This window comes from Ascaphus truei, chromosome 10 (genome assembly GCF_040206685.1).
Source record: "Ascaphus truei isolate aAscTru1 chromosome 10, aAscTru1.hap1, whole genome shotgun sequence".
Lineage (NCBI taxonomy): Eukaryota > Metazoa > Chordata > Amphibia > Anura > Ascaphidae > Ascaphus > Ascaphus truei.
Window position 1 is genome coordinate 2,373,762 of NC_134492.1, and position 72,089 is coordinate 2,445,850.

General features: G+C 50.7%; 1 protein-coding gene across 3 annotated transcripts; it reads right to left on the minus strand.

The window, feature by feature from the left end:
• Window positions 1–5,144: 5,144 nt before the first annotated feature.
• Window positions 5,145–46,524, minus strand: LRRC8D (leucine rich repeat containing 8 VRAC subunit D). 3 transcript variants are annotated; one of them, XM_075615572.1, is made up of 2 exons: window positions 46,325–46,524; window positions 5,145–8,006 (listed from the first exon to the last, which is right to left on the minus strand). In XM_075615572.1, exon 2 carries the CDS (start codon window positions 8,002–8,004, stop codon window positions 5,428–5,430), a length of 2,577 nt encoding a protein of 858 aa, XP_075471687.1. In that variant the 5' UTR covers window positions 8,005–8,006; window positions 46,325–46,524; the 3' UTR covers window positions 5,145–5,427. The 3 variants fall into 3 exon arrangements, with proteins under 3 accessions (XP_075471687.1, XP_075471689.1, XP_075471690.1); XM_075615574.1 differs by having other exon boundaries at window positions 46,405–46,520; XM_075615575.1 differs by lacking the exon at window positions 46,325–46,524 and adding an exon at window positions 43,898–44,100.
• Window positions 46,525–72,089: the final 25,565 nt, after the last annotated feature.

A 72,089-nucleotide genomic window follows, 5' to 3' on the forward strand; every position in this document is an offset into this window, starting at 1 on the left:
ATTGTAAAAGATTCAGGAGGGCAGGGGAATTAAGAAAGTTGATCATACGGGAGAACACAAGACATTCCAGCAATTTGGAGGCAAATGGCAGGAGGGATACAGGGCGGTAGTTAGTAAGGCACATAGGGTCTAGGGTGTTTGAGGATAGGTGTAACCACCGCATGCTTAAAGGAAGAGTGTAAAGTGCCAGAGGATAGGGAGGAATTGTACACATGGGTGAGAGTTCTGATAAGATGTGAGGGGATATGATAGAGGGCATGTGGTAAAGGGAGAAGATAAGATCAGCTTAGAAACCTCCAGCACTGTAACCAGAGCAAAAGACTAAGGAAGAGGAGATGGTAGAATTGGAAGACAAGATTGCCAGTTTCAGAGGAAGGAGAGCATAGCGTTTATGGTAGAGGTTAGAGCAGAGAGGTTAATAGTGGGAAGGCTCGAAAGTAGGAAGAACAGGTAGAAGGCGGATGAGGGGGAAAGGGGGTAGTGAATGGTAGGTGATGTCAGAGAGCGGAAGGGGGGGAGAAGATAGAGAAATCACTCTGTAAAAAAACAGAGAGGGAGAGGTTCTGCTTCATTTATTTTTACTAAAGGATATAAAATCCAAGTAGTGTGTTTATATAATGACTGCAGCCGTTTCAGGATTCACCACACAGTGCCCCAATAGGCAAATGCATGTTGTGGTCTTTGTCATTAGAAGAAAAAAAAAAGAAAACCAGCTTGAAGTGTTTATTCAGACCACAGAAGCACATGGGAGCAGTGATCAGACACGTGACAGGCACAGGAGTCAAACTCAAAGCTACATATTCTTACTGAGATACATTATTTGGATGCTGCGTTTTTGCCTCAAAATACTCAATACATAATTTATGTTACTGAAATAGGAGTTCAACATATGTGAAATAATCCTTTGAACAATGCTATATAATACCTTCTTTTACATTAATATATTTAGACACTTGTGTATGTTTCCTGATCTGCTGCTCAATTATTTAAAGACCTAAATTAGTTGGCTGCGGAATTCATATGCATGGGGAGCCAAGGCATGCTTAGCATCCTATATCTTAAAGGAAGCAGACAACTACCACCCAAGATATTGACTCCACTCTACAACACATAAGTGAGGACCTTTTATTTATGTTGCCATCTTTAATGGTGGATTTGATCTGTCCCCCCTGTTTTGTTTGCACTATTAAAGCTGCAGTTCAGTCTTTTTTTTTTTTACTTCAATAGTTTCATGTGGGCAATCTCTAATTACCTAAAGAACTGCATAGCTGCCGGTCAATTCGTTCTCCGTCTATTGATCGGCAAAGTTTGGCGACATCTTTAAATATGGGGAATGTAAATCGTTGCTATAGGAACAAGCATGCTTGTTAAAATAGAATACAAGAAAATTGGTCTTTCAAAGTTGTTTTTTTTTTTAAACAGAAAATGCTAAAAGTATTTTTTCTTACTACAGAACTGATTTATTAAAATAAACACACATGCAGGATATTGTCTGAACTGCAGCTTTGAAGGAAAGAACCTTGTTATTGGAATTGCTGGGGCGCAGATGAAAGTGAAAGGGTCTGCTATAGAGTTTGAGTACCTCACCCATGAGAACTGCAAGTAGTGTGGGGAATGCTGAGCCCCAGTTGGAATTTAACATGTGGATGTGACAGCCCCTTCCTGCTCTCTGCAAACCAACTGACCACTTGACCCTTTGGAAAAGCAATGGTTTCCATGGCTGCTATTGTCCAAAAATGTTAATTCATCATCTTTAAAGCAGATTTCCCAAGTATACCACACAAGAGCCGGGTCCGAGACCAATGCTTGACCTTTAGCCGGATACCCAAGACATTCCCCTCTTGCCATGACAGCCCCAGTACTGAACGAGGTCCTGGAGTGCAGCTCTGCAGTGGCATTACTGTACTCAACTGTTCTCGTCTCCAAACTATATTAATTGTTGAGTAAAACATTGATCATTGGTTGACGCTTCAAATCTACAATTTAATCTTTACATTTAATTAATTGTTTTAATTAAACAAATCTCTTAAAATATGTTCAGAATTGTATGACATTAAACCAGGTTACATTTAAGGAAGCAACAAGCACATTTTCTCGTTTTCTTTTTAATAACAAAAAGTTCAGCAATAACAAAGCAACCAAAACAGAATTTGCTAAAGTTTTGAATACAGAGACAGAAAGCACTTCCGTGAGAGTGGTCCCACCCCACGTCTGCGTCTCCCCATTCCGTGCAGCACAATGCATTTGGTTTGCTCTTTGCTGCAAAAAAACGTATGTAAGCCACTAAAGCAGAAATCTGTACTGCTGTTTGTGTTTCTCTTTCCATTTATTGCCGTACATATGAATCGTGCTCTCTTCCAGAGCACAGACACTATGGTCTTAACTCAGGGAGCCCCAGGAGAAAAATATGCTGGTATGAAACTTCTTGTTAAAGCTGCAGTTCAAGCAATATCCTACGTGTGTTTTTAAATAAAATCAGTTGTACAGAGAAAATACTTGTAGCATGCAATTTTTGAGAGAGAGAGAGAGAGAGAGAGAGAGAGAGAGAGAGAGAGAGAGAGAGAGAGAGAGAGAGAGAGAGAGAGAGAGAGAGAGAGAGAGAGAGAGAGAGAGAGAGAGAGAGAGAGACTTTTTAATGTTTCTAATGTAGGAAGCATTTCCATAGTGACAGACCCCTTCCCCTTCTGATAGGCTCTGGCTCTTGAGCCCGCCCTCTCTCTAGCAGTGCACCAATTGTATCTAGTAACTGCCCAGCAATCATATTCCAGGACTACATTGCCTAGAATGCTGTGCAAGAACTGAATTAAATAACCCGGAGCAAGCGATCCATTACAGGAGAACGGATCGATCTGCAGCTTCGCTAATCACTTGTCAGTGCGCAGATTGTATTGATGCACATATTGCATGGGGAATTTTTATATATATATATATATATATATATATATATATATATATATATATATATATATAAAAATATTTATTAAACGGCAGCTTGAACTGTAGCTTTAAAGAGATAAATATGAGGTGCAATATTCCCCTTTATTTAATGGCTCACTGACAATGATATCGGTATCCATTTTTTAAATTTCTCCAGCAAAGTATTTATTGAATATGTCTTCCAAAAGGTGACTGTGGCTTATATTTTCTGAGGTACTGTATTTTTTAATTGATTCACATTTTTAAGAAGTAGTTATTCAATATTGCAGATATCTAAGCTGCAACAATACTGCACATACATGTAGTACGAGCTGTTTGCAGCATTGTATATTTAAGACATCCTCTGCAAGCAGCTTAATGCCATGCAAAGCAAGACTGATTAGATGCCTCCATCAGTCTGAAGCGTCTTGTACCTCAAAAAGCAAAACCAAGACCACATTAAAACAATTCTAGCTGTTAAAACCAATGTTGTATAAACCAATCCCCATCACAGAAAAAATAGTGTTGGGAAGGTGAACGTTGCTATTGACCATGGTTTCAAAAAGGTAAAAACGTAGTACAATATCCCCAATAAACCGTCAACTAGCCACGTTAAGCAGGACTAGTTTAACGTTCTATTTTGGAAAACAAATATTTGGGCGAATTTCTTTTTAACGGGAGGCGTACTGTACCATATTTGTTGGTATTTTCCTCGGCAGCATATACCTGCATGTCCTAAGGGTATCACTCCAACAAGATAGTTACAGTGACCTCCATGTGGCACAAAATGGTAAACAATGCTCAACTGTTAACCCAGCTCCAAAAGTAGCAAGAAAATCCAACCACAGATCTTAGCCAATGGTCTGCCCAGTAATGTGAGCAATGAGAGCCGGATTAGGATGGGCCACGGATTTAAACGTCCCTGCCAATTTGTCTAATGATCTAGGAAACTGAAAAGCTTCCCTACAAAACACACCATTTTGCAATGGATTACACGCTCTAGAACTATAACTAAAGGGATATATATCCTTAAAAAATGAGAACACTTAAAATATTAATTTATAACAAATATATAAAAAAGTAGTAAATATAAATGTGCAGCACACGCAATGCATTGGATTGATCACCAAAAACAATGACAAGAAACCCGGAATGGTGCGTTTATATGACATGGGACGGCATGCTTACAAAGAGCGAGATCTGGATTGGTATGCCTGGAAGTATGTAATATGCACACAAGCGCTATAATTCCAAACAAATTCTACATTAAATCATTCAGGATAAACTACATCTGGAAAATTGACTGATCTAATGCATTACGTTTGCAAGATACGTCCTGTATTTCTGGGACATTTGAGAGAATTATATATGAGCTCCATCTAGCAGGGTTCAGACCTTTTTATGGGGATATTAGTGTTTATTTACTTCCTAAATTGTGCGTGCTGCACATTCATATTTACTTATTTATTACAATACATTTATATTTTAATACTTCTAGCTCAGTGGTCTCCAAAATTTAGTGAGAGGGACGGACACATTGTATATTCTACACATTTTCGCGGGCCAAAGAAAAAAAAATCTTTTTATAATTTTTTATATATTTTATAAATGAACGAATAAGTTTTATTTGGATCTTTTTGGGGTATTCAACATGATATGATTCAGAAAAAAAGAGAAATGTGACAATTACAAAGAAAGGATGCCGTGCTTACACTGAGAAATGATATAGATATATAGATATCTATATATATATATATATATAGATATCTATATATCTATATATATCAAAATTCCTTACCAGGCAGACCAGGAGATCCAGAACCATAAAGCAAGAAAAGACAGCATTCATAGTAAAGTCCAAAAGGTGTATTTAAACAGGCACAATCAACCGACGCTTCGGTCCTAACAACAGTACCTCTCTCAAGGGAGTGCTTGAGTGATGAGCACTCCCTTGAGAGGGGTCCTATTGTTAGGACCGAAGCGTCGGTTGATTGTGCCTGTTTAAATACACCTTTTGGACTTTTCTACGAGTGCTGTCTCTTTTCTTGCTGTGTGGTTTTGGATCTCCTGGTCTGCCTGGTAAGGAATTTTGTTACATATCCTTTCCTATGGGATAAGCACCTACCTTAAATACGTGTGTGTGTGTGTGTCTTCCAATTTAGGGGGCAGGGGACGCAATGTATTTTTGGCCCCATTTCACATTATCTCCAAAAGGTGTTCACATAACATTTTGAAATCCGGATGGTTTTGTTCTCTAGATCAGTGATGTGCAATGTTTTTTTTTTTTTTTAACAGAACCCTTTAGTTAAATTCTGCAGAACCCCAACCGTCTCCCATAGCAAGTCTGAGATCAGATGCATTGTAAGGAACCCCAACCCCCTCTCAGCACGTCCGAGATCAGATGCATTGTAAATGCTTCTGTGTTTGGTACAGTTTTCAAATGACCTGAAAATAGTACCAAACTCTTTAGGAATGCCCGGGGAACCCAGGCTGAAAAACACTGATCTAGATCTATATTCCATTAGCAAATGGGGTATTTGTATCTTGATTCAATGCTTCCTTCACTTCAGAAGGTAAAGCATCAAATAGATGATCTTCCACAATCAGTCCACTTTTCTTCAGAAGGCGACACTGAATGATTTGGGATGGCAAGCGGTCTAAACAGTTTCCCTTTAGCTCCAGATGTGTCAGCTGCAGTAGATGCCCAATCTTTTCAGAGATGGAAATGATACAGTTTTGTCCCAAGCACAAAGTTCTTAATTTAATGCATTTGAATAAAGTATTTGGCAAGATATCCACTTTATTCCCAGTAATAAACAGGTGCTGAAGATTTTGAAGCAATCCAACTTCAAGAGGAATTGCAGAGATGCAGTTGTAGCCAACATCTAAGCATCTAAGTTTCTGTAAGTGGAACAGAGCTGCAGGAAGGGACTCAAGTTTGTTGTTGGATAAATAAAGTGACTCCAGATTCTTTACTTGGGAGATGGATTGGGGAATGTTCACGATTTTATTGTGCCACAACTTTAAACAAGTCAGTCTTTTTAAGTGTTGAAAACTGATGACTTCTTCTATTGTACGTATGCTATTTGATTTCAAATCCAGTTCCTGTAGGTTGGAGAGGCTGAATATAGCATGTGGGATTCGCTCCAGTTCGCAGTTGTGGAGTTCCAACTCTGCTACATTCATCATTTTCTTAAGGCTGTTTAGTACAACAAGTTTGGTGCCATCATTGTGGATGACTAGTTTTGTTAGATGCGGTGCCACGTCTGTGATGTTAGATGGGATTTTGGTCAAATTGCTCTTCATATAGAGAATCTTTAAGTGTCGCAATTCTCTCAGAGACTCGAGTCCAATCATCTTATTGTTTTCAGAGTTCAAATTTCCCATTAAGTAAAGTTCACGCAGATTTCTCAGCAAATAGACCCAGGCAGGAATTTCAGCCACGTCCGTGAATTTCACATGAAGGCACTTTAAATTGTCTCTTAGGAAGCTGAAGGCCGTATGCTCAACTTTTGCTGGGCAGTGGTAGAGATGGAGTTCTTGAAGTGTGGTAACTTGAGAAATCTTAGCTGAAATTTTAGCTTCAGGAATCAGTTCAAGTCTTAGGACTTCTAGATCAGTTAGCTCAAAAACAGCATCAGGAACTCCAGAAAGCATGAACAGGTGCAGCTCCTGCTTATCCTGCGCATTCCGAGCGAGATGCTGTCTGAGTTTTTCAAATGTCCATTCGTGATTCAAACTAATTGCACGCAATTTGTTTTCACTAACCTCGGACAAGAAAACGCCAAACCGTTTGGAGTATAACTGATCGTACTGATCTACCATGTGTAGAAGGAACGCAAAATCATTTTTTACATCCGGAATGTCACTGAAACTGCTCTCCTCTCTGACTTTTTCAAAGGAATATTCTTTTAGTGGTCTTCTAAATAGCCAAAACAAAGTATACAAGCAGACAAGACCATAAACACAAATTAGAGCAATATAGCTGATAAGAAGCTTCTTTAGCATAAACGCCATGTTATGTGTGCATTCAAATTCCCGATAGCCGGTAAGATGCTCCACGTTTGGTTTGCAGACATGTTTGAAGCTTATTGCAGTTACAAATGTTAAGGTGTAGCAGAGAATGAAAATAAACTTTACCGTCTTGATAACGGTTTGGACAACATAGAGTTTATAAATGAAGTCACTGTCTTCTATATGGGTACGGAATTTTCTAACCTTCTCAAAAAGGGCTTTGGCCTGTTCCCCATCCTTTTTATCTAAAATAGTCATCCCCGGCACCTCCACCACAGGCCTGTCTGCTGAAAACCTCAGCCCAGACTTGTGTATCATTGGAGTACTAGGACTATGGCTTCCTTCCTCACTACTGTTGGAGAGGTGCTTACGGAAAGCCTGTGCACCCGTTATCCTCTGCTTATTCTCCTCAGAGTCTTCGCATGCGGTCTCAGATAGTGCTTTTGTCGTCCATGGAGATTCAAAGCATTTCCCAAGAATAGACACAAAATGTTCAATTTTTGAGCAAGTCTTTGGATATTTGAACCAGAAGTTGCTGCTCACCATTAGAATGATTGTATGGATAAGGGCAAGGTAAGGGAAATATTTGGAGTACCATGGGAGTGCCACATGATAGCACATTTGGTTGATGAATACGTACTGCTGATAATCCAGATTTGTTTTTCTCCCTCCAGGATCTCTTTCCTCTTTCTTAAACTGTTTTTCTGGGGAAGTACTGGGATTAATCTGTGAATCCGTTGCACTTGTGAAAGGTGTTTCTGGAAACTCTGGAGTTATAGCAGACAAAGTCATTTGCCACTTTTCTTTGCCTTGAGTGGTAGTCTCTTCAAGTTTTGAAGAAACATGTGGATTGTTGTCTCTTGATGTGATTGTTGGATTCTTTGAAATTACAGCCGATTCCAACACTGGTAAGCAAACAACCTGATCTTTGGTGAGCTGCATGGTGCCAGCAAAGATGGCAACCATCAGCATAACAGCAGCCAAGTAATCCATAAATACATCCCACCATGGCTTCAGAATACGATATGTAGGCTGTATGTCATTAAGTGATGCAACTTCTGAAAGGGTGAACATTCCTAAAAAAAGAAAGAAAAAAAAAAAGAATAGTTATCTTACAGGCAGGTAAATAATGCAAGTTACATCAGAACCTGTGTATACATCGATATGCCCACATTGTAGCTACAAAGAGAACCACCATCAGTGTTTCTCTTCTATTACCGACTGAAAACATTAGGGAATGGAGAATCTTACATTTTGGTATCTGCTGGGTAACAGGGCAGAAATTAATAGAGGCACGAGGTTTACAAAGCCATGTAAATACTATATTACATATATAATGAACAAACCTATTGGTCATCAAAAAAAGATGGAAACCGGTGTAGAAGGAACACTGTTTTAGAAGCAATATGGTTATTTACATAATTACATAGTAGATGGAGGTGAAGGGGGGGGGGGGGGGGGACTTGCGTCCATCAAGTTCAACCTATGCTAAATTTAGACGACAGATACTTTATGCTATATCCGTACTTGCAGTATATTGATCCAGAGGAAGGCAAACAAAAAAACCCCAGTGACATATCATCCAGTGATATCTCATAAGGGGAATAATAAATTCCTTTCTGACCCCAAATAATGGCAACCAGGTTACTCCCTGGATCAACATCCTTCCCATGTTTACTTATTTGGTATATCCCTGTATACCTTTCCTTTCTAAAAAGAATGTCCAACCTTTTTTTGAAGATATCTATTGTATCTGCCATCACAGTCTCCATGGGTAATGAATTCCACATTGTAACTGCCCTTACTGTAAAGAACCATTTCCTTTGTTGTTGGTGAGATCTCCTTTCCTCAAATCTTAAGGGATGGCCCCGAGTCCTTTGTACTTCCCTTGGGATGAATAGTTCTTTTGAAAGTTCCTTGTATTGTCCCCAAATATATTTGTATATAGTTATCATATCCCCTTTTAGACGCCTCTTTTCTAATGTAAATAAATCTAATTTAGTTAGCCTCTCAAATTAGATTGTCCATCCCCTTTATTATTTTGGCGGCTCTTCTCTGCACTCTCTCTAGTTCCATAATGTCTTTTCTTAGGAGTGGTGCCCAAAATTGTACTCCATACTCAAGGTGCGGTCTTACCAATGCTTTGTAAAGGGGCATAATTATGTTCCCTTCCCTTCCATCCATTGCAGTTTAATGCAAGATAAGATCTTGTTTGTCTTTGCAGCTACTGCATGACTTTGGGCACTATTGCTAAGCCTGCTTTCTACAAGCACTCCTAAATCCTTCAAGGATTCTCCTAATTTATACCCATTTAATTTGTAAATTGCCTGTTTATTCTGTTTTTTAAACCTCATCTGCCATTTACCTGCCCACGTTTCCAGTCTCTCCAAGTCCTTCTGGAGAGAAATTACATCCTGCTCTGATTCTACTACCTTACACAATTTAATGTCATCAGCAAAGATGGAGACTTTGCTCTCTATGCCAAACTCAAGGTCATTAATAAACAAGTTAAAAAGCAGGGGACACTGATCCTTGAGGTAAGCCACTCACAACTTTAGCCCAACCTGAAAAAGTTCCATTTATGACAACCCTCTGTTTGTCTATCCATCAGTTTTCAATCCAGATGCAAATATTTTTACTGAGTTCAATTTGCTTTATTTTATACACCAACCTTGTGTGGAACCGTATCAAAAGCCTTTGCAAAATCTAACTAGACCACATCAACTGCATTACCCTGATCTAAAGTCTTAGTTACCTCCTCAAAGAAACAAATAAAGTTAGTTTAGTACGACCTATCCTTCATAAATCCATGCTGACTATTAGTAATAATTTTGGTTTTCCCATTAGTGATCCCTGAATATTATCCCATATTAAACCTTCAATCACCACTATTTATGACAGGCTTACAGATCTGAAATTCCCCGGTAGTGATCTAGCTCCCTTTTTAAATATAGGCACCAAGTCTGTTTTACACCAATCTGTGGTACTGAGTCTGTGGAAATGGAGTCCTTAAAGCTGCAGTTCAGTCAATATCCTGCATGTGTGTTTTTTTTAATAAATCAGTTCTGTAGTAAGAAAAAATACTTTTAGCATTTTCTGTTTTTAAAAAAACAACTTTGAAAGACCAATTTTCTTGTATTCTATTTTAACAGCCATTTGCTAAGGCACTGCCCCTTCTTGTCCTGTCACAAGCTCTGGCACACCCCTTTGTCAGCCCTGCCCTCCCTCTAGCACTTGTCAATGCAGCAGTGCTCATGAATATTCATGAGCTTCCACTGCCAGTCAAGCAGATTATAAACAAATGCCAGCTTTTAATATGTCACCAAATTTCGACCTATCAATACATGGAAAACGAATTGAGCTGCAGCTATACTGTTCTTTAGGTAATTAGAGATTGCACACATAAAACTATTGAAGTAAAAAAATAAATGTAAAAAAAAAAAAAAAAAAAAAGACTGAACTGCAGCTTTAAATATTAAAGGGACTCCTTTTCCTAAATATTACTTTTGTCTGAAGCGCTTCTTCCCTTTATGTGTTATTTGTATTATTTGTTATTTATATGATTGTCACGTGTATTACTGCTGTGAAGCGCTATGTACATTAATGGCGCTATATAAATAAAGATATACATACAAATGTAATGATTTGGCTATTACTGAACTTAACTCCTTAACAACTCTTGGATGTATGCCATCAGGGCCAGGTGCCTTACTTTAATTTTATCAAGTCGTCTATAAACTTCTTCCTCAGTTAACCAATAGTTCTGGCTAGGCAAAAATGAAGCAAGGGATAGGGTTTACCATACTTAGTTAAGTTATGGTGGGTAAAAAAAAAAGTGACAAAAACCCTCCACAGCAAAGCATATAGCAAATGGAAATATTACTGTATGCTCATGTGCATGTCTTAGACAGGTCTGCAACCCCGCCTTTCACCATTATCACCCAGCACACAGCATCTGTCATCAGCGCGGCTATAGTTTCCCCCTCCGCATGCGCGCTGATGCGTGCGGAGGCTGAGAAACTTGGAACAGACAGGGAAGTTTGAAATTTGCCGCTCGGGGAAGCGGAGGAGCGGTCACGTGACCGCTCCCATTGGATGGGTGCGGGGGACTAGCCCTGCCTCCCGACACTCCTCCGCTCCGCCTCGCCCCCAGAGCGCGCTCACTGCCTCAGCTGCAAGGACAGAAAAAAGCCCAATTTTCAGCAGGGGAGGCAGAGCAGGAGCGCGGCTCAGCGAGCTTCCAATTACTATGTCCCAGGCCTAATGCGTTTCACGCTACAATTGCGCTTTGTCAGAGAGTTCTGAGTTTTACTGGAATGATGCATCACTCAGACCATATGAACTGATCCTAAAATAAACTCAGGGAGAACTGAAACTTTCCCTACATACTTGTTAAGAAACTAGAGAATTTGACATCTTGGTTAAAGGAGGAAATAGGTTTAACCCCCCTCCCTCCATGCTCTGGGACATTTACCAAGCCTGCTAAGCTATAAGGCACGTTTTATAATCTAATGAAGGGAAAATGTGGCCACACGTGCAGTGGAACCCACTGTATGCGACAGTGTGCATGCGTACAGAGTACAGAATAGGTATCACAATAACCACTATACGACAGTGTGCATGCGTACAGAGTACAGAATAGGTATCACAATAACCACTATACGACAGTGTGCATGCGTACAGAGTACAGAATAGGTATCACAATAACCACTATACGACAGTGTGCATGCGTACAGAGTACAGAATAGGTATCACAATAACCACTATACGACAGTGTGCATGCGTACAGAGTACAGAATAGGTATCACAATAACCACTATACGACAGTGTGCATGCGTACAGAGTACAGAATAGGTATCACAGTAACCACTATACGACAGTGTGCATGCGTACAGAGTACAGAATAGGTATCACAGTAACCATTGTATGCGACAGTGTGCATGCGTACAGAGTACAGAATAGGTATCACAGTAACCATTGTATGCGACAGTGTGCATGCGAACAGAGTACAGAAAAGGTATCACAGTAACCATTGTATGCGACAGTGTGCATGCGTACAGAGTACAGAATAGGTATCACAATAACCACTGTATACGACACTGCGAATGTCACAAGTTTAATCTTAAAAAAACCACATGTGGTTGTGGTGATACTGGGTGCGGTTTCTTTTTAAAATGATTCTGTTAAGCTAGTTGTGCTGCAAATGAAATGTCAGCAATTTATGAATGTCGCCTCCTAAGTATGGAAGCCCCCTGGTGTTAGTTGCCCCCATTCTAGAGTCAGCTGCTTACAACTCTTGTTCTTTGTGCTTTAGGTCAGGGGTGCGCGAACTGGGGGGCACAAGATTTTTTTTGGGGGGGGCGGCGCTTAGAGGCCCAGCGCTCTTCCCCAAAGCATTTAAATTAAATGCCGGGGGAGCACATGCGAGGCCTCTAAATTCCTTTACCGTGTTTCCAGCGGCTTCTGGCAACACGTCGCCATGGCAATGTGGCATCAGGGTCACATGACGTCAGAAATGCCGGAGACAAGGTTGGGGGGGGGGGGGGGGGGGAGAAGGGGAGTGGAGGGGCGAGCAGGCAGGGGGGGGCAGAGAGGAAAAAAAAAAAAAAAAAAGATTGTGCAGCCCTGCTTTAGGTAAGAAACTCTCTCTGGAGCAGGTATTTATTAGGTACTAGCTGATATACCCGGCGTTGCCCGGAGGCAGGGAGGGGGGGGCGTGAAAGGCAGGGGGGGGCGTGAAAGGCAGGTTGGGGGGGCGTGAAAGGCAGGGGGGCGGGGGCGTGAAAGGCAGGGGGGCGGCGTGAAAGGCAGGGGGGGGCAGGGGCGTGAAAGGCAGGGGGGCGTGAAAGGCAAGGGGGGCGGGGGCGTGAAAGGCAGGGGGGGGCGGCGTGAAAGGCAGGGGGGGCGGGGGCGTGAAAGGCAGGGGGGGCGACACACACACACAGTGTCCCACACACAGTGACACACACGTCACCTAGAGCGACACACATGCGACACCTACCTCTACTTCCGGGCACCGCCATATTCTCACTCGGCGCCGCGAGGGAGGAAGGGGGTCCTTCCGGGCGCCGCCATCTTAAGCGCCGCGAAGCAGATGCAGCCTGCCTGGCCACTGCCTGTTCCCCCGCCGGGGAGGGAGATGAGCGGAGCGCCGGGAGGGAGGGAGAGGTGAGCGGAGCGCCGGGAGGGATGGAGAAGTGAGCGGAGCGCCGGGAGGGAGGGAGAGGTGAGCGGAGCGCCGGGAGGGAGAGGTGAGCGGAGCGCCAGGAGGGAGCAAGAGGTGAGCGGAGCGCCGGGAGGGAGAGGTGAGCGGAGCGCCGGGAGGGAGAGGTGAGCGGAGCACCGGGAGAGGTGAGCGGAGCGCCGGGGAGGGAGAGGTGAGCGGAGCGCCGGGAGGGAGAGGTGAGCGGAGCACCGGGAGGGAGAGGTGAGCGGAGCACCGGGAGGGAGAGGAGAGCGGAGCACCGGGAGGGAGGGAGAGGTGAGCGGAGCACCGGGAGGGAGGGAGAGGTGAGCGGAGCACCGGGAGGGAGAGGTGAGCGCCGGGAGGGAGAGATGAGCGCCGGGAGGGAGAGATGAGCGCCGGGAGGGAGAGATGAGCGCCGGGAGGGAGAGATGAGCGCCGGGAGGGAGAGATGAGCGCCGGGAGGGAGAGATGAGCGCCGGGAGGGAGAGATGAGCGCCGGGAGGGAGAGATGAGCGCCGGGAGGGAGAGATGAGCGCCGGGAGGGAGAGATGAGCGCCGGGAGGGAGAGATGAGCGCCGGGAGGGAGAGATGAGCGCCGGGAGGGAGAGATGAGCGCCGGGAGGGAGAGATGAGCGCCGGGAGGGAGAGATGAGCGCCGGGAGGGAGAGATGAGCGCCGGGAGGGAGAGATGAGCGCCGGGAGGGAGAGATGAGCGCCGGGAGGGAGAGATGAGCGCCGGGAGGGAGAGATGAGCGCCGGGAGGGAGAGATGAGCGCCGGGAGGGAGAGATGAGCGCCGGGAGGGAGAGATGAGCGCCGGGAGGGAGAGATGAGCGCCGGGAGGGAGAGATGAGCGCCGGGAGGGAGAGGTGTGTGTGTGTGTGTGTGTGTGGCGCCGAGGGGGAAGAGAGTGGCAGTTGGGTGACGTCAGACCCACCAATCTGATTGGCCAGAGGCTTAGGACCAATCAGATTCACCGCAGATAGCACTAACCATTCGATTTTATATATTAAGATTTAAAAGTTACTGTGGTTGCATTGCATAAAGTAATTGTGAAAACACACTTGATATTTCCTAGTTAGATGTTATGCTCACCTAAGCCCCCACTTTCCTCTGTTCGTGGCAATTAAATAGTGAAAATCATATTTGTAGCCGTTTCCATAAACATTTACAAAACCGCACAGAATTGAACTGCCATCATTGCTTTCAGATAAAGGCTGCAAAAACAGGCTGTGTTTTATATCACTGAAAATACCACTGAAATAATGTAACGGGGTAGTTACGGGTAGAAGGCCAGGGCCGTATATGGTACGAGTCCTATTTCATTGTGAGCAGATCCAAAATGTCAATGGATTTGTCAACTTTGTGAACAAAAGCAGCATTGTTCCAACGCCAATAATACACTCACTGTTCTGCAATGTGAAAAAACGAGGTGTGTCTTCCGTTAATTAAAAAAAAAGTACGGCCAATCTTTCTGACATACCATCCAACAGAAAGGGTGCAATTTGTCCTACGTACATTTATGTTGCATAATCATTAACAGATCCTTTTGCAAAAGGTAGATTACATTGCACTGAATTATAATACAATAATAAGAAGATCAACATTAACCAGTCCGTGACCTGTTTAAAAGGTTTAAATCCATGCAAGATCACACAAAGTGCCGTCCTGTCCCCGTAACGTACACATGTTGGGCTGGGAGCCGAGGAAACATCCAACTGAAGCAAAAACATCCAACTGAAGCAAACTATACCAAGGATCTCAATCACTACAGATGCCTGCGGGACATGTGCACAAGGCAAACAAGACAAGCAAAAGCACAATATTACTCTGACAATCTCCACCAGAACACATCAAACCCAGCTAACTTCTGGAAGGTTATCAACAATATATTCCAGCCTCCTAACCATCAACAACCAAGTAATATCACTAAGGGGATATTACTCTGACAAACCCCACTGACATTGCAAATGCATTCAATGACTACTTTGTGGGATGTGCTACTAACTTATTAGCGAACCGCAGCACAAACCCCAAACATGAATCTCATTCTGAGAGTATCCCTACAGTCCCACCCCCTCCCAACACTGCCCACAATTTTCAAATTTGGCCCAGTATCCGAAGAGGAGATTACACAAGCGCTCCTCAAATTAAAACTAAGCAACTAATATGGACCTGACTTACTGCAATCTAAGTTCCTAACACTTGGTGCCCCAGCCATTGCCAAACCAATTGCTTCCATAGTCAACTCTATCCTATCTGCAGGCCATATCCCTAAGATCTGGAAAACTGCCAGAGTTGTCCCAATCTTCAAAAGTGGGGACAAAAACACTGTCTCAAAATACAGGCCAATCTCTCTTCTCCCAACCCAATACTATCCAAAGTCATGGGAAAATGTGTCCACTCCCAATGAAGCAATTACTATACCAAGACAAATTTCCTTAGCCAATTCCAATATGGCTTTTGCCCCCAAACACTCCACCATAACAACCTTGCTAAAAGTTTGCAATGAGACCCAGTGTGGGATGGAACGGGGACAACTCACTGGTGCAATATTCCTAGATTTTGCAACGGCTTTTGATACTGTTGATCATGCTATCATGCTTAACAAACTCCAGTGCTCTGGAATAGGGAAGCATGCTTTAAACTTGTTTCAGTCCTACCCATCAGTTAGATTCCAACATGTGTCCATCTCAGGCTCTAACTCCAACCCCCTGGATTTCACCTGTGGTTTCCCGCAAGGCTCTGTTCTGGGGCCCCTACTCTTCTCAATGTTCATCAATGATCTTTCCACAGCTTGTAAGGAAGCCTCAATACACATGTATGCAGATGACACAATCCTATATGCACACAGCCATAGCCTCTCTGACCTTCAACACATACTTTAGTCTAACCTTGAGACTCGAAAGCTGGATTTCCAAAAACAAACTGTTTTTAAACACTGACAAGACTGTAACAATGGTATTAGGGACCAAGACAAATTTTTTAAGCTTCCAGTGACTAAGCTCCAGATCAGAACCAACGCTAACACCACCCTAACTCCTGTTACTAGTTTTAAATACCTGGGCATATGATTTGACTCCCACTTAACATTCGGGATGCACACTGATACCCTGACAACCAAAACCTATGCCAAACTAGGTGTACTTTACAGGAACAAATCCTCCATAAGTCTGCTGGTCAGAAAGCGTATCGCACAGCAGATGCTAATGCCAATTATCAACTATGGAGACATAGTATACGGCTCAGCACCCCAACCCCACCTTAGCAAACTTGACACCCTCTACAATTCAATATGCCGTTTTGTTCTCCAATGCAACTACAACATACAACACTGCAAAATGCTCAAAGAACTAGATTGGTCATCACTTGAGTCTAGGCGCAAAGTTCATCTTTCCTGTCTTGCCTTCAAATACTTTTGGGCAAGCTACCCATATATCTGAACAAGCTCCTCACCCCTACCACATGCAGCACTTATCATCTGAGATCAGACTCCAAAAGACTGTTCATGGTCCCAAGGCTCAACAAAGTATCCGGCCGTTCCTCTTTCTCTTACCGTGCACCCCAAAACTGGAACAACCTACCAGAGACTCTCACATCCGCCACCAGTTTAAGTTCTTTCAAATCTAAGGCGGTCTCACATTTTAATCTGTTCTGTAACTGTTACATACGCCCATAATATATATTATCTTTAACTGTGCATGCAATGTCTTGTATATAATGTATACCCTGTTCATTTATGTAACAGTATTTGTAAACATGTATTATTTGTCTTAACTCTGTGCCCAGGACAGACCTGAAAACGAGAGGTAACTCTCAATGTATTACTTCCTGGTAAAACATTTTATAAATAAATAAATAAAGCATCGAGGAAGAAAACGTAATTTCCAAGTACAATAAATAAACCAAATGTTTGCCTAAGGATAAGGAAGCAGATTCCATGGGTCAGTTCCTTGCACAAAGGTCTTTCCTGTGAGACACTTGGAATCTGCTTCTTTAGTGAAGCTTTATAACCTAAGGCCCCGCTCCCTCCGTCAGTGCTCCCGCACTGCAGACAGGCGGGGCGCTGACAGACACATACTGCGATATGCGGTCTGTAGAGAGTGGGAGGCTTGAGCAGGAGGGGGGGCGTGGCTTGAGCGGAGGGACCCGCTACTCTCCCCCCCCTCCCTCCCTCCACGGGCTCGGGCTGGCACACACACACACACACACACACACACACACACACACACATAGGCAGGCACTCAGGGGCACACATACACAAACACAGACAGGCACTCGGACACACACATACACACACACACAGGCACTCACGCTGCTTTCCCTCCACACTCCTCCCCGCTCCCCGAAGCCTCTCCTCCTCCCGAAGCCTCCCCTCCCCATTGGCTCACAGCCACACCACGTGACGCGTCAACGCTAGGTATCACAATTCTCTTGTATCCCGTAGCAGCTGACGCGTCACAGCGTGTAGTGAGCTGTGCAGCCAGGGGGGACCGGGACCGGCTCGGGAGGGTTCCCCTGCTGGTGGGGAAAGCCCGTGCAGCCGCCCGCGCCGCCGGGCGCACCGGGTCCCAGGCCTAATAGAAAGGGGGTTATTCATTCAGCTGGGATAGTGCCGATTGGGACACCGTCACATGACTTTCTGTGCTTTAGTGTCCCTGATTGTCGGTTATTCATTAAATTGTGATGGTGCCAAAGTGTGAGTGTGCGTGTTTGTATATTCAAGCTGGGGACTGAAACAGCGGACACAAACCAATTCTTTGCTGCACACACGTGGCTACCCCTGATTTATATCACCCCCTATTGCTAGAGCACGGTGGTTGCACAACACCTCTCCCAAAACAAGTCAGAAGGCAATAGAAGTGTCCGATACGACAGCTCCCATATGGCAGCACCCATACTGCAGCACCCATACGGCAGCACCCTGCCCAGCTGGAATGGGGAGATCTTAAAGAAGGTGAATAAAATAAAGTGACGGCTCAGCAGATTGCAGCTTCCTTGGGCATTAATTCCTGGGGGGAGGGGGGTTACATTACCTGATCTGGGGGTCCCCTGGGACCGATCGGCAGCCCACTGACCTCCATGAACCCTTTGTTCAGATAATATATAACAACCTCCCAAAAGAGGGCCGCGCAGACTGAGACTTTAAATCCAGTAACAATGACAAGTCTCAAATTAGAACTACATTCAAAGAGCGTTTTGCGAGGAAGATGGAGACACGCGGATTGTGTTAATCAGCGAGAAATAAACACAGCCTTACCCGCTGAACGGTAATAGCACGAAATGCTCTGTCTTCCAATGCAACATTCTGAGCACAATTTATATAGAAGTGTTAATTGAAAATGTCTCTCAGATTTTCAGGGTAGGAAAAGGAACATAAATTCAAAATAGATAACTCTTAGCGGTTTGTTGTGTATGCCGCAGTACACACTGATTTGTCCCTTGTGTTTAATCCCACATGTCCCGAGGAAACTTCTCTGTGGATTATTCAAGTGGATCTGGATGTTCCAGATCGGACTTCTGTAATAAGGTTTCATATTACCTTATATTTGCATTTATTGCACTGAGACACGCCGGTTTGTATTTGTTATATAAATACTATTAATGAGTTTAATGTGGCCACTTTACATTGAGATTCTTTAGAATAGAAAACTGGAGCGTATTGAACTATAATATTAATAGCATAGAGAAAGTGAATAAGAGTTTGGGGAAATCAGCCAGTCTACATAAAATATTCCGAAACGCTTAGGTATATGGAAGTGGAACCATTGCCACCGTTACGGTCAGGCGTGGAACACTTGGTGCTGGAGGAGCTGGAAACACATTGGCCGGTGATTTACCAAGCGCCATTAACCTATACAGGATCCTCCCATGCAGTGACCGGCCGGCCGGCTTCCTACACTTCCAGCATCCGTGGCCTGCACAAGTAGCTATCACAGGATGTGGGACGTGCTGAGGCCGTGGCACTCTGCTGTAAAAGGTAGAAGTAGCGTTAATAGAAATACCCAGTAAAGAAAAGTGTGCTGTTTAACGAAAATAATCGTCCTATTCACCAACAATTGTTCAATTTACTGGGTGTGATATTAAAATTGCATTAGCTTTGCAGTTATTAACTCAACCGATAAATGAAACGTTAACACAGCATAAATAATAAATTAGCACCCTCTCTATCAACCTTTAAGACCCACCTTAAAACACACCTGCTTAAGGAAGCATACGAGTAGCTCAATGGCTGATAATTAACACCTCATACATAAACCTTGGCCCCCGGCAAACGCACTTACCAGAACACCCTCCTACTGTCTCTGTACGTCCGTCCTACCAACCAATTAGATTGTAAGCTCTTCGGAGCAGGGACTCCTTTTCCTAAATGCTACTTTTATGTCTGAAGCACTTCTCCCCTTTATGTGTTATTTGTATTTGTTATTTATAGGATTGTCACGTGTATTACTGCTGTGAAGCGCTATGTACATTAATGGTGCTGTATAAAGATATACATACATACAAATAAGCGTTAATTACAGCTAGCGAATCAGCAGGGGATAGCTGTTCTGCCATAGGGTTACGTAATACTATTATAAACACTATGGCAGAAATAAATTAACCCCTTTGATGCCTGAGGCTACCAATGCACAGGAAAGAAATGCCTCCCGGCATCAAAGGGGTTAACATACAAAAACACCCTACAAATAAATATCCTAACTAAAAACATACAGATATTAATGACCCTCTAGTAGCCCAAGTGGCAAGCTAGTCACGGGCAACCCTTTAACACCTACCCCCCTGGCATACAAAGGGGCTGAGGCACTGCACCTTTGTTACCAGCCCGTTACCGCAAACAAACAAGTAGAGACACTTTTTTTCCCTCTCCTCCCTCCCCCTCCCCCCCCCCCCCAGGAGTTCTGGGACCATAACCCCTGCAGTCTAATAGAGACTAATTAGGATAAAGCTACACATTGCAGAGAAAATCCTAGAGAGCTTTTTGTGATCAGCGTAACTGTAGTAATCCTCTTGTTCTAAGCCGGGATTACTGTAATGCACGAAAAGCGTAGCCCAAAAAAAGGAACCCAATGGTTTTATACTGTTTCCCTCAGGTCACATAACTCATTCACACTGGGAAATTATCCTGGCGTGTCTGCCACTCCACGAGAAAGACATACCCGTTATATTGCACCAAGCAAACACTATTCACATTCACACCAGCACACAATGGGTCAGCCCACCTCGGTGGTGGTTTGGTGGTTCTGCTCCAAAAGAAAATTAACATTTGAGCTCGACTTGTAAAATCTGAACAAATGTTTTAGTTGTTCAATGAAATACCACACATGAAGTGAAATATACACAAGAGGATGACGTGAGCCAAAAACGCTTTCACTAGCTCATAGGAAGGCCATGGGAAATTCTACTGTGTCAAGTAATTCGTCTAATGTTATTTAAATACTACCCCATTTGATCACCGAAGCTTGAGGTGCTAAATGGAGTCAAAATTGGCACAAAATAGCTGGATTCACAGACGGGTAAATGGTCTTTTGTGGCAAAGACTCACTTTTTCACCTTGATCCATCATCCCTATTGTCTTTAGAATTCATGTAATGTTTTTCCAATTAAAGAAGGTTCCATTGAGCTTTATTACTACTAATTACTACCAATTCCCCTGGAGGTAAAACTAGGACAAAAGCTGTTCAGCATTATTATAACATATAGCGAACATTATCGCATCACAGATTCTAATTACAGTCTGTGCCAATAATTCTAATTAAGATTGCTGCTGTAGTAATCGAATCCCTTACAATTATTATTATTTTAAACCCAACATTAAGACATCACTTGAGAGTTTATGCAGCTTCCCAAGGGAATCGTCAGCGAGAGAAGTTACAGATTGGCTCCTATGCATATTTTTAAAGTAAAAAACTGGAACAAAATACAAAGTTATTTATGAATCATCGCTCATTCGCACCTCTCTCCCCACCCTTCTCTTTATTACTTACCCCCTCACTCCTCCACTCCCTTTTGCACTCATTCAATAAGCCCCTCCCCCCGTCCCCCAAGACAGTGTCTCATATTTCTACGCCAGTGACTTCTCTGGGGAAAACCCTGACATATGGTAAAATCTTGTATAGAGATTTATGTTTTATACTGTTATTTCCACAAACTGTTCTGCATTTACATGTTCTTGTAATTATCTTTTTCTATAATCTGAAGCACTGTATTTTTATATTTATTAAACAATTATTTAGTAAGTAATGCTTTGGGCTCTGAATGAACGGTGAGACGCTCTGGAGAGACATTTGGACATATTTTGTTACACCAGGTGTGTGTGTGTGTGTGAAGTGCATAGTTTTTTCTATAACAAACACGGACTCGAGAACCTGGCAGATATTAATTTACATATTTTGCATAACTTCTTGGATGGCGGAAGTGTATAGTTATGATTGCAATTGAGCAAGGGGAAAGGCGAGTTGGCTAGGAGTAATCGTGTGTTTTAACCCTGGTTGCATATCTAAATCACGTGCTCACTTGTGTGCCGTTCATGACATATGGTATATGGGGACGGAGGGAGGGAAGATATTGTTAATTTAAGGGACCATTGCGAAGGAGAGAAGTGTATAGGTGTGCCGTACGTGACAGGGGAGATGAGGGCATAGAAAGCTCTTAGACACTGGAAGTTATGTCATTTAACGAACATCTATAATTAGAACCGCATACAAAATTATGCAAATTAGAAATCAGCTTTCCCAATTTCCATGATTCCCCAGTTCATTTGAAAATGTTAGTCCGAATACATGGTGAAACAAAAGCAGGCAGGGAATACTGCCTATATTGTGTACACGCTTCTGAATGTCACCTTTATTTTATTAAGTCATCTCTGTATACACCGATCAGAATTTAAAAGATCTCCCTGACACACCCATCTTCAATTGGCTCCCACTGGATTGAGAAAACTTTTATTAAAGACACAGAAAATATATATATATTTTCTAATTATTAAAAGACACTTTAATTATTAGATTAATGGACAAACAGGCAATGCACAGTAATCCAGGAGATCAAGTAGCACATAGAGTTATACATGTAATGACTGCTGTGCTCTGGAGATTATCCTTTTTTTGCCTTTATTTAACAACTTCAATACCTGCATTTTTGATGGTTTAATAGGAGAGGCGTGTAGCAAATTAAAATTCAATTTTAAAGCCCTGCGTTAAACACATTTGCTTGGCTCCTGCTGAAATCTGCTGTAAAAATAAAGTACCCAGGCATATGGAGGGACGTACTCAGATATTGCCATATTAAAACCTCTGAAAGGATTTCATGCACTGTTCTTAGGCGACTTGAGCCTCCTTTATTGTTTAATTATATAAAATACATTCTGCATGCGCGCGTACTACAAAACGTATCTCTGAGATTTACAGGAAGAAACATCTCTGACTTGTCCAAACCAATGTGATAAACCATCTAACACTCCATCTTTCACTTCGTGACACCAGAGTAACTACTGTCAAATTGGTGGTATCCATCATAGGTTACAGAGGTGCGCAAACTGGGTTACAGTACATTTTTATATTGGCTGGTAAGAGAAAGCTCTTCAAAACATGCAACAGTATACAGAGCTTTTACCTCCACTTCTTGGTTTGCAATGTCACATTTGAAACACACACGTACTGTGCGCAGGGACACGGTGCACTTCCAGCTAGCGATGTTGTAGCGGAAAGTTTCAATAGCCGTTTGGTCTTATTAAAGTGTAGATTTGTCATTTGTGATATCTTATAGTAGACTAACAAGGGCTTTCTTCATAGGTGAAATAGTGTGCAGAGCTCCCAAAACCTCACAGGTCTCTTCTTTGTGAATATTGTTGCTACCGTCACATACTGAATCTCCTCGAGAACACTCAACCATTTTACCGGTGTCAAGCCTTAAAGGGGGAGATTCAGCAAGCTCTGATAACGGTTATCGCACCATTATTCCACATTAACGCAATTCAAGTCAATGGTAAATAATGCAGGATCCCGCTGCGATAACCATATGGGGGTTTATGGAGTCCCAGCCAAAAGGTACCTTATTTAAAATTACTAGGACAATTTATAGGGCTCTTAAAAGCTATGCATGTTTGTGGTATATACAGCGACACATTGCAACGCCAGTATAACCGGCCTCACACTGATGAGACCCAAAAGATCAAAACAACCGTCAGTGAGTCTGTTTCCTGGCTATGTACTTCTTTAACGCAGGCGGTGCTGAAAAGTTGTTTAATGCGGCAGGCACACGCTTGTAGGAATCCATATCAAAATGGAATTGAAGCAAAAAGGTGACACTGTTCATTTGCATGTCATTTCCCAGAATCCTTTGCTGCAGTGGAAGCACTGTATGCTGGGAGATAATGGTGACAAGCAGGCTTGCAGACCTGTCTGAGACATGTGACTGTGCTCACAAATTATATTTTCATTTGCTGTGTGCTATATAGGGGAGGGTTTTTGTCCCTTTTTACCCATTATAACTTATTATTTAAGGGTGTGCTATATAGCGGTTTCGTTTTGAGGAAGTGGCCTATTACGCACAGCTCTGTAATCACATGTGGGAGCTAAATACAGTATTTCAAAGGAAATGATCAAAGCAAAAACATATCACTTCCTGCAACTAAACGCCTGTGCTTCGCCGTGTAAAGAGTTCTGTATGATAATAGCAGTTAAGGTATTGTCAACAGTAGCAGCAGGAAAGCACAATGTTACATGATTAGTTATGGACTAGGAATTATCCCTGATAGTTTGTTATTTAGTAATTACTGTATATTTTGTGGTATAACTGAATCATGCTGCCCCGAAAGCCAAACAGACGCCTTTATAAGGCTGCATCCCCGCTAGCGCTGAGCGGACCACGCTTGGCGAGGTGACACACACACACACACACACACACGTTGATAGTAACAAAACATGTCTGGAAGAACAGTGCTGCAAAATATCTTTGCGAGGTCAGGAAATTAATGATCGATTTTAACCCCACATCCAGCATTAAAGTAAATGGAAGACCCTAATTTACTCTGCATTTCAGAGGTTAAATGACAATACAGATGGTGTTATCTGATCGTCTATACAATTAATTCAGTCTGTATATGGGTAATCTAACTGCCGTAGTCTTGTTTTATTGCATATAATTAAATACTTAACGATTGTGTTATGCTGCAGACACACACACACACACTTTAGTTCTAAGTCTCACTTCATGTTTTGAGTCAGAGTATTCACTAACGTGGAACACAGAAAGAAGCGGACCAAATGTGTGACACAAACAGTAATACATTAAAGATGTGAGATTTAATTACAGATCTATTACAGTTCAAATAACCTAGTTACGAAGCACAACGGTTACTTACAGACGTCAGAACCAAAATATGTTGTCCAATAATAAGTGTGGCCTTAGGGTAAAAGCTTTGAAACTATTTAATAATCCAATTAGACTTTCAAATCTGTGCAAATAAAATGTTGGAATGACTAAATATAGCCCAGATTATACAAATCGCTTTCAGTTAAAAGAGGTGGGAAAACATGCATTTGAATCTTCACACAGTTATTATTGCAGTTTGCAATGCTTAGAGTACTGATTTTCAGTTAGCAGTGCGGTTCCACGAGCGACCCTCAGGGGTTCTGCGGCCGCTAGGGGGGGGGGGGGGGGGGAGCTGGGACATGTTAATACCCAGCTCTCTAGCTGGCCCACTTTTCACATTCCGAAAAGGTCCCCAAAATGAATACAGTAATATCTCCCCGCAATCCGTCCCTATATACCATTCGTCACAGACAGCACACAACATATATGCAACCTGGGTTAATACACACGGCTAAACTAGCCAAATCGCCTTTCTCCTTGGCAAGGTACGGCAAATTAGTTAATATTTAACCTTACGCCACCAAAATATGTCTTTTTTGCCAGGGTCTAATGGTTCCTGTTTTATTAAGAAAGACTATGCACTGGACACAAAAATCTGGTTCAGCAAAATGTGCTGGAAAGGGTAATTTACTCCCTACAAAGTGTGCACAGTTCAATCAGAGCCCAAAGCATTACTTATTAAAGCATGTCTTTTATAAAATAATGCTTAGATTACAGAAATCGATTACAATAAATGCAGACAAGTTTCTTAAAGTAAAAGGATAAACACAGAATTTAACTTACGTTATCGTCTAACATTGATCAGATCTTTCCCCCCTTAGTTGAAATCTGATTTTTCTACTCAAATGCAAACTTTTATGCCCAGACCTTCTGTATTGAAGCACAAATAAAAGGTCACCCCTTTCATAAATCAGCCCTCATGACCGTTTAAAAAAAATAAATAAAAAAAAGTTGACTCAATATATAAAAGGCTTCCTAACTTTGTTTTGATAATACTTGGATGCATCAGTGAAAATGGCATGTGTGTACTTGACAGAAACACGCCTGCATCCAATACAACAGCCTAGCGTCTATTTGTGCCGGAGAAACAGATAACTAGAGTAGGCACCTCCTAATCAAGTGTTTGGCATCCTTTGATTCATCTCATTGCAACGGTTACAAATATGTATTAGTTATTCTTGCACATTGGTGTCAGCCCAATTATATCTTATATTTAATATAGCCCTGAAACACAGTGGTGACCTGTACGTCACCTCTCTGATGCACAGGGGATGTCTCAGTATAGTAAGGATTTCTTTGAGGCAGACAGCCCATGATCTTGTCTCGTCTACAGCCTTCTAAAATATACATGTAGTTCACTTTCAGGGGCCATCAGTGAAACCCCCCAGATTAAGACATTTTAATCCCATCTCTGCCAACACAGATGTCGACTCGAAACCTCAGTCTTACACAACCATAAAAAAACAGTTCTTGTATTTTTAACACAATTTTTAACCTACATTAACCCCTGAAGTACCAGATTGATTAAAATACTTACTATAGCATGATATTATCATGACACGTAAATAAGTAATGTACCATTTGCATACACCATAACAATGCTTACATGTCGCGGTGGTAAAAAGCCCCTCATCGCCACTCTAACACTTGTGATATGGCTTTATTGGATAGGTAGATAAAGACACTTGGAGTTAGATACCGATAACGCCATTTCATTTGCCATTTATCAAGTCGGGTTCTGGTATTGATGCAATCTGTTCAATGTTCCCCATATTCTACTTCTAAACGTTGATGGGGCATCACAGAGAGATGGGCGAACCTTTTGCTGGAATCCGAGGCTCATTGACCAGATCCTTTCAGCAGCAGATACGACTCAACAAAGCAGTTTCTTTTATTTTCTTCTATCCCTGAAAAACCGTTCCACGGATTCAGAATCCAAATCCACCAACGGCCTTATTATGGGAGGAGCAAACAATAGGGGTGCAGGCTCAAGTTAAAGGCTAGAGTCCTCATCTCCCTCCCCCAATTCCCCGCACAGCCTCTCCCCTCACCAGAATGGGGTTTGCAGTAAAGGGGTGTGTGTGAATGTGTGTGAGTGTGAGTGAGTGAACGTCTGTGTGTCTGTGTGTCTGTGTGTCTGTGTGTGTTTGTGTCTGTCTGTCTGTCTGTGTCTGTCTGTCTGTCTGTGTCTGTCTGTCTGTGTGTGTCTGTGTCTCTGTGTGTGTCTGTGTGTGTGTGTCTGTGTGTGTGTGTCTGTGTGTGTGTGTCTGTGTGTGTGTGTCTGTGTGTGTGTGTCTGTGTGTGTGTGTGTGTGTCTGTGTGTGTGTGTCTGTGTGTGTGTGTCTGTGTGTGTGTGTCTGTGTCTGTGTGTGTGTGTCTGTGTGTGTGTCTGTGACCGAGACCCATTGAAAAATGTTGACGAATGCGTTCAGCCGTAATAGGAATCAGGCTACATATTTCATTTAATGGATTGGGGCAAGAAAGTCCAGATTCAGACATGTCCACCCATTTCTAAATCACAGATACATATTTCCTGAAGCAGAGACTCCTAGCTAAGATCAGTGCACGTGAAGGCTCATTTTGCTAATCTTTTAATGTCTGTTTTATTAATCCATTACAAACACCAACATTAACACCTTCCTCTGAGCACAGAAGCGCTGTGATGTGATCATACAGTAGATAGAACTTAATGCATCAAGAGATCTCTGTGTATAAGGCTGCGTCCAGAGTGCAGCCGCGCGGAGACGCGCCGAGGGAAAGCGGGCGCTTTCACTGGCCATAGTACTCGGGCCGTGGGGGGCGTTCCCAGTGACATCACGGAGCTGGTTCGCCCTCAATTTAACTGATTTCTCGAACATTGCGCGCCCCCCTCCTGCCTCCGCATGCACGCCGCTTGGACGCGATCACTGCCTTGAGGCAGTCTGATCGCGCAGCGTGCGGACGTGTCCGCGTGGTCATCCAAACCATGGACGCAGCCTAAGGCTTATGTCACGCTGCAGTCGCTGGAAAAATCAAATTGACGTGACTTCCAGCTTCTACTATAAGCGAACGCGACGGCGGCAATACATTTGATTTGCCGTGATGTCGGCACTATAAGCGGAGCCTTATAGGTGGGGGTTTTAAAAAAAAAAAATCTCTTTACATGGGTCGGGCTGCAGAATTGTATTGAGCCATTCTTAGTCTTGGTGGAACTTTCATTAAGCAGACGCGCCCATGTCTTCAACTTCCAATAAAAGCAAACTATCTTTCAACTAAAAACGCAGCAGTCAGCTTCATATGAGCCAACAGGACCCTTGGCACCTCTGATGGAGCCAGGAGTTACAAATAAATAATGCAAAGGAAAATTAAACCACTTGCCCAGAACACTCCACAGCGCTGCTCAGCTCCCATTCCCTATATGTTAGGCATATATTCCAAATAGATACTGAGAAAATTAACTTTTATTTCTACAAAAGAGATACTGTAGCTGCAATTTTTTTTAACTTAAGTCTTTTACTTTGTGTCAGAAATACAGCATTAAGAATATCTTGATATATTGTAAAAAGGTGTGTGAGGTTCACAGTACACTACCAGAAGAACAGCAGGTACATGCTCAAAGGACATTTATATAAAACCAGTGGTTGAAAGTAGCACGACGCCGATAAAAAGGGGAAGGGTACACCATCATTTCACCCATGAAGAACTCTTCTTGGTGCATTAAATTGCATCACAACCTGTAATAAAACTCCAATGGCGAAGTTCACATTAAAACAATTTTTTTCTCCAAATACTTGTCAGGTCTGCTAATTTGTTCTAATTGACATCTCTCACTGCTTTCACATGGATGACTGTCAAAAATAATGAAAGCAACAATCTCCAAAAACAGTTATTTATTTTTTATAAATATTTGCCATTGGAAGGGGGCTGGGGTGTTCCCTGAACGGGGCTGCTTTCAGATTCAGGGCCCCGTAGTTCCCGAGATAACATAACAGTAGTTACCAATGTCCCTTCTATAATAATCAATCCTGGACGCAGTCACTTGAAGATGATTTCAAGCCTAAATATTAATTATGCTAACACACACACACTTTTGGGTTTAATTATCACCTCTATGCTGACGACACAAATATACTTTTCAACACCCGACCTTACACCTGCTGTACAAACCAAAGTTTCTGAATGTCTCTCTGCTATATCATCCTGGATGTCCCTCCGCCGCCTTAAACTCAACATGGCAAAAACAGAGCTCCTCATACTTCCTCCCAAACCTGGCCCTAGTACCTCCTTCCACATTACTGGAACTACGATCATTCAACCAGTAGCCCAAGCATGCTGCCTAGGGGTCACACTCGACTCCTCTCACATTCGCCCCTCACATTCAAAACATTTCTAAAACCTGTCGCTTTTTCCTCCGCAATATAACTAAGATACGCCCTTTCCTCTGCTGCTCGACTGCTAAAACTCTGACTCAGGTCCTCATTCTCTCCCGTCTTGATTACTGTAACCTCCTGCTGTCCGGCCTTCCTGCCTCTCACCTGTCTCCCCTACAATCTATCCTAAATGCTGCTGCCAGAATCACGCTACTCTTTCCTAGATCCGTTTTAGCGTCTCCCCTCATGAAATCCCTCTCCTGGCTTCCGATCAAATCCCACATCTCACACTCCATTCTTCTCCTCACTTTTAAAGCTTTACACTCTTCTGCCCCTCCTTACATCTCAGCCCCAATTTCTCGTTATGCACCATCCAGACTCTTGCGTTCTTCTCAAGGATGTCTTCTTTCTACCCCTTTGTATCTAAAGCCCTCTCCCACCTTAAACTTTTTCCACTGACTGCCCCATACCTCTGGAATGCCCTTCCCCTCAGTACCCGACTAGCACCCTCTCTATCCACCTTTAAGACCCACCTTAAGACACACTTGCTTAAAGAAGCATATGAATAGCACTGTGGATATTCTGAACACAGGATACATAAAGCTTGGCCCCCTGCAGACGCACTTACGAGAACTCCCTCCTACTGTCTCTGTACGTTCTCCCTACCTACCAATTAGACTGTAAGCTCCTCGGGGCAGGGACTCCTCTTCCTTAATGTTACTTTTATGGCTAAAGCACTTATTTCCATGATCTGTTATTAATAGTATCTGTTATTTATTTGATTACCACATGTATTACTACTGTGAAGCGCCATGTACATTAATGGCGCTATATAAATAAAGACATACAATACACACACACACACCAGTTAAAATAAGTAATTTAGTATTAAGTTAGAAATTATATTGGGAAATGATTAGCTGCTGTGCAAAAATTAGCTGAAGACAGGCAGGTGTATAAATGTTTTAAACCTTGAATGTTTAATGTCTGCCGAGTTGCAAGAGTTTGGAATCAAAGGTTAAATTCTTAGAAAGACAATACAATAAAGAGGGGTTTGCATTTGTTTAGTTGGAGACATAGGGTATAGGAGAATACCTTGTGGTCAGTTTGGGCCTGAGGAAGGGTCTTCACCCCAAAATGTTGTCCACCTAATTACCCTCCCCCCGTGTTTTTCCCCCCCACACCCCATCCACCGTCTCACTCTATCCCCATGTGATTTTCCCAATTCCACCTATACTTAGGGTCTATGTTCATATAACCTGCTTGTGTGACATCTCTCTAAGTGTATTCATATCTTGTGCGTGCATTACATTTTCTATTTTGGCATACACCGTTTGACCTTTTTTCCTTTTAGTCAGTGAGGGCTGGAACATGGTTTGGTATAAGATTAACTATAGTTACCGTGTGACAGAACAAAGCGGTTCTTTGAAAATCAAAGTAAATGAAGAAGCTGTTCTAATGTTAATTATTGACGAAGAACATTTTCGCTGACAGTGAGAGAAACAGGTATTGCTCAAATCTATAAACATTGCATTTGGATTTATAGAATTCAGAATCATTTACCGCCCAAGCTAAGAAACACCAAGCTTATGATTCTGCACCAACTAAATTCTATATGCGTTAATGATGTAACAAACTGACATGGTGCTGGGAAAAATCTTTTCTATTGTCTCTGAATAAATGGAGAAAAGAGCCGGACCGGGGACTATTTGATATATATTGAAAGGTGGGACATTTATTTGCACCCATCTCATGAGCAAATGTTCATCACTGACCAATAGGAAGCCTCAACAGTTGACCTGGCAGCAGCCCAATTATCTTGGCAACCGGGACCCCCAGAACTAAACATGGTAGTGTCCAGATTAGGACCGTTCCGGACACTTTAAAATGATATGGTTAATTCAGAGCAGTGGAACTGCTACATATGAGAGATTTTTGGAATCCAAAACCACAATCATCAGCAATATGAGCAAAATGTAGCACAATGCTGCGGTTCATATTGTCGGATTCCAAGAATACGAACTCTCATCTCTACAAACCCCATAAAGGAGGCTGTTCTGTGGGGTTTCTTATGCCACTTTTATACCAGACTTTGAGGCCTAAATGACATTTTATGGTGCCGCTTTTGCAACCCATATCTTCACATTACAGAATCAGCACCCAAACAGGGGAGATCAGAAAGGACATAACTGCCACCTTGGAGAGCAGAGCCAAATCTGTACTTCCTTGTCCTAAGCTGAAGCAGCTCAGTGAGTAAAGGCACAGACTCCGATAACAATGACACTGAGTGTGAAGCAGGGGAGCCGGGTTCAAATCCTGCTGTCACCTCCTTGTGACCTTGGGCAAGTCACTATCTCCCTGTGCCTCAGGCACCAAAAACAGATTGTAAGCTCCACGGGGCAGGGCCTGCATGTGCAATATTCCGGTATACTGCGCACTATACTATAATTGGGAAGCGCTTTGAGTCCCATTGGGAGAAACGTGCTAGATGAAATAAAGTTAGTAATATTACTAGTACAAGCTGTGAAATATAGCAAGCAAAAGGTCTGAGTCTATGTAAAAATACATAAGCTAAAAATGACATGCTCAATGTACTCATTTGCATGTCACTACCCAGAATTCTTGCCTGCAGTTTACCCATTGAATGGCATAACAATTAGGTGACGTAAATGCACATATGGCTTATTGATCTTAATGCTTGGTCTAAATTAGAAAGTAAATAAAAAAATTTTTTTAAAGTGTGCGCTACGAGCACGTTCATTTTAAGTGAAACTTATATTTTGTATTTGTCATTGTGTTTTGATTTTTAATTAAAAACATCACCATCAGTAACAAAAGGCAAAGAAGAACGCGCGTGCTCGGCACCCTCCCAACACCCCGTTTTAGCTATTTGCTCTTCTATATTTATAGTAACTGAATTGTGCGCGCCCGCGCGTCTGTGTCTCTCCGTGAGTGTGTGCGGTCTCCGTTGGGGTTGCTGCTGCTCCTGCGTTCCAAACTGGCGAGCTATATCGTTATTTAAAACAATTCCACAGGTAAATAAAATGTTTAATGTAATACAAAATGTAAAAAAAAACAAAAAAAAACTGTATTAAGAGGATAGAAAAATAACTATTTACACTAAAATCTGCTGTACGGTAACAGCACAGGTTAGTAAAATATATGTAGCATAATACATGGCTGCATTAAACTAACCCCGATGCACTCCTCTGTGCCTCGTGTTTAGTATTAGAATTCTTAGTGTTGAAGTTTCACAACAGACTCCTCTATACTGAGAATTTTTAACCACGTAACAATTTTGCTCCGTAAGGTCCGTGATCATTTTTCTTCCTAAAATAATTTGCAGAGAGCAGAGCCCCAAAGCAGGAGAGGATTTAACATTTCTGTTACGTGAAAACGTTCCCCACAAATCCTGCTGGCATTATCTGCGCAGAATAGGACATCTGGTCGCGGACACCTCTGTTCTACACCGTTACCTGCACTGCGCCATATCTCGTTACCTGGAGCTTGTAACCATTTGTGTGCAAAACAAGGTGCCAAAGACAGGGCAGCATGATCTAAAGGAGTGTCTGCTCATCAGCATTTACCATTACTGCAAATATGTTGTAAAAACACTGCTACTCCAATAAGTACTACAAATAAAGACTTGGCCAATGAGTTCATATAGAGCCAAATGTGTCGTTATATCAGTGGTTTACTGTACATGTGTAGAGACCCACCACATGTGCACTGACTAACTGTAGAAGAGAAACCTTTCACCAACAGTAAACACCCAGTAGTCTGTGTGTAAACTAACAAGCGTGAGACCAAAACGTGTATATACCTACAGGGGGTTTCCCCGAACGTCCATCATATCCACATTAGAAATCATAGGGATGCCATTCACCTTACATCTGTGAAGCTCTCTTCGGGATTTGGTGAGATTGGCAACAGTTCTCTGGCAAACGCCTTCATTTGACGGCACGACTCGATGACCGAGTTAGCCTCCAATCCTGACTGTTCTTCAGTTGTGTGCACGTGTGTTCTCCGTTGGGGTTGCTGCTGCGCATGCGTGCAGAGCCGCGGCCTCTTTGCCCCCACAGTGGCGCGTGCCAACGGCCTCTTCTGCCCACAGTAACATCCCTTCCGTTACTCTACTTCCATCACCATGAAGGTAATTTGTGCCAGCAAAGGAGTTTCACTTCAATAATGCTATAAATGGTAGAACAAACTGTACATCGCTGAATTCTCATTTTATTGCCAACATACTTTGCCAAGTGGGACCTGACCTTTCAGATAAATTCTGCGATGTGACCGTTTCACAGGGAAGGCGCGTCCCATCTGTGATGAGATGAATCACAGAAACAGGATGCGGCGAGCTGAGGCTCCGGAGCCAACATCCAATTCAAGCAAACAAGGTCACTTCATGTTTTATTCGTACTGATAAGCGACCTGCACACATGCATGTTATATGGATCATGTACAGTGAGACAGTAGAAGTAACGCCTTCTTGTGTCTGTCGCATAGGCCTGCTTTTATTTTTATAAAGCTTCCCCCTTGACATGAATGTGGACACTGGTGTATGTATAAGCAGGAAACCTGATGTCCCAATTCAGCCCGCATGTTGGTCTTCTGTGGCAGTATCGGAACCTTGTCCTCGGCTTATAGGAACCACCCCCACAAACAGATGGGAGAGAACGAAGGAATGAAATTCGTCGTCAGCAGTTACTGTGACTGCTGGTTTTTGCCGGTTTAATCCAGTAGTAATTACAGTACAGAGGGGTAACTATACTGCCCTGCTTCCTTGTGCATCAGGTCACAATAAATACATTCTTATCCTGCATGCGTTTATTTAATGCACACGTTTTGCCGTTTAGGTTTCTGCCCTTCCACGGCAATTTACTCTAATTCAGACACCTCCAGCTGTATCACAATACATGGAAAACAAATACCCTGTGTGTATATCCCAGTTTCATATAAATCCACTTGTCACGAGACCTTTATAACAAAGACGACACAATAAGACGGCCATCATCCAATTTAAACAGCTAGTCATTTAGCCAATTAAAATATACTGCATGTTTTAAAACACAAATGAGGAGAACAGCATACCACGTTACACTCCACGTGCGGATCAGCACGTATGTAAAACGCTGCCACCAAAACTCACACCATGGAGCACTCTTTCTAGGTTCCCAATGTGTGATGCCTCACACCTTCCATTCAGTACCAAGACCTGAAGGTGTAGTTACAGTAATATGAATAATGTCTACGGAGAGGTAAGCGCTACGAAAGCCATGAAAATAAGGTCCAATTTGAAGCTATTTTATTTGAAAGAATTCACTTGACAGGTATCAAAATAAAAGCTTTAAAATCAACAAAATAATAAAAATATACATGTTGAGCAACGAGGACTGGACCATGAAAGGCGTTAACTTGCGCACCGCTGTGCATGGTGCGCAAACGGGGGGGGTTGCGGGCGGTTGCAGAGGTCTCGCACGCTTCCGAGGCATTTAAATTAAATGCCAGGGGATCGCGTGAGGCGTCTGCAACCTCTACTTACCGAGATCCAGCCAGCTTCAAGGTGCGTGACCATGGCAACGCCGCAGGGTCATGTAAAGTCATGGTTGCCATGGTAAAGTGATGTCAAATGACGCCTCGGTTAATGTGAAGTGACACGACCCCGCTGCGTCATTTGACGCAGCAAAAAGGTAAGGAGGGGGAGGGGAGGGAGCAGGCGGGGTTTGTGCACCCCTGCTCTAGCAGACCTGCATGTGGGCTCCTATGCCTGGAACAGCGAGAGTTTAACCTCTTCACTACCTCACAAAGCCCTAAGGCCTTCACAAAAATGAGGGCTCAGCACCTTGTTAATAGATCTGGGCCGCAGTTCCTTGTAGTGAGGCTGTACATGATTTTGATGTAGACTTCCCCTCCCTAAACCTTTTCTATTCCAACACTTGGCATGGCCATAAAAGGGTTAAAAAACACAAAGATGCGCACCTGATAGTGAATACAATGGGTTAAACAGGGGGAAAGGGCGCACACTGTCACAATATTTTACAAATGTAATTTTAATTACCCATGAAGCAGGAAAATGGTTCTCTTTCTAATGCAAGAATTGGGCTGATGCTATTAACAAAAGTAACATTCCCTGCTGAGCTATTCATTCTTCTGTATAGACGATGGTAGCTCTGTGTAGCAAGTCCTCGTTTCCTGGATTTCTGCTGCTCCAGACAAAAGCTCATCATTGCCACAGGGCCCTGGGATGAGGGCGTCCGGCTGTTATAGTTTGAGTAATCTTTTCCCTACAGTCATGTTTGTATGGAGAGTGGAGGCCGGGGTTACAGCTGACCCCCAACAGCGAGTAACAAAGCAAACAGGGACATCAGTTTACAAAAGGGCTGTGCATCAGGTCTCCTGGAACAAGCATTGGACAAAATGGGCATTGTATGAAATTATATTTAATGGCCATAATGTTCCAGACCAACCAATAACGGGAACCCTTGTATGGCTGACCCTCCAGGCCATGTGTTGTGAGCAGCGCATAATTCCCATTGCTAGACGGTAGCACCTGCTGCATATTTAAACGTCAATCCTGCTTAAGGCTGCGTCCCCGCTAGCGCTGAGCGGGCAGCGCTTGCGGCGGTTATTTACATATATAGATATATGCAAGTACCCGCTCATGCTGAGCGCGCGCTCGCAAGCCTCACCCGCGCTCGGGTAAACAAAAATCTAAAATCCAACTTCCCAGCGTGCTCAACTACCCGCAATGACCCCCCTCCCGCGCGCATGCGTAAATGATGCAGGACACCCGGCGCTCAGCACCAGCGGGGACTCAGCCTAAAACAGAAACCTTGCCCGGGACTTTCATATCTTCCTTTTACCCGAGCCAAGGAGTTCCCGGAGATCACTGGGTCCCACCCTGGTTTGGGAGATATTAGCATTTTTTTTGTGCTGGTTTTGACAAAGTTTTTTTTTTTTTTTTTTTTTTTTTTAATAAAACGCGCTATGAACATTGTGGGGGAGTACAAACATGGCCGCCAACAGAAAGCCAGCACATGCTCTCCCGATGATGTGTCAGCTTTTCTATTGGCTGCAGGACCACGAGTAGCCATATTGTCTCTCCAGTTTTCACAGTGTATCTACCCCTCGCCCATCCTGAGCTTTGGCGCTACTGCTTCAGGACAGATTTTTTTTTTTTTAAATGACATTTATAGAATATATTGCAGCTTGAAGTAAAAAATTAACTCGGCCTAGTTGTATGTTTAAAGCTGCAGTTCAGTTTTTTTTTTTTTTTTTTTACATTTATTTTTTTACTTCAATAGTTTCATGTGTGCAATCTCTAATTACCTAAAGAACAGTATAGCTGCAGGTCAATTCGTTCTCCATGTATTGATAGGTCGAAATTTGGTGACATATTAAAAGCTGGCATTTGTTTATAATCTGCTTGACTGGCAGTGGAAGCTCATGAATATTCATGAGCACTGCTGCACTGACAAGTGCTAGAGGGAGGGCAGGGCTGACAAAGGGGTGTGCCAGGGCTTGTGACAGGACATGAAGGGGCAGTGCCTTAGCAAATGGCTGTTAAAATAGAATACAAGAAAATTGGTCTTTCAAAGTTGTTTTTTTAAAAACAGAAAATGCTAAAAGTATTTTTTCTTACTACAGAACTGATTTATTAAAAAAAACAAACATGCAGGATATTGACTGAACTGCAGCTTTAATAGGCCAGTGCAATTAAATTATTTAGGTAAAATACACTGTTCAATCCAGTTTTTTTGCACCTTTAATTGTCCTCGCAGTAATACATTTCATTATTTAGGATTTGACACTCAAATATGTGAATAGGCCACAGCAGGAAAAGTAAAGAACATTATTGGGGGGGCACAGATAATCAATGCTAATAAAATGTTGATGTATAATAAATAAGACTTTTAAAGCATATTTAACATTGCATGGCCCTTCTACTCAAATAGTTTCTGACCTGGCCCCTATGGATAACTACTTGAGACATGGCATATTGTATCTATACAGGCTAAATACTACAAAGTAAATCCTCGTATACAAATTTACAAGTTATTTTTCGCAGTCCAGCAAACATTCCAACATAAACCTGACAAGGAATGTGTAAACACGCAGTGCTGCGACCAAATCACGTTCTGCTATGTACATACAGGTAAGAGTAATGCAGGGAACGTGTCCAGGTGCGAGCTAGGAATGCAGAAAGAAAAACAGAATCCCATTGCAAGAATGGGAATTACATCTAGTGCTGTTTTTGCAATAGATAACCGTTCATGAATCTAAAAGGCCTTCATTAAATCTCTTCTACAGAGCGCCAGTTTTGGTGAAGAACAAACAACCCTTTTCTGAAAGGAAGTGATACAGAGAACGGGCAGTTACATTAATATCAGCAGTTTTGCCTCTTCCCCCTAGGATAGAAAGCATGTGCCGGACCTGAACGCCTTCATTTCAGCCCTCCGGATCGCGAGAGATATTGCGGTAAAAGTACTGGTACTTTAATCCCCCGCAAAGTCCTAGCTTCCTATTGGTCCATATAACAAAAGGAGATTAAAAGCGCTGTTTTGTTTTCTCTGGAGGGGACAAGCTCTTTTTGCAGGAAAAAATGTTTGGAATCATGGGGTGCTTGGAGCTGAAGTTCCTGGGGTGGACCCCTGGACCCCCCCCCCCAATAAAATATGATCAGGGGAACTGCTGCTAACACCTAGAGATACAATAACAACAATACAATAACAACTGTCATAATTTAAGAAATGCTCAATAGGTTTTTAGTCCTCCCCCTGAGAAACAAGCTCTAAGCAAAGCTCTGGCAGCGCATGGTAAGGGGTCATGTTGGAAGATAGCAGGTTTGGTAAAACAGGTTTTAAATAAACAATTGCGCTTGTTGGCATTTTTTTCCTGATGCAATTTTCTTGTTCTGTTACATCCGGGAGAGCGATACGCACGCCTTAATGTGACACAAGATAGAATGAGTCGATCAATCAAATGTATAGGACGGTTATACCGCAGCTAACAGAACACAAGAACTGTGACACTAATCGGGCAGGTTGGCAGGGTGAAAGTACTACTTGCAAAAGTAACGTAGCCTCTTTCCTGCCAACTTCCGTAGAAGCATGCCAAGTAAGGGGGAGTGGGCAGGTAGATTGGGCACGGCAGATGTTGAATCATATAGCCAGGCTGACTGTTTTGCATTCAGAGAGGAGCGAAGTAGTACTTTCTGGCACACAGGACAGTTTTTCTAATGTGCTCAGAAACACACACACACACACACACACACACACACACAGAAACACACACACACACACACACACACACACAGAAACACAGAAACACACACACACACAGAAACACACACACACACAGAAACACACACACACAGAAACACACACACACACACACACACACACAGAAACACACACAGAAACACACACACAGAAACACACACACAGAAACACACTTTTTTTATGCTCTTAGAATAAAGAGGTAAATCAGCACATTGCATACAAATGCAATACTAATATGGACTAAACATATTTCAAGTGTAAAACGAGTTATGTCCTGACAATTTAGAAAATGCCAAGTTAACTGTATATATAACCCAAATGTGTGCAAGCAGTGTGTGTAATGGTTTAAAGAACAATGCACGGCCGGGCAGGTGGCCCCCCGCTACAATGCACGGCCGGGCAGGTAGCCCCCCGCTACAATGCACTGCCGGGCAGGTAGCCCCCCGCTACAATGCACTGCCGGGCAGGTAGCCCCCCGCTACAATGCACTGCCGGGCAGGTAGCCCCCCGCTACAATGCACTGCCGGGCGGGTAGCCCCCCGCTACAATGCACTGCCAGGTGGCCCCCCGCTACAATGCACTGCCGGGCAGCCCCCCGCTACAATGCACTGCCGGGCAGGTAGCCCCCCGCTACAATGCACTGCCGGGCGGGTAGCCCCCCGCTACAATGCACTGCCGGGCGGGTAGCCCCCCGCTACAATGCACTGCCGGGCGGGTAGCCCCCCGCTACAATGCACTGCCGGGCGGGTAGCCCCCCGCTACAATGCACTGCCGGGCGGGTAGCCCCCCGCTACAATGCACTGCCGGGCGGGTAGCCCCCCGCTACAATGCACTGCCGGGCGGGTAGCCCCCCGCTACAATGCACTGCTGGGCAGGTAGCCCCCCGCTACAATGCACGGCCGGGCGGGTAGCCCCCCGCTACAATGCACTGCCGGGCGGGTAGCCCCCCGCTACAATGCACGGCCGGGCAGGTAGTCCCCCGCTACAATGCACGGCCGGGCAGGTAGCCCCCCGCTACAATGCACTGCCGGGCAGGTAGCCCCCCGCTACAATGCACTGCCGGGCAGGTAGCCCCCCGCTACAATGCACTGCCGGGCGGGTAGCCCCCCGCTACAATGCACGGCCAGGCAGGTAGTCCCCCGCTACAATGCACGGCCGGGCAGGTAGCCCCCCGCTACAATGCACTGCCGGGCAGGTAGCCCCCCGCTACAATGCACGGCCGGGCGGGTAGCCCCCCGCTACAATGCACTGCCAGGCAGGTAGCCCCCCGCTACAATGCACTTCCGGGCAGGTAGCCCCCCGCTACAATGCACGGCCGGGCAGGTAGCCCCCCGCTACAATGCACTTCCGGGCAGGTAGCCCCCCGCTACAATGCACGGCCGGGCAGGTAGCCCCCCGCTACAATGCACTTCCGGGCAGGTAGCCCCCCGCTACAATGCACTGCCGGGCGGGTAGCCCCCCGCTACAATGCACTGCCGGGCGGGTAGCCCCCCGCTACAATGCACTGCCGGGCAGGTAGCCCCCCGCTACAATGCACTGCCGGGCAGGTAGTCCCCCGCTACAATGCACTGCCGGGCAGCCCCCCGCTACAATGCAATGCCGGGCGGGTAGTCCCCCGCTACAATGCACTGCCGGGCAGGTAGCCCCCCGCTATAATGCACGGCCAGGTAGCCCCCCGCTACAATGCACTGCCGGGCAGGTAGCCCCCCGCTATAATGCACTGCCGGGCAGGTAGCCCCCCGCTACAATGCACGGCCGGGCAGGTAGCCCCCCGCTACAATGCACTGCCGGGCAGGTAGCCCCCCGCTACAATGCACGACCGGGCAGGTAGCCCCCCGCTACAATGCACTGCCGGGCAGGTAGCCCCCCGCTACAATGCAATGCCGGGCGGGTAGCCCCCCGCTACAATGCACGGCCGGGCAGGTAGCCCCCCGCTACAATGCACTGCCGGGCGGGTAGCCCCCCGCTACAATGCAATGCCGGGCAGGTAGCCCCCCGCTACAATGCAATGCCGGGCAGGTAGCCCCCCGCTTCAATGCACTGCCGGGCAGGTAGCCCCCCGCTACAATGCACTGCCAGGCAGGTAGCCCCCCGCTATAATGCACTGCCGGGCAGGTAGCCCCCCGCTACAATGCACTGCCGGGCGGGTAGCCCCCCGCTACAATGCACTGCCGGGCAGGTAGCCCCCCGCTACAATGCACGACCGGGAGGGTAGCCCCCCGCTACAATGCACTGCCGGGCGGGTAGCCCCCCGCTACAATGCACTGCCGGGCGGGTAGCCCCCCGCTACAATGCACGGCCGGGCAGGTAGCCCCCCGCTACAATGCACGGCCGGGCAGGTAGCCCCCCGCTACAATGCACTGCCGGGCAGGTAGCCCCCCGCTACAATGCACTGCCGGGCAGGTAGCCCCCCACTACAATGCACTGTCCGGGCAGGTAGCCCCCCGCTACAATGCAATGCCGGGCAGGTAGCCCCCCGCTACAATGCACGGCCGGGCAGGTAGCCCCCCGCTATAATGCACTGCCGGGCAGGTAGCCCCCCGCTACAATGCACTGCCGGGCAGGTAGCCCCCCGCTACAATGCACTGCCGGGCAGGTAGCCCCCCGCTACAATGCACGGCCGGGCAGGTAGCCCCCCGCTACAATGCACTGCCGGGCAGGTAGCCCCCCGCTACAATGCACGGCCGGGCAGGTAGCCCCCCGCTACAATGCACTGCCGGGCAGGTAGCCCCCCGCTACAATGCACTGCCGGGCAGGTAGCCCCCCGCTACAATGCACGGCCGGGCAGGTAGCCCCCCGCTACAATGCACTGCCAGGCAGGTAGCCCCCCGCTACAATGCACGGCCGGGCAGGTAGCCCCCCGCTACAATGCACTGCCAGGTAGCCCCCCGCTACAATGCACTGCCAGGCAGGTAGCCCCCCGCTACAATGCACTGCCGGGCAGGTAGCCCCCCGCTACAATGCACGGCCGGGCGGGTATCCCCCGCTACAATGCACGGCCGGGCGGGTAGCCCCCCGCTACAATGCACGGCCGGGCAGGTAGTCCCCCGCTACAATGCACGGCCGGGCAGGTAGCCCCCCGCTACAATGCACTGCCGGGCGGGTAGCCCCCCGCTACAATGCACGGCCGGGCGGGCAGCCCCCCGCTACAATGCACGGCCGGGCGGGTAGCCCCCCGCTACAATGCACTGCCGGGCAGGTAGCCCCCCGCTACAATGCACGGCCGGGCAGGTAGCCCCCCGCTACAATGCACGGCCGGGCGGGTAGCCCCCCGCTACAATGCACTGCCGGGCAGGTAGCCCCCCGCTACAATGCACGGCCGGGCAGGTAGCCCCCCGCTATAATGCACTGCCAGGCAGGTAGCCCCCCGCTACAATGCACTGCCGGGCAGGTAGCCCCCCGCTATAATGCACTGCCGGGCAGGTAGCCCCCCGCTACAATGCACTGCCAGGCAGGTAGCCCCCCGCTACAATGCACTGCCGGGCAGGTAGCCCCCCGCTATAATGCACTGCCGGGCAGGTAGCCCCCCGCTACAATGCACTGCCGGGCAGGTAGCCCCCCGCTACAATGCACTGCCGGGCAGGTAGCCCCCCGCTACAATGCACTGCCGGGCAGGTAGCCCCCCGCTATAATGCACTGCCGGGCAGGTAGCCCCCCGCTACAATGCACTGCCGGGCAGGTAGCCCCCCGCTACAATGCACTGCCGGGCAGGTAGCCCCCCGCTATAATGCACTGCCGGGCAGGTAGCCACTGCACAATTCGCCGCTCCGAAAATGGACCTCGGCTGCCCGCCGCACCATCTTTAAATGTCCCACAGGACTAGGAGCGGCGGCCACAGGACACCCCTGTTGAACCAACCCTGACAATTGCTTCCGATAACTAAACCCCACAATAAGACCTCGCTTATAGCGTTGGCGACGCAACCGATGACATCACCCGTCGCCACTGGCGAAAGTTGAATTTGATTTTTAGCGACGTCGCTGGCAACAAGGCCAGTAACGTCACTAAAAGGGGCGGGCCGCGCAATTTGGTTTAGAGACAGTCACATGTGGTGACTATCTAAAAAAAATACAATTTACCCGGCTTCAAAATTGTTGGTCACTCCGTCGCGGTCGTGCTTACTATAAGCGCTTGCGACGGAGTCCATGTATTTGTTTCTGAGCGACGTCGCGTCGCTGTCGCAAGGCACTATAAGCGCAGCCTAAGGCATAATATGTACTGTAGCTTCTTTAGCACATCACAAGTAGTGTCTACTATTTATCTGATCATCTCAACAACTATATTCTAATGATTGTATTATCATGCGTTCAGGTTCAGCGCAACGTGCATAAGAATACCCAAAACAGTTTGATGGGGCGCATCCCTCTGAAGGCTTGAGAAAGACACAAACATATTTAGCACTATAATTTATTACCAGAGGTTTCTCCTAAGGCTGCGTCCCCGCTAGCGCTGAGCTTGCATGCGCTTGGCGACGTGTGTGTGTGCATACACACACACACACACACACACGTCCCTGCTTACGCGATGCGCAGGCACACGGCGCTTAGATAAACAAATTTTTAGACTTTCTAGCGCGCTCAGCTTCCCCTGCAGCGTCACCCCCGCGAGCGCTTCAGCTTCCCCTGCAGCGTCACCCCCCGCGAGCGCTTCAGCTTCCCCTGCAGCGTCATCCCCCCGCGAGCGCTTGCGAAAATGTTAAGGACACCCAGCGCTCATGCTTGGAGAGCTCTCCAAGCATGAGCGCGCTCAGCGCCAGCGGGGACAAAGCCTTAGAACTCATCAAATAAACTGGTAGCAAAACCTTCATTTTGCATGGAAATGGCAGCCAATTTGTTTTCCTCTCAAAAGTGTATGCAAGTCTCCCTAAAATTAAATATTGCAAGCGAGTCTGCGTGACTACATTAAAAAAATACAATGTAAGTTACTGCATACACAGGTTTACATACAAAGCAAGGTTATATTAACAAAAAAAAGTAGGATCAGCGATTGTGTCTTAAAAACACATTACTAGTACATGTGACATATCACTGGAAGCAAAGTCATGGCATATAATGATTAACACCTGGGAAAAACATCAAGTATGTACAGCTAGAAATCCTATAAAAAAAACCACAACATTATTTGCTGCCTCACTGACTAAACAGTATTCAGCTTTTAGGGGTACAGAGGCCTAGCACGTAAAAGTCCAGATTTTAACTCTGGCGTGAAAAAGCTTCAAATTCCTGCAAGAAATATTTGTCTAATTCTACTTAATCCGAATCCGTGGCCATGTTTTATAATGGATATAAAACCTGATTTCACTTTGATAAACAATGCCTTAGAATTACAAAACAAGTGAAAGTTAATACAAAAGAATAATGAAATGATAAAATATTAACTGAGTCTTGGGCACCAGATGGGAACGTAATAAAAAGCATGTCGTTATTACCCACATTCCCACATCTTCGTAATAAAGGGGTCTTTTACTGCTTTGTTATGGGGAGAGAAAGACCTCGTCCTATAGCTTCATGTCCTATTAGAAGGGTACTGGGGTGACATACACCATTGGAAGTTCCTGTTTTTATGCTTTGTATCTGCAGCTTGAATTCCTACTGTTTGCAGCCTTCCAAAGCAGCAAAAGAGTTAATGATTTTAGCCTCACAAATCAGACTGGTTGCTTATACTGAAAATACATTAAAATCTGCCAACCCCAACAATGCGATTGTCATGACATAAGTTAAAGTTACCAGATTGTTTTTTGCGAAAAACTAAGGATTATTTGCAGGTTTTACTTACTGGGCAAACGTGACAATTACTCAGAAAGGCCTCTGTATCCGTGTCTTTTACCATCACAAAACACCAGCAAAAAAATGCACCAAAAGTTAGCAGAGGCGTCTCCTTCAGGCATCCATCCAGTGGTGAATCTTTCATGACCAAAACTGACCCTCCCTCAGGGGCACAAGAAATTGATTGCCCCAGTGCTGCTATGGTGGGGGGGGGGAGCTGCCAAGTATAGCAAAGCAATGCAAGCCCCTCCGTGATCAAAGGGTTTAAACAAAAACATTGAGATGTCTGAGCAGCTATTCAGTAACCCGCTCATAAACAGTCTGTAATTATCAAATACCAGAGTAATGTAGTAACTGGCGGCATGCACGTTTGTTCTAGTAACCATTTTCCTACAGAAAGGGGAAATATTGCAGTACCTGAAGCAGGACAGGGACCCTCAAGTGCAGGGCGGAAAAGTTAGGAGAACACTAACCCACCCTTATAAAAACCAGAGGAAACATTACCATGAGAGTAACCAACTCTATTACTATTTAACTATTTTAACAGCTAGTAAAAGTGTGTGTGTGTGTGTGTGTGTGTGTGTGTGTGTGTGTGTGTGTGTGTGTGTGTGTGTGTGTGTGTGTGTGTGTGTGTGTGTGTGTGTGTGTGTGTGTGTGTGTGTGTGTGTGTACATATACATATACATAAATATATATATATATCAGTATTGCTTGACCTGAAGAAGAGAGGAGAACTCTCGAAAGCTTGTCCTATGACATAAATTGTTAGTCCAATAAAAAAGGTATCACCTAATACTGAAGAACTAATTTATTCTGCAATATATATATATATATCACAGACCCATTAACAGGGCTCATTGCTAAGAACCCAGGAGCTGTTTTATTTCTAGTTAATGAATACCGTTTTATTCCTTTATAATCCAGTTATACAGGGGGCTGAAGGTCTCATTTGATAAACACCACCCTGCAGTGGGATCAGCTTCAGTATAACACTCACATCACATGATATCCCAGTATTGGTGCAAATATCTATTCCCCCCCCCCTCCCCAAGGATACTGAGCTACATAAGCACACAGAAAGGGGATGTAACCCCTCGCATGCCTGATAACCCAAGACACAACACCAGAAGCAAAGAGATGCAACACAAGCATGGAAATGATTAACCGTTTCCTGCCAAATGGGTCAGCACATGTGATGCACCTTAGCACCCTAACCCCGTCCCAAGGAGAACATTACACAAGCATGTTTAACCCATTGTGTACCAGACCACACAGCTGCCTAAAAAGATTTCCCCCCCCCCCCCCCACCTCTGCCAATATCGCATTGCATGTAAGGCCTTCAACACAAGAGAGGCCATAGCAACACCATGCACATGCAGGTAATGACACCATGCACATGCAGGAAATAACACCATGCACATGCAGGAAATAACACCATGCACATGCAGGAAATAACACCATGCACATGCAGGAAATAACACCACGCAGGTAATAACACCATGCATGTAATAACACTATGCAGGTAATAACACCATGCAGGTAATAACACCATGCGCATACATGTAATAACACCATACAGGTAATAACACCATGCAGGTAATAACACCATGCACATGCAGGTAATAACACCATGCATGTAATAACACCATGCAGGTAATAACACCATGCAGGTAATAACACCATGCACATAATAACACCATGCAGGTAATAACACCATGCACATGCATGTAATAACACCATGCACATGCATGTAATAACACCATGCACATGCATGTAATAACACCATGCAGGTAATAACACCATGCAGGTAATAACACCATGCAGGTAATAACACCATGCACGTAACACCATGCACATGCATGTAATAACACCATGCAGGTAATAACACCATGCGCATACATGTAATAACACCATGCACATGCAGGTAATAACACCATGCAGGTAATAACACCATGCACATGCAGGTAATAACACCATGCAGGTAATAACACCATGCACATGCAGGTAATAACACCATGCAGGTAATAACACCATGCACATGCAGGTAATAACACCATGCACATGCAGGTAATAACACCATGCACATGCAGGTAATAACACCATGCAGGTAATAACACCATGCACATGCAGGTAATAACACCATGCAGGTAATAACACCATGCACATGCAGGTAATAACACCATGCAGGTAATAACACCATGCAGGTAATAACACCATGCACATGCAGGTAATAACACCATGCAGGTAATAACACCATGCACATGCAGGTAATAACACCATGCACATGCAGGTAATAACACCATGCAGGTAATAACACCATGCACATGCAGGTAATAACACCATGCAGGTAATAACACCTGTCCCGGCGGGGGGGGACAGACGGGGTCCCTCGGCTCTCAGGCGGTGCGCCCCGCAGCCCCACACCGGGTCCCCTTACCTGGGCTCAGCCTGCTCAGGCTCCCGCTCCCCTCGGCTCTTAGACGGGGCGCCCCGCAGCCCCACACCGGGGCCCCTCACCTGGGCTCAGCCTGCGCAGGCTCCCGCTCCCCGGCTCGGCTTCTCACCGCAGCGAGGGCGGCATTGTGCTGGGGGGACTGCGGCCGCTCAGCGCGCGCATGCTTGGGTAACCCCGCCCACTCTCCGACCACGCGCGCTCATGCTTGGGTGACCCCGCCCACTCTCCGAGCACGAGCGCCGGCTGCAGAATGTTGCGAGTAGGGGGGGCGTGTCCGCGCATTGACTGGCGCTGATTGGTTGCTGAAGGGTCATGTGACCCTTCAGTGCGCAGGAAAATCAATTTTCTTGGTCTCCTCAAGCTTCGGAGAGATGCACGCCGCGTCAGCGTGGCCGTACAAATTGATTTTAATTGGAGTGAGCACGCCAAGCGCGGACTCAGCGTGTGGGGCAGCTTACAGTGTGCCCGCTGGCGCTGACCGCGCTCATGCTTGAGAGCGGTGACGTTACCAACTCTACGCTGCGGCCAGGCAGGGAACAGGCGCAGCGCCCTGCTCGGCCGGGCAATTCATGGCCGGCTCGCCTGGGGGTGCAGCCACACGTCACAGAGCTGGTTCGCCCTCATTGGGTGAACCGCTCACGTGATGCACTTGCGAGCGGCAAATTCAAATTCGCTTGCTCTGAGCGCCGAGCGGGCGCAGGCGCTTGCTCACACATTGCCGAAATCCGCTGCGCCCCCCCTCCCGCAACCGCTGCATCCCCCCTCCCGCGTCCGCTGCATCCCCCCTCCCGCGTCCGATGTGCCGACCCCCCCGAGTCCGCTGCGCCCCCCCCGAGTCCGCTGTGCTCGCTTCTGTTGTGCTCTCCCCGCATCCGCTGCGCCCCCGCGTCTGCTGCGGCCCCCACTTCACCGCCCACGTCCACCCCCCCCCCCCCCCCCCGTGTCCGCTGTGGCTCCCATATCTATTTTACCTCAGTAACTGCCCCCCATATCTATTTTACATAGAAAAAAATATAGAAAAAAACCGTGTACAAGCTCCAGGAGGTCCTGCAAAAGTGCCTTTGTAGCAATAATATATAATATAATAAAAGGAGTTGACACCGGGAAATAAGGATTAAAGGGCTATGCAGAAACAGAATGATAGCGGATTACTGGGGGTAACAAGAGGGGAACTCAGTGGGGACAAATAGTTGTGATATGCAATCACTAAGTCCCCCTAGCCCCGGCTATGCCCGGTGTGGAGTACCCTCTACTCACGATGAAACACCGCCTTGATCCCCCTCCTTCCAGCTGCTGCCGTGACGCTGCCAGAGGCGTCTCCTCCAGGCACCCGGTGCCTCTCAAACAGCAACAAAAAAGTAAGGATCGCATATCCAGCCGCTCCATAACATAAAATATAGGCACTCACCAGCAAAAGAGGTTACAAAATCAGCTTTAATGAACTACATAAAAAACAAACAGTACTAACTACTCTCCCACGCGTTTCACGCCCACTGGCGCTTTCTCAAGGAGTGACGAGGTGGGGGAGGTCCTGGGTATTTAAAACTCTCCCCGTCATACAAGACAGCTGTTTTAAATAATTAATTAATTTTGTCTTGCAGAAAGGAAAGAAGAAAAGAAACAAAACACCTCATAATGAGTACAAATAATCAATAGAAAAAACAACATATGAATGAAAAATGAAAAATTCAAGAAAATAAAATGAAATAAATATATTGCATTACACTAATGGCGTCCATGGTGTGTATAAAGCGGCTAACCAAATGAGTGACTAAACTCACCTAGTAAAGGTTAATTGAATGTGAAAGCAAACAAGGTATATCACATTATTAATATAGCATGATGGTATGCCTAGACACAGACCCATGAGCTTGGGCCAAATTGGTTGGGGGCACAGGTAGACCATTTCTTTTATGGACACAAAGGCAGGGCCAGCCTTAGTCTTTGCGGAGGACAAGCGGCATGCTGGTAGTGTGGTACCCCCCAATAGAATTAGGTAAGGGTACTTACCTGGCGGCCCAGGTGATTCCTTTAAGGCAGTCCTCCTCCTGCAGCGTAGCGGCATCATGACGTCATAGCAGCATGTGACGTCGCTGCATTCGACGTCTGGTCACCATAACAACGCAACGTTGGGGGAGGAGGGCCGCTCGGGGGAAGGTAAGTCTCCCCTCTATGCACACACTCTCACCTTGGGGTTGGTCCGGGGCCCCTGCACTCCCTCCTCCAGTCAGGCGGAAGTTGGATCCCGGCGCTGATTGGAGGGAGTGCGGAGCCCCCTGAATCCGCGGGTAGGGCGGCCAGGTGTCCAGTATTGAACCAGACTGTCCTGTATTTGTCACAGTGTCCAGTAAAAAATGAGTGGTAATACTGGACATGCATGTGTATACGGGTATTACCTCTCTGGACATAGTGACCTGGCCGGCTTGGGGACCGTGGGATGTCCCCAAGCAGGGCTGTTGCTAGGGGGCTGAACAGCTTCCTCCATCCTGATTGGTTGCATTACCCAGCAGCAGCCAAGCGGGAGGAGGTGTCAGGAGGAGGGGGCCAAGGAGAGGAGGTAACACCAAGGAGCGGTGAGAGGTGTGTGTGTGTCACTGTGTGTGTGTGAGTGTGTGTCACTGTGTGTGAGTGTGTGTGTGTGTGTCACTGTGTGTGTGTCACTGTGTGTGAGTGTGTGTCACTGTGTGTGAGTGTGAGTGTGTGTCACTGTGTGTGTGTCACTGTGTGTGTGTGTGTGTGTGTGTGTGTGTGTGTGTGTGTGTGTGTGTGTGTGTGTGTGTGTGTCACTGTGTGTCACTGTGTGTGTGTGTGTCACTGTGTGTGAGTGTGTGTCACTGTGTGTGAGTGTGAGTGTGTGTCACTGTGTGTGTGTGTGTGTGTGTGTGTGTGTGTGTGTGTGTGTGTGTGTGTGTGTGTGTCACTGTGTGTGTGTGTGTCACTGTGTGTGTGTGTGTGTGTGTGTGTGTGTGTGTGTCACTGTGTGTGTCACTGTGTGTGTCACTGTGTGTGAGTGTGTGTGTGTGTGTCACTGTGTGTGAGTGTGTGAGTGTGTCACTGTGTGTGAGTGTGTGTCACTGTGTGTGTCACTGTGTGTGTGTCACTGTGTGTGTGTGTCACTGTGTGTGAGTGTGTGTCACTGTGTGTGTCACTGTGTGTGTGTCACTGTGTGTGAGTGTGTGTCACTGTGGGAGTGTGTGTGTGTGTCACTGTGTGTCACTGTGTGTGAGTGTGTGTCACTGTGTGTGAGTGTGAGTGTGTGTCACTGTGTGTGTGTCACTGTGTGTGAGTGTGTGTGAGTGTGTGTCACTGTGGGAGTGTGTGTGTGTGTGTGTGTGTGTGTGTGTGTGTGTGTGTGTGTGTGTGTGTGTGTCACTGTGTGTGAGTGTGTGTCACTGTGTGTGAGTGTGTGTCACTGTGGGAGTGTGTGTGTGTGTGTTGTGCACATCGCACCTTTCACCATAGTGTCCAGTTTTTTTGGAGAAGCCACCTGGCAACCCTATCCGCGGGGCACAAGGCAGCCCCTAACCCTAAGCCTGACCCTGCCCTGAGCAAACTGCCCCCGCTGCAGCTACACTCAGACTGGCTTAGGCTGCGGCCAGGCAGGGAGCGGGCGCGCTGGCGCTCCTGCGCTGCGCCCTCCTCGGCCGGGCGATTCGTGGCCGGCTAGGTACACGCGCGGGGGGCATGTTGGGACGGCCAAGATGTCATGGAGCGAGTTCACCATCATTGGGTGAATCAAGTGATGTGTGAGCGCTACATTCAAATCTGCTTGCTTGGCAAGCAGGTAAGTGCTGTGCACGCTCAGGCGCTTGCTCACGCTGGCCACACACATTGCCGCAATGGGTATGTGCCCGCCCACTCAGCGCCACCCTGGCCGAGGCCTTAGGCTTGGTCCCCGTTGGCTGCTGCAGCGCTCGCTATGGTGGGCGCTGCGGGGACAAGAGCCGCCTCTCAATGGGGCCGGGCCCTCTGCAGGGACAAGAGCCGCCTCTCAATGGGGCCGGGCCCTCTGTGGGGACAAGAGCCGCCTCTCAATGGGGCCGGGCCCTCTGCAGGGACAAGAGCCGCCTCTCGATGGGGCCGGGCCCTCTGCGGGGACAAGAGCCGCCTCTCAATGGGGCCGGGCCCTCTGCAGGGACAAGAGCCGCCTCTGACTGGGGCCGGGCCCTCTGCGGGGACAAGAGCCGCCTCTCAATGGGGCCGGGCCCTCTGCGGGGACAAGAGCCGCCTCTCAATGGGGCCGGGCCCTCTGCAGGGACAAGAGCCGCCTCTCGATGGGGCCGGGCCCTCTGCGGGGACAAGAGCCGCCTCTCGATGGGGCCGGGCCCTCTGCGGGGACAAGAGCCGCCTCTGACTGGGGCCGGGCCCTCTGCGGGGACAAGAGCCGCCCCTGACTGGGGCCGGGCCCTCTGCGGGGACAAGAGCCGCCTCTCGATGGGGCCGGGCCCTCTGCGGGGACAAGAGCCGCCTCTCGATGGGGCCGGGCCCTCTGCGGGGACAAGAGCCGCCTCTCGATGGGGCCGGGCCCTCTGCGGGGACAAGAGCCGCCTCTGACTGGGGCCGGGCCCTCTGCGGGGACAAGAGCCGCCTCTGACTGGGGCCGGGCCCTCTGCGGGGACAAGAGCCGCCTCTCAATGGGGCCGGGCCCTCTGCGGGGACAAGAGCCGCCTCTGACTGGGGCCGGGCCCTCTGCGGGGACAAGAGCCGCCTCTCAATGGGGCCGGGCCCTCTGCGGGGACAAGAGCCGCCTCTCAATGGGGCCGGGCCCTCTGCGGGGACAAGAGCCGCCTCTGACTGGGGCCGGGCCCTCTGCGGGGACAAAAAAGCCGCCTCTCAATGGGGCCGGGCCCTCTGCGGGGACAAGAGCCGCCTCTGACTGGGGCCGGGCCCTCTGCGGGGACAAGAGCCGCCTCTGACTGGGGCCGGGCCCTCTGCGGGGACAAGAGCCGCCTCTCAATGGGGCCGGGCCCTCTGCGGGGACAAGAGCCGCCTCTGACTGGGGCCGGGCCCTCTGCGGGGACAAGAGCCGCCTCTGACTGGGGCCGGGCCCTCTGCGGGGACAAGAGCCGCCTCTGACTGGGGCCGGGCCCTCTGCGGGGACAAGAGCCGCCTCTGACTGGGGCCGGGCCCTCTGCGGGGACAAGAGCCGCCTCTGACTGGGGCCGGGCCCTCTGCGGGGACAAGAGCCGCCTCTCAATGGGGCCGGGCCCTCTGCGGGGACAAGAGCCGCCTCTGACTGGGGCCGGGCCCTCTGCGGGGACAAGAGCCGCCTCTCAATGGGGCCGGGCCCTCTGCGGGGACAAGAGCCGCCTCTGACTGGGGCCGGGCCCTCTGCGGGGACAAGAGCCGCCTCTCAATGGGGCCGGGCCCTCTGCGGGGACAAGAGCCGCCTCTGACTGGGGCCGGACCCTCTGCGGGGACAAGAGCCGCCTCTGACTGGGGCCGGGCCCTCTGCGGGGACAAGAGCCGCCTCTCAATGGGGCCGGGCCCTCTGCGGGGACAAGAGCCGCCTCTCAATGGGGCCGGGCCCTCTGCGGGGACAAGAGCCGCCTCTCAATGGGGCCGGGCCCTCTGCGGGGACAAGAGCCGCCTCTGACTGGGGCCGGGCCCTCTGCGGGGACAAGAGCCGCCTCTGACTGGGGCCGGGCCCTCTGCGGGGACAAGAGCCGCCTCTCAATGGGGCCGGGCCCTCTGCGGGGACAAGAGCCGCCTCTGACTGGGGCCTGGCCCTCTGCGGGGACAAGAGCCACCTCTGACAGGGGCCGGGCCCTCTGCGGGGACAAGAGCCGCCTCTCAATGGGGCCGGGCCCTCTGCGGGGACAAGAGCCGCCTCTCAATGGGGCCGGGCCCTCTGCGGGGACAAGAGCCGCCTCTGACTGGGGCCGGGCCCTCTGCGGGGACAAGAGCCGCCTCTGACTGGGGCCGGGCCCTCTGCGGGGACAAGAGCCGCCTCTGACTGGGGCCGGGCCCTCTGCGGGGACAAGAGCCGCCTCTCAATGGGGCCGGGCCCTCTGCGGGGACAAGAGCCGCCTCTGACTGGGGCCGGGCCCTCTGCGGGGACAAGAGCCGCCTCTCAATGGGGCCGGGCCCTCTGCGGGGACAAGAGCCGCCTCTGACTGGGGCCGGGCCCTCTGCGGGGACAAGAGCCGCCTCTCAATGGGGCCGGGCCCTCTGCGGGGACAAGAGCCGCCTCTGACTGGGGCCGGGCCCTCTGCGGGGACAAGAGCCGCCTCTGACTGGGGCCGGGCCCTCTGCGGGGACAAGATCCGCCTCTCAATGGGGCCGGGCCCTCTGCGGGGACAAGAGCCGCCTCTCAATGGGGCCGGGCCCTCTGCGGGGACAAGAGCCGCCTCTGACTGGGGCCGGGCCCTCTGCGGGGACAAGAGCCGCCTCTGACTGGGGCCGGGCCCTCTGCGGGGACAAGAGCCGCCTCTGACTGGGGCCGGGCCCTCTGCGGGGACAAGAGCCGCCTCTGACTGGGGCCGGGCCCTCTGCGGGGACAAGAGCCGCCTCTCAATGGGGCCGGGCCCTCTGCGGGGACAAGAGCCGCCTCTGACTGGGGCCGGGCCCTCTGCGGGGACAAGAGCCGCCTCTCAATGGGGCCGGGCCCTCTGCGGGGACAAGAGCCGCCTCTGACTGGGGCCGGGCCCTCTGCGGGGACAAGAGCCGCCTCTCAATGGGGCCGGGCCCTCTGCGGGGACAAGAGCCGCCTCTGACTGGGGCCGGACCCTCTGCGGGGACAAGAGCCGCCTCTGACTGGGGCCGGGCCCTCTGCGGGGACAAGAGCCGCCTCTCAATGGGGCCGGGCCCTCTGCGGGGACAAGAGCCGCCTCTCAATGGGGCCGGGCCCTCTGCGGGGACAAGAGCCGCCTCTCAATGGGGCCGGGCCCTCTGCGGGGACAAGAGCCGCCTCTGACTGGGGCCGGGCCCTCTGCGGGGACAAGAGCCGCCTCTGACTGGGGCCGGGCCCTCTGCGGGGACAAGAGCCGCCTCTCAATGGGGCCGGGCCCTCTGCGGGGACAAGAGCCGCCTCTGACTGGGGCCTGGCCCTCTGCGGGGACAAGAGCCACCTCTGACAGGGGCCGGGCCCTCTGCGGGGACAAGAGCCGCCTCTCAATGGGGCCGGGCCCTCTGCGGGGACAAGAGCCGCCTCTCAATGGGGCCGGGCCCTCTGCGGGGACAAGAGCCGCCTCTGACTGGGGCCGGGCCCTCTGCGGGGACAAGAGCCGCCTCTGACTGGGGCCGGGCCCTCTGCGGGGACAAGAGCCGCCTCTGACTGGGGCCGGGCCCTCTGCGGGGACAAGAGCCGCCTCTCAATGGGGCCGGGCCCTCTGCGGGGACAAGAGCCGCCTCTGACTGGGGCCGGGCCCTCTGCGGGGACAAGAGCCGCCTCTCAATGGGGCCGGGCCCTCTGCGGGGACAAGAGCCGCCTCTGACTGGGGCCGGGCCCTCTGCGGGGACAAGAGCCGCCTCTCAATGGGGCCGGGCCCTCTGCGGGGACAAGAGCCGCCTCTGACTGGGGCCGGGCCCTCTGCGGGGACAAGAGCCGCCTCTGACTGGGGCCGGGCCCTCTGCGGGGACAAGATCCGCCTCTCAATGGGGCCGGGCCCTCTGCGGGGACAAGAGCCGCCTCTCAATGGGGCCGGGCCCTCTGCGGGGACAAGAGCCGCCTCTGACTGGGGCCGGGCCCTCTGCGGGGACAAGAGCCGCCTCTGACTGGGGCCGGGCCCTCTGCGGGGACAAGAGCCGCCTCTGACTGGGGCCGGGCCCTCTGCGGGGACAAGAGCCGCCTCTGACTGGGGCCGGGCCCTCTGCGGGGACAAGAGCCGCCTCTCAATGGGGCCGGGCCCTCTGCGGGGACAAGAGCCGCCTCTGACTGGGGCCGGGCCCTCTGCGGGGACAAGAGCCGCCTCTCAATGGGGCCGGGCCCTCTGCGGGGACAAGAGCCGCCTCTGACTGGGGCCGGGCCCTCTGCGGGGACAAGAGCCGCCTCTCAATGGGGCCGGGCCCTCTGCGGGGACAAGAGCCGCCTCTGACTGGGGCCGGACCCTCTGCGGGGACAAGAGCCGCCTCTGACTGGGGCCGGGCCCTCTGCGGGGACAAGAGCCGCCTCTCAATGGGGCCGGGCCCTCTGCGGGGACAAGAGCCGCCTCTCAATGGGGCCGGGCCCTCTGCGGGGACAAGAGCCGCCTCTCAATGGGGCCGGGCCCTCTGCGGGGACAAGAGCCGCCTCTGACTGGGGCCGGGCCCTCTGCGGGGACAAGAGCCGCCTCTGACTGGGGCCGGGCACTCTGCGGGGACAAGAGCCGCCTCTGACTGGGGCCGGGCCCTCTGCGGGGACAAGAGCCGCCTCTCAATGGGGCCGGGCCCTCTGCGGGGACAAGAGCCGCCTCTGACTGGGGCCTGGCCCTCTGCGGGGACAAGAGCCACCTCTGACTGGGGCCGGGCCCTCTGCGGGGACAAGAGCCGCCTCTCAATGGGGCCGGGCCCTCTGCGGGGACAAGAGCCGCCTCTCAATGGGGCCGGGCCCTCTGCGGGGACAAGAGCCGCCTCTGACTGGGGCCGGGCCCTCTGCGGGGACAAGAGCCGCCTCTGACTGGGGCCGGGCCCTCTGCGGGGACAAGAGCCGCCTCTGACTGGGGCCGGGCCCTCTGCGGGGACAAGAGCCACCTCTGACTGGGGCCGGGCCCTCTGCGGGGACAAGAGCCGCCTCTCAATGGGGCCGGGCCCTCTGCGGGGACAAGAGCCGCCTCTGACTGGGGCCGGGCCCTCTGCGGGGACAAGAGCCGCCTCTCAATGGGGCCGGGCCCTCTGCGGGGACAAGAGCCGCCTCTGACTGGGGCCGGGCCCTCTGCGGGGACAAGAGCCGCCTCTCAATGGGGCCGGGCCCTCTGCGGGGACAAGAGCCGCCTCTGACTGGGGCCGGGCCCTCTGCGGGGACAAGAGCCGCCTCTCAATGGGGCCGGGCCCTCTGCGGGGACAAGAGCCGCCTCTCAATGGGGCCGGGCCCTCTGCGGGGACAAGAGCCGCCTCTGACTGGGGCCGGGCCCTCTGCGGGGACAAGAGCCGCCTCTGACTGGGGCCGGGCCCTCTGCGGGGACAAGAGCCGCCTCTCAATGGGGCCGGGCCCTCTGCGGGGACAAGAGCCGCCTCTCAATGGGGCCGGGCCCTCTGCGGGGACAAGAGCCGCCTCTGACTGGGGCCGGGCCCTCTGCGGGGACAAGAGCCGCCTCTGACTGGGGCCGGGCCCTCTGCGGGGACAAGAGCCGCCTCTGACTGGGGCCGGGCCCTCTGCGGGGACAAGAGCCGCCTCTGACTGGGGCCGGGCCCTCTGCGGGGACAAGAGCCGCCTCTCAATGGGGCCGGGCCCTCTGCGGGGACAAGAGCCGCCTCTGACTGGGGCCGGGCCCTCTGCGGGGACAAGAGCCGCCTCTGACTGGGGCCGGGCCCTCTGCGGGGACAAGAGCCGCCTCTGACTGGGGCCGGGGCCGCTGCGGGGACAAGAGCCGCCTCTCAATGGGGCCGGGCCCTCTGCGGGGACAAGAGCCGCCTCTGACTGGGGCCGGGCCCTCTGCGGGGACAAGAGCCGCCTCTGACTGGGGCCGGGCCCTCTGCGGGGACAAGAGCCGCCTCTCAATGGGGCCGGGCCCTCTGCGGGGACAAGAGCCGCCTCTGACTGGGGCCGGGCCCTCTGCGGGGACAAGAGCCGCCTCTCAATGGGGCCGGGCCCTCTGCGGGGACAAGAGCCGCCTCTGACTGGGGCCGGGCCCTCTGCGGGGACAAGAGCCGCCTCTCAATGGGGCCGGGCCCTCTGCGGGGACAAGAGCCGCCTCTGACTGGGGCCGGACCCTCTGCGGGGACAAGAGCCGCCTCTGACTGGGGCCGGGCCCTCTGCGGGGACAAGAGCCGCCTCTCAATGGGGCCGGGCCCTCTGCGGGGACAAGAGCCGCCTCTCAATGGGGCCGGGCCCTCTGCGGGGACAAGAGCCGCCTCTCAATGGGGCCGGGCCCTCTGCGGGGACAAGAGCCGCCTCTGACTGGGGCCGGGCCCTCTGCGGGGACAAGAGCCGCCTCTGACTGGGGCCGGGCCCTCTGCGGGGACAAGAGCCGCCTCTGACTGGGGCCGGGCCCTCTGCGGGGACAAGAGCCGCCTCTCAATGGGGCCGGGCCCTCTGCGGGGACAAGAGCCGCCTCTGACTGGGGCCTGGCCCTCTGCGGGGACAAGAGCCACCTCTGACTGGGGCCGGGCCCTCTGCGGGGACAAGAGCCGCCTCTCAATGGGGCCGGGCCCTCTGCGGGGACAAGAGCCGCCTCTCAATGGGGCCGGGCCCTCTGCGGGGACAAGAGCCGCCTCTGACTGGGGCCGGGCCCTCTGCGGGGACAAGAGCCGCCTCTGACTGGGGCCGGGCCCTCTGCGGGGACAAGAGCCGCCTCTGACTGGGGCCGGGCCCTCTGCGGGGACAAGAGCCGCCTCTCAATGGGGCCGGGCCCTCTGCGGGGACAAGAGCCGCCTCTGACTGGGGCCGGGCCCTCTGCGGGGACAAGAGCCGCCTCTCAATGGGGCCGGGCCCTCTGCGGGGACAAGAGCCGCCTCTGACTGGGGCCGGGCCCTCTGCGGGGACAAGAGCCGCCTCTCAATGGGGCCGGGCCCTCTGCGGGGACAAGAGCCGCCTCTGACTGGGGCCGGGCCCTCTGCGGGGACAAGAGCCGCCTCTGACTGGGGCCGGGCCCTCTGCGGGGACAAGATCCGCCTCTCAATGGGGCCGGGCCCTCTGCGGGGACAAGAGCCGCCTCTCAATGGGGCCGGGCCCTCTGCGGGGACAAGAGCCGCCTCTGACTGGGGCCGGGCCCTCTGCGGGGACAAGAGCCGCCTCTGACTGGGGCCGGGCCCTCTGCGGGGACAAGAGCCGCCTCTGACTGGGGCCGGGCCCTCTGCGGGGACAAGAGCCGCCTCTGACTGGGGCCGGGCCCTCTGCGGGGACAAGAGCCGCCTCTCAATGGGGCCGGGCCCTCTGCGGGGACAAGAGCCGCCTCTGACTGGGGCCGGGCCCTCTGCGGGGACAAGAGCCGCCTCTCAATGGGGCCGGGCCCTCTGCGGGGACAAGAGCCGCCTCTGACTGGGGCCGGGCCCTCTGCGGGGACAAGAGCCGCCTCTCAATGGGGCCGGGCCCTCTGCGGGGACAAGAGCCGCCTCTGACTGGGGCCGGACCCTCTGCGGGGACAAGAGCCGCCTCTGACTGGGGCCGGGCCCTCTGCGGGGACAAGAGCCGCCTCTCAATGGGGCCGGGCCCTCTGCGGGGACAAGAGCCGCCTCTCAATGGGGCCGGGCCCTCTGCGGGGACAAGAGCCGCCTCTCAATGGGGCCGGGCCCTCTGCGGGGACAAGAGCCGCCTCTGACTGGGGCCGGGCCCTCTGCGGGGACAAGAGCCGCCTCTGACTGGGGCCGGGCACTCTGCGGGGACAAGAGCCGCCTCTGACTGGGGCCGGGCCCTCTGCGGGGACAAGAGCCGCCTCTCAATGGGGCCGGGCCCTCTGCGGGGACAAGAGCCGCCTCTGACTGGGGCCTGGCCCTCTGCGGGGACAAGAGCCACCTCTGACTGGGGCCGGGCCCTCTGCGGGGACAAGAGCCGCCTCTCAATGGGGCCGGGCCCTCTGCGGGGACAAGAGCCGCCTCTCAATGGGGCCGGGCCCTCTGCGGGGACAAGAGCCGCCTCTGACTGGGGCCGGGCCCTCTGCGGGGACAAGAGCCGCCTCTGACTGGGGCCGGGCCCTCTGCGGGGACAAGAGCCGCCTCTGACTGGGGCCGGGCCCTCTGCGGGGACAAGAGCCGCCTCTGACTGGGGCCGGGCCCTCTGCGGGGACAAGAGCCGCCTCTCAATGGGGCCGGGCCCTCTGCGGGGACAAGAGCCGCCTCTGACTGGGGCCGGGCCCTCTGCGGGGACAAGAGCCGCCTCTCAATGGGGCCGGGCCCTCTGCGGGGACAAGAGCCGCCTCTGACTGGGGCCGGGCCCTCTGCGGGGACAAGAGCCGCCTCTCAATGGGGCCGGGCCCTCTGCGGGGACAAGAGCCGCCTCTGACTGGGGCCGGGCCCTCTGCGGGGACAAGAGCCGCCTCTCAATGGGGCCGGGCCCTCTGCGGGGACAAGAGCCGCCTCTCAATGGGGCCGGGCCCTCTGCGGGGACAAGAGCCGCCTCTGACTGGGGCCGGGCCCTCTGCGGGGACAAGAGCCGCCTCTGACTGGGGCCGGGCCCTCTGCGGGGACAAGAGCCGCCTCTCAATGGGGCCGGGCCCTCTGCGGGGACAAGAGCCGCCTCTCAATGGGGCCGGGCCCTCTGCGGGGACAAGAGCCGCCTCTGACTGGGGCCGGGCCCTCTGCGGGGACAAGAGCCGCCTCTGACTGGGGCCGGGCCCTCTGCGGGGACAAGAGCCGCCTCTGACTGGGGCCGGGCCCTCTGCGGGGACAAGAGCCGCCTCTGACTGGGGCCGGGCCCTCTGCGGGGACAAGAGCCGCCTCTCAATGGGGCCGGGCCCTCTGCGGGGACAAGAGCCGCCTCTGACTGGGGCCGGGCCCTCTGCGGGGAGTTTGAGGCACACATGAAAATTGAGATTGGAACTGGTGACTGAGCACTAGGCCACGCCCCCCACCATTTCAGCCAATGAGGGCGAACCTGCCGGGTGATATCACAGCCGTGTCCTCTGTCACGCCCCTCCCCCGGTCTTTCCCCCAGCAGCTCACTGCAGACCAGGGAACTCTGCTGCATGCGCCGCCAGCGCAGGCAGCCGCACAAACAGCGCAGGCAGCCGCACAAACAGCGCAGGCAGCCACACAAACAGCGCAGGCAGCCGCACAAACAGCGCAGGCAGCCGCACAAACAGCGCAGGCAGCCGCACAAACAGCGCAGGCAGCCGCACAAACAGCGCAGGCAGCCGCACAAACAGCGCAGGCAGCCACACAAACAGCGCAGGCAGCCGCACAAACAGCGCAGGCAGCGGGGCCGAAGCCTTAGTAAGACCAGACTCCTAAATCTACCCAACATATTAGGATTCTTTCAGTCACTCCAGGAGACCGGGCCTGTCTGGACCCTGAGCACCTGATGCTGGTACCCACCAGAGATTTCCCCAGGTAACCCGTGGGCTAGTCTGAGCCTGCTGTAATGCAATTCCTTGAATATAGCTCTCATGGTGGCCAGCAGAGAAAGAAGGGCAGAGGATCCAAAATGGACCCAGCGCCCTCATAATGTCCGCCGGGTGTCTGGGGTTTGCTGGGATTGGCTTTCTCCTCCCCTCCCCCTCACCACGAGGCAGCGTGGAGTTGCGCGCGCAGCAGCTGGGGTGGGGGGGGGGAAGCAGGAGGGCGGGCTATTTAAACCCGCAGCGCGAGGGAGAATTCAGTAATCCTGTTTTTTCGCCCTACCCCCACGCGCCCCAAGCCCCCCCGTACGCACCGGCACATTACACGCACTACGCCCATGCGCCGTATGCACCTGCCCCCTACGCGCCATACCCACCGGCGCCGCTAGCACATGCACCCGCACACCATGCCCCTGCGCCTTATGCACCTGCGCCGGACGCGCCTGGCGCGCCGGCACCAGCCTTGGATCCATCAACGGCAGTCCCACTGCCCCAGGCTGCGGGGTGCCCCCCAGTGTCCCGGGCCCCTCCCCCGGTGGATGCGCCGGCGCCAATGGCGCTGGGAAGCGTCGCCGATCCGGGGAGCAGCAACAGAAGTCGTGCAGCGGCCAAAAGACCCAGGACCGGTCACCCAGGTGCACGAGTCGCAGGATCAGGTGAGCATGATAATGCAACATTGGAATGTAATGAGGATGATGTTGATGATGTTAGTGATGGGGGGTCGGTTAGGTCAGGGTCGGACTGTGAGTCCCAGGGGTCAGACAGCGAGGATAGTGAGAGCGCAAGAGCGAGCAGCGAGTCAGACGCAAGCAGCGGCGCAGACAGCGACGAGACCCCAGGGGTAAAACGCATAAGGAAACAGGTAGAGGTGTTGAGCAAGGCGGTAAAGCTGAGGAGGACAGATAAGGGAAAACGCAGAGCGCGCAAAGACAAAGGGGCGGCTTCCACCCACAGTGGGGAGGATTCGTTTGCAGTCGAAACTAGCCCCCTGTACACACACCTGCCCAGGAGAACACAGAGAGACATAGGTAACAGGAAGTATGTGGATATGTTTAAGCTGTCTGTAAAGGGGCGAGCAGAGAGGAGACGCGCGTGAGAGGCGGGCGAGAAAGGGCAGGTAGTGAGGAGTAATGCGAACTGGATTATGGGTTTCATTGTGTTCGGGGACTGTTTCCTTTCAAAACATCCCAAGGAATTGCATAATGTGATGAGATACATGAGTGTGATACAGAACATACAGAACATACATGCTGAACACGGGGGGGGGGTCAGCGTGGCGAGATTATGATGAGCAGTTCAGGCACAGGTGGCAGGGAGATACACGGTTGAATCTGGGGAAGATGGACATGGAATTGTGGATGAAGCTAGTGGGAAACACGAGCCAGGGGGGTAACGCGCCCTTTCGCAAGTGGCCGGGCAGGCGGCCCGGGAGTCATTCAGCAAGCAGAGGCAGCAACGGGGAGTGTTGGGCGTTTAACGATAAATATTGCAAATGGGGGGAGAGTTGCAAGTTCAAACATGTGTGTAGCCAGTGCGGGGGTAGCCACCCCATTAAGAAATGCTTCAAAGCCCGGGGCAACCGCAGCCAGGCTAGAGGAAGGGAGGCACCTAACACAGGCCCCAACACCGGTCAGCCTTAGCGTGCTGAGCTATTGGTTAAAGGGGTACCCCGACCGGGAGAAAGCAAAGTTCCTGGAAGGGGGGTTTAGAAAGGGGTTTCACATACCAGTGGGGGGGGGGGGGTGGTACAAGCTAGGGGTGTTAGCCGGAACTTAAAATCCGCTGCAACACACAGACACATAGTTAAAGGAAAAATAGAGAAAGAGAAAATTGGGGCGTATGGCGGGCCCATTCGCATCCCCCCCTATCGCCCAGTTAATTATTTCCCCGCTGGGTGTAGTGCCAAAAAAGGACCCGGGCAAATTCAGGCTAATACAACACCTGTCATACCCAAGGGGGGGTCTGTGACTGATGCCATAGACCCAGAGCTATGCCAATCATTTGACACCGCCATAGGGATAATTAAAACATGTGGGGAGGGAGCACTATTGGCAAAAATCGACATAGAATCAGCCTTCCGGCTGTTACCTTTGGCCCCCAGCAGCTTCAGATTCACAGGGTGTAAATTTGAGGGCGCGTATTACATCGATAAATGTCTCCCCTTGCGTTGCGCCATTTCATGCGCCTACTTTGAGGCTTTTAGTACTTTCTTGCACTGGTGCATAGTCAGTAAGACGGGGACTAGCACAGTGGCGCACTATCTGGATGACTTCCTGCTGGTGGGTCCCCCGGGTTCACCGCAGTGCAACAGTTTGCTGGAGAGTACTAAGGGGATCATGAGGGAATTGGGGGTTCCCATAGCAGAGGAAAAAACTGAGGGCCCAACAGAAATCCTGTCATTCCTCGGTATAGAGATTGACACGCTGGCGAGGGAATCACGCTTATCCGCAGACAAGGTCAGGAAGCTTAGAATGAGCCTAGGTCAGGTCAGGGAGGACAGGAAGGTGACCCTGAAACAAATGCAGTCACTGCTGGGTCTGCTAAACTTCCCCTGCAGAGTAATCCCCATGGGCAGGATATTTAACCGCAGGTTGGAAAGGGCCACTGCGGGGGTAAAAAAGCCCCAACACCATATCCGAATCACCAAGGAGCTTAGGGCAGACCTGGAGGTATGGGGGTTTTTTCTCAGGGAGTTTAATGGGAGAAGGCTGTGGGTTACGGACGGCGAGACCAGCGACGCCCTGCAATTATTCACTGACGCATCAGGGGGGCACGGGTTCGGGGCATACTTTAGAGGGGAGTGGTGTGCGGGTCCATGGCCAGCTGACTGGGTGGAGACGGGGGTAACTAAGAACATGGCTTTCCTGGAGTTGTTCCCCATTGTAGTAGCGGTAGAGCTATGGGCCAAGGAATTAGCAAACAAGCACATAATATTCTGGTCAGACATTTTGGGGGTAGTGGAGGCAGTGAACGGCCTATCGGCTACATCACCACCAGTGATAAGGTCATTGCGCAGGCTGGTCCTGCAGTGCATGCTGGGGAACATAAACTTTAAGGCAAAGCACATCCCCGGGAAGCTTAATGTTATCGCAGACGCGCTATCCCGCTTTAACTGGCCTGCATTTAGGCGGGCAGCCCCAGACACGCAGGCAAGAGGTTTGACCTGCCCAAATTATCTGTACCAGCTAGGGCGGCGGGAGTGATGGCTTTGGTGCAGCAATCGCTAGCCCCCCGCACGTGGAAGACGTACAACAACGCATGGCGGCAATGGCGCAGTTTCAGGAAGGCCTCCAAGGGGAGTGGTAAGGTTAGCAGAACCCATCAGCTAATCAATTTCTTACTTACCCAGAAGCGGGCGGGCATGTCACGGGCTAAGGCGGGCGGTACGCTAGCGGGTATCGCCTTTTTCCTGAAGTTAGGGGGACAGACAGACATCACCAAGGATTTCCTCCTCAGGCGAATACTGATCGGGTGGGTCAGAGGGGAGCGCAAGCGCGGAGATAAGAGGGAGCCGGTAACGGTGGAGAGGTTACAGAGGTTGAACAAGGCAGCGGAGTCAGTATGCGCAGGACCGTTCGAAATAAATTTATTTAAAGCGGCTTTCACTTTTGCCTTTTTTGGAGCCTTTAGAGTAGGGGAACTTGTAGCAGCGTCAAAAGCTAGCAGGGACACTGGCCTGTTGCTGGGAAACGTGATTATAGGAGAGGAGACAGTGGCATGCCGCATACACAGGTCAAAAACTGACCAGGCAGGGAAAGGGGCCTGGGTGCACCTGAGACGGCACGAGAATAGGACGGTGTGCCCGGTGAGGGCGGCAAAGCGCTACGCCAGGCAGCGACCGCAAGGGGCGAGGTTTTCCTGACACATAAAGATTCAACTCCCCTAACAAAGTTCAGTTTAACAGGATCTTTAAGCGTTGCCTGGAGGCGGGAGGCATAGATGCCACCAATTTTGGGACCCACTCGTTTCGGATCGGGGCGGCAACGGTAGCCTCCGAGCGGGGGCTGCCGATAGCACAGATTAAGGAACTGGGGAGGTGGAAGTCAAACGCCTACAAAGGGTACATTAGGTCCCAGCAAGGGGGTAATTAGATGATCGTGCAGTTTTCTAACATGTTTTCTGTCTTCACAGTGGGCGATGCAGACGCAGCGCGGGAAGTCTGGCTGATCGGTCATTCTTTCATGTTCTGGGCCCGGGAGCGGGCGGCGAGCACGCGGGGTCTGCAGCTGGGAATCCCACGAGAGAGCATGAACTTACGCTGGCTGGGTAAGAGAGGAATGTGCTGGAGAGATTTGGTGCCGACCACCACAAGCGCGCTAGCAGATTATGGCAGGAAGCCCCACGTGATAATGATCCACCTGGGCGGGAACGACATGGTGGCCACCAAGTCTTTAGACTTAATCCTCCAGATACGCGCTGACTGCGCCAGATTTAAAGCCCTCTGGAGTGACGCAGTCATTATTGGGTCAGAGATTATACCCCAGCTGGTATGGAGGGGGGCGCGCAGCTGGGTGGGCATCAAGAAGTCAACAGAGACATCCGTAAGTTCATGCTCTCTTGTGGGGGGCTGACGGTGAAGCATGGGGAATTCAAAGACAGGGGGCGCAGTTGGCACAGGAGGGGCGGGGTGCACCTAACAGACGAGGGCCTGGATAATTTTATTAATAACATGCTCAGGCCGTTACAAGCGAGCAGCAGTCAGGGCTTAGGGTCACAGCTTGGTGTGTGGGGTGAGTTCCCTGTAAGTGGCCTTAATGGGTCCTCCGGGTGGCGGAACTGTCAGGCCAGTCATTATAGGGACACCGTAAATACCGAAATGGGGCTCCACCCGATGCGGATGGGCCGCCAGGTAACGGTCCCCCGGAGAAGATCATGTGGGCTGGAGGCGCCGACGCAGGCGGTCGGACGCTGTACCCCTGGCACCAATCTTAGGTAGCTGGGCTCTATCGTATGCGGGTAGGCCCAGGCGGCCATGAAAAGGGGGACCTAGGGTGAACGGATGACGGGGCCGTGATAAGAAGCGAGAGTGTCCCTCACGGCGGAGACTGTGTCTCCCGGTTGACGCGTGTCGTCATTTATGGATGACAGTTATTTGATAGTATTGTTAAACAATAAAGCTGCGACCATTTTTACTTCCACAAAAAACGGTGTCGTCTAAGTTTGTTTGGTGGGGTAAGTAAACCACGCAGTAGGCCCGCTAGGCCGTTATAGTCCTATATCCAATCTGCAGCTACACAATGCTTTGGGCGAATGTCAAATACATGTGCTTTGGATATACAGTAAATATGTTTGTTTGGAAAGAAAACAGGGCAACCGACATGTGATGCAGGTTCTATATACTATATATGTATGTAAACAGGTCCCCCTTTGCCATACTGACCCCCCTTCTTCCGCTGCGCAGGGCCGCCGAGTACGAGGGAGTGAGGGGTACTGGTGCGCGAGCCGCGCGTTACCTGTAGTTGCGGCCGGTTGTCAGGGACGCAATCGAGTTAAGGCCGCGGTCGCGTTGCTGCGGCCCCGGCAGCTCGCGGAACAGGGCGCCACCATTGTTAGGTGCGTTGCGCATGCGCAGGGACGAGGAGCACCGGGAGGACTCCAGGGAGTTCGCGCATGCGCAGTGAAGAGCCAGTAAAGCCCGCGAAGCCCTGGCCAATCAGAGGAGGGCTCTGTAAGGGGACTTCAAGTCCCATGAGCCTCTGGTGCGGCCCCATGACGCCAGGGAGCCAATAGGGCTGCAGGAGTTCTGCTTGCAACAAAGTGATACATTTCGCGGGCTTGGAGCACGCTAGTCAGTTGGTGAGAGGAGCAGCTAGGGGAAGGAGATAGGGTGCAGGAGTCAGTGACTCCCTGCACTAGGCCAGTACTCCCCTAGGCCCCAGATAACCCTGAGTCATCCTAGCTGAGTGTTGTAGGGACAAGCCCTAGGTTAGGGATTCTGCCCCATTATCTAGTTATTAGTAGTGAACCAAGAATATTGATCGGTTGCTGAAAGAGAGCTGGACTATCTTCACGGAGGCCAAGCCAGCAGTGACTGCGGCCTGCGGGCAGCATACAGATCCTCGCCAAGGCACAGACGGGGTGGAGCTGCGGTGATATTATCCACGCCGGAATTCACCCCACGCGTAGGAGGATATCACGACGATCCAACCCCGGTGGTATAGCAGCACCCGTGGCTGGAGCCCGGGCAGGTAACCCACTACCTCACGTGCACCAACCAGGACTATCCCCAGACATAGTGGCTGCGCAGTCACACACACACACTTGTATATGACTTGGGAGTGCGAGACATTGGGCTGGGTTCACCGGACACGGGGTGAGATCATTATGTGGGGGTGTTAGCGTCCGCCGTGACGTACAAGGGTTAGCGTCCGCCGTGACGCATAGATTGTGGGCGCCCGCCGTGGTGCAAGTTAGCGTAAGCGTCCGCGCGACGCAGCAAGTATCTCCTCTAGAGAGGGACACAGGTTATTAAGATATTGATGTGATATGGTTGCTTGCTTGTTAGTAAAAGGTTATGGTTAATATACATGCTGTGTATGGTATTATTGATTGTCCTGTGAGGAACCACTCCCCCTCTGGTGGGAGCCATCGCAGGTGGAGGCGCTGCATCGTTGTAAGTGAGTACCCCTAGTATAATTGCCCCAGGTTCCCAGTGGCGGAAGCTCAGCCCTCCTGCGAGCCAACAGGTAATGCACCACACCTATGGTAACATTGTATGTTTCTCCGCACCCACAGTATAATCTGCGACTGAGGGGGGGGGGGGGGGGGGAACCCGTTACATGTACTATATATGAGCAGTGCACCACAAGACTAATAATATTTCATAGTGAAAATTAACTTCTTAACAAATTGCTATTTTACTTTGGTTTCATGTACCATTCACCTCAGGACTTCTTTCATATGAGACCACACGGGTCTCCCCAAAGGCGGCAACCAAAGGGTGTCAGCTGTTTGCCGTTCGCTGATGATAGAGATAATCTGTAACAATTCCCATAATCATTTATTATCTCTAACTGCCCATGAAATGCTGAATGTATAACCTCTGTTCATGCAATGCACTCCCTGTACCCTATGTATCCACTTACCCATCCTTATAGAGCAGGGGTGGGGAACGTCCGGCCCGCGGGCCGTGTAAGGCCCGCAAAATCATTTGGTCCGGCCCCCGGGAAGCCAACCTGCAAGAATGGTTTAAAAAAAACTCCCCCTCTCCCTCTGTCCCTCCCTTTAGGCTCCGCCCTCCCCTTCCTTAAGCTCCGCCCCTCCCTTTAGGCTCCGCCCCTGCCAGTCTCAGCTGCACTGGCTACCTATGCAGCTCCAGCAGCCCATCCACGGGCCCCAGGTAACCCACATGCCCCCTTACACCCCCTCCCAGGCACCTTACCCACCCCAAGGGGGGACAGGCCTTATTTTTGTGTGTGTGTGTCTGTCACTGTGTTTGTGTGTGTGTGTGTGTGTGTGTGTGTGTGTGTGTGTGTGTGTGTGTGTGTGTGTGTGTGTGTGTGTGTGTGTGTGTGTGTGTGTGTGTGTGTGTGTGTGTGTCTGTCTGGCACTGTCACTGTGTGTGTCTGGCACTGTCACTGTGTGTGTGTGTGTGTGTCAATGTCACTGTGTGTGTGTCTGGCACTGTCACTGTGTGTGTATGGCACTGTCACTGTGTGTCTCTGTCTGTCTGTGTGTGTGTCACTGTCACTGTGTGTGTCTGTGTGTGTGCCACTGTCCGTGTGTGCCACTGTCCGTGTGTGTGTGTGTGTGTGTGTGTGTGTGTGTGTGTGTGTGTCTGTCTGTCTCTGTGTGTGTGTGTCTGTGTGTCTCACTGTGTTTCTGTGTATGTCACTGTCTCTGTGTGTGTGTCACTGTCTCTCTGTGTGTGTGTGTGTGTGTGTGTGTGTGTGTGTGTGTGTGTGTGTGTGTGTGTGTGTGTGTGTGTGTGTGTGTGTGTGTGTGTGTGTCTGTCTGGCACTGTCACTGTGTGTGTCTGGCACTGTCACTGTGTGTGTGTGTGTGTCAATGTCACTGTGTGTGTGTCTGGCACTGTCACTGTGTGTGTATGGCACTGTCACTGTGTGTCTCTGTCTGTCTGTGTGTGTGTCACTGTCACTGTGTGTGTCTGTGTGTGTGCCACTGTCCGTGTGTGCCACTGTCCGTGTGTGTGTGTGTGTGTGTGTGTGTGTGTGTGTCTGTCTGTCTCTGTGTGTGTGTCTGTGTGTCTCACTGTGTTTCTGTGTGTGTCACTGTCTCTGTGTGTGTGTCACTGTCTCTGTGTGTGTGTGTGTGTGTGTGTGTGTGTGTGTGTGTGTGTGTGTGTGTGTGTGTGTGTGTGTGTGTCTGTCTCTGTGTGTGTGTGTGTCTGTCTCTGTGTGTGTGTGTCTGTGTGTCTCACTGTGTTTCTGTGTGTCTCACAGTCTCTGTGTGTGTCACTGTCTCTGTGTGTGTCACTGTCTCTGTGTGTGTCACTGTCTCTGTGTGTGTCACTGTCTGTGTGTGTGTGTGTGTCACTGTCACTGTGTCTCACTGTCACTGTGTGTGTGTGTGTATGTCTCTGTGTGTGTGTGTTTGTCACGGTCACTGTGTGTGTGTGTCCGTGTGTGTGTGTGTGTCACTGTGTGTCACGGTCACTGTGTTTGTGTGTCACTGTGTGTCACGGTCACTGTGTTTGTGTGTCACTGTCTGTGTGTGGCAGCAGCCGCCTGAGGTGATTAAGGACCTGAGTATCACCAGGGCGGCGCGGGTAAGCAGCGCTCCGGGGGGGAGAGGGTATAAGAGGAGTGGGGGATGGGGGGGAAGGGGGTATAAGAGGCTTGGGGGATAGAAGAACGAGTCTGCGGTGGGAGAGACACCTCACTACCGCCTCTCCTCCTCCCCACACCGTGCAGCAGTTGTGGAGGGTACCTTCTCCGATCCCCCCCCCCTGCTCCGGCCCTCCTCCCCACACCGGGTAGCAGTTGCGGAGGAGGGCACCTGCTCTGATCCCCCCTGCTCAGATTCCCCCCCCCCCCTTGCGCACTTACACGGTCCTCCTTCTCCCCACACCGAGCAGCAGTTGCGGGGGGCACCTGCACCGATCCCCCCCCTCCCCGATCAGATTTCCCTTCCCATGTGTGTATCTGAGAGAGAGTGTGTGTGTGTGTGTCTGAGAGAGAGTGTGTGTCTGAGAGAGAGAGAGAGTGTGTGTGTGTGTGTGTGTCTGAGAGAGAGAGTGTGTCAGAGAGAGAGTGTGTGTGTCTGAGAGAAAGAGAGAGTGTGTGTGTGTGTGTGTGTGTGTGTGTGTGTGTGTGTGTGTGTGTGTGTGTGTGTGTGTGTGTGTGTGTGTGTGTGTGTGTGTGTGTCTGAAAGAAAGAGAGAGTCTGTGTGTGTCTGAGAGTGGGTCTGAGAGTCTGTCTGAGAGTCTTGAGAGTGGGTCTGAGAGTCTTGAGAGTGGGTCTGAGAGTGGGTCTGAGGGTCTGAGAGTGGGTCTGAGAGTGAGTGAGAGTGGGTCTGAGAGTATGAGTGACTGTGGATCTGAGAGTGAGTGAGAGTGGGTCTGAGAGTGAGTGAGAGTGAGTCTGAGTGGGTCTGAGAGTCTGAGTGGGTCTGAGAGAGAGTGGGTCTGAGAGAGAGTGGGCCTGAGAGAGAGTGGGTCTGAGAGCCTGATTTCCCTCCCCCCTGCCCGATTTGTGTGTTTGTGTGTGTGCGTGTGTGCGTGTGCACAGACACCAACCCACAGTCAGTCATAGTCACCCACCACCCAAGAGTCAGTCAGTCACCCAAAGAGAAGCAGTTCCAGCCATCACATTAGTGGTGAGTTAATTAAATGTTTGACAAATATAGCAGGCTCATTTTTAAGTTGATAATTTTGGATGGCCCTCGAATGATTTTATAAATATCAAAAAGGCCCTTGGCAGAAAAAAGGTTCCCCACCCCTGGTGTAGAGTGTAAGCTCTGTGGGGCAGGACCCGCCTTACTTACTGAAACAATGTAAGTTTATGATTGCTTGTTTTATTGTTTTCGGCCTCCAGCCCACTTGTACAGCGTTACGGTATATATTGGCGCATCATAAATGAATAATAATAATGTATTATTATAACTCTGGCTTTTCCTGTCTTTCTCCTGTGTAACAAAATAATTGTATTTCATTGTAGCTGTTCTCAAACGGCCTGTAAAGTATTGCGATCCCCCTTACGTAGAGTCGGGTATTTACGTATAAAATAAATGATGGTATAAACTCAAAGGTGAAATGTTCCAACTGAGGACGCTGCTGGGAAAACAAATACAAGAATTGACCACTAGAGGGAACTACTCACGTGAATATTGCATATGTAGCCCTGTTTCCCTCTGAACACAGGAACTACTGATGCTGCCTTTCAACCTGTCGGCTCACAGGAGCCTAAGGGCTCGTCCCGGGTGGCGCTGAGCGGGCGCGCTCGCGCACGGTAGACACGTTGCGACAATGCACGTGTCCTGTGTGAGCGGGGGGCGCGCCTGCTTGGCGCTCAGCTGCTTGCCGAGCGAGCAAATTTGAATTTGCCGCTCGAAAGCGCGTCACGTGAGCGGTTCGTCCAATGAGGCATCCATGTATGGTGTGCGCGTCCATGTATGGTGTGTGGGCGCGTCCATGCATGGTGTGTGTGTGTGTGTGTGTGTGTGTGTGTGTGTGTGTGTGTGTGTGTGTGTGTGTGTGTGTGTGTGTGTGTGTGTGTGTGTGTGTGTGTGTGTGTGTGTGTGTGTGTGTGTGTGCGCGTCCATGCATGGTGTGTGTGTGTGTGTGTGTGTGTGTGTGTGTGTGTGTGCGCGTCCATGCATGGTTGTGTGTGTGTGTGTGTGCGCGTCCATGCATGGTGTGTGTGTGTGTGTGTGTGCGCGTCCATGCATGGTGTGTGTGTGTGTGTGTGTGCGCGTCCATGCATGGTGTGTGTGTGTGTGTGTGTGTGTGTGTGTGTGTGTGTGTGTGTGTGTGTGTGTGTGTGTGTGTGCGTCCATGCATGGTGTGTGTGTGTGTGTGTGTGTGTGTGTGTGTGTGTGTGTGTGTGTGTGTGTGTGTGTGTGTGTGTGTGTGTGTGTGTGTGTGTGTGTGTGTGTGTGTGTGTGTGTGTGTGTGTGTGTGTGTGTGTGTGTGCGCGCGTCCATGCATGGTTGTGTGTGTGTGTGTGTGTGCGCGTCCATGCATGGTGTGTGTGTGTGTGTGCGCGTCCATGCATGGTGTGTGTGTGTGTGTGTGTGTGCGCGTCCATGCATGGTGTGTGTGCGCGTCCATGCATTGTGTGTGTGCGTCCATGCATGGTGTGTGCGCGTCCATGCATGGTGTGTGTGTGTGTGTGTGTGCGCGTCCATGCATGGTGTGTGCGCGCGTCCATGCATGGTGTGTGTGTGCGCGTCCATGCATGGTGTGTGTGTGTGTGTGTGCGCATCCATGCATGGTGTGTGTGCGCATCCATGCATGGTGTGTGCGCGCGTCCATGCATGGTGTGTGTGTGCGCGTCCATGCATGGTGTGTGTGTGTGTGTGTCCATGCATGGTGTGTGTGTGTGTGTGTGTGCGCATCAATGCATGGTGTGTGCGCGCGTCCATGCATGGTGTGTGCGCGCGTCCATGCATGGTGTGTGTGTGCGCGTCCATGCATGGTGTGTGTGTGCGCGTCCATGCATGGTGTGTGCGCGCGTCCATGCATGGTGTGTGCGCGCGTCCATGCATGGTGTGTGCGCGCGTCCATGCATGGTGTGTGCGCGCGTCCATGCATGGTGTGTGCGCGCGTCCATGCATGGTGTGTGCGCGCGTCCATGCATGGTGTGTGTGTGCGCGTCCATGCATGGTGTGTGTGAGTGCGCGTCCATGCATGCTGTGTGCGCGCGTCCATGCATGGTGTGTGCGCGCGTCCATGCATGGTGTGTGCGCGCGTCCATGCATGGTGTGTGTGTGCGCGTCCATGCATGGTGTGTGTGCGCGTCCATGCATGGTGTGTGTGCGCGTCCATGCATGGTGTGTGCGCGCGTCCATGCATGGTGTGTGCGCGCGTCCATGCATGGTGTGTGCGCGCGTCCATGCATGGTGTGTGTGTGCGCGTCCATGCATGGTGTGTGTGTGCGCGTCCATGCATGGTGTGTGTGTGCGCGTCCATGCATGGTGTGTGTGCGCGTCCATGCATGGTGTGTGTGCGCGTCCATGCATGGTGTGTGTGCGCGTCCATGCATGGTGTGTGTGCGCGTCCATGCATGGTGTGTGCGCGCGTCCATGCATGGTGTGTGTGTGCGCGTCTATGCATGGTGTGTGTGCGCGTCCATGCATGGTGTGTGTGCGCGTCCATGCATGGTGTGTGTGCGCGTCCATGCATGGTGTGTGGGCGCCTCATTCTTGGGCACTCTGTAGGGCTTTCCCCCCGGGGGGTACATTTGCCAGCCCCAGCCTGCAGCGTCAGTCCTTATATTAGTATCAGTAATAGTATTATACGAAGCATACCCCATTCCTTATATTAGTATCAGTAATAGTATTATACGAAGCATACCCCATTCCTTATATTAGTATCAGTAATAGTATTATACGACGCATACCCCATTCCTTATATTAGTATCAGTAATAGTATTATACGAAGCATACCCCATTCCTTATATTAGTATCAGTAATAGTATTATACGACGCATACCCCA

Coding starts and splice junctions, on each gene's coding strand:
- LRRC8D (XM_075615572.1), bottom strand. CDS start 8,004: ATGTTCACCCTTTCAGAAGTTGCATCACTTAATGACATACAGCCTACA.